The sequence below is a fragment of the Anoplopoma fimbria genome, chromosome 19 (assembly GCF_027596085.1).
Source record: "Anoplopoma fimbria isolate UVic2021 breed Golden Eagle Sablefish chromosome 19, Afim_UVic_2022, whole genome shotgun sequence".
NCBI classification, from domain to species: Eukaryota; Metazoa; Chordata; class Actinopteri; order Perciformes; family Anoplopomatidae; genus Anoplopoma; species Anoplopoma fimbria.
In genome coordinates this window covers 22,932,512-23,004,393 of record NC_072467.1, presented here as the reverse complement: position 1 = coordinate 23,004,393, position 71,882 = coordinate 22,932,512, and the positions used below count along the sequence as shown (strand labels likewise).

Sequence of the window (71,882 nt, the reverse complement as noted above, 5' to 3'; positions counted from 1 at the left end):
GTAGTTGAATGAGAAGGTGTGTCCAAACTTTTGACTGGTACTGTATATAAAATAATAATAATAATTATTTTCTTGGCCCTGAATAACTTCTTTGAGAACCCCTATAATAAAGCTCATAAAACTTGATTTTGACACAGGACTCTCTGCAGGAATTAACATTATTACCTTGTGGCACTTGGTAATCGGGCCCTGATTATAATACATACATATACATACATGTATATATAGATCAATATATTGTTACTTTTGACACTAATTTAGCCAACCAAGCACCTTGTTGTACAAATACAACATAATACAGTAAAATAGTAAAGCATCTTTAAAGGGGCCATTCTGTATTCTAGGTGCTTTACTTTGATACTGAAAGTATTTTTGGTGATTATACTTTTTTTTACTTTCCAAGTAAACATTTATACAATAACTTTTACTTGAAACAAAAGTATTTAAACATGTGTTATGACTTGTTTTATTCATAGGTAAAATTTGAATACTTCTTCCACCACTCTCTGTACAATAAATGCACATGTCAAATATTAAATAAAGTACAATTACTCCAACAATAGTATTTGTATCTACCCTAATTAAGGATACAAAGCACCTTGTTGTACAAATACAACATAACGCAGTATCTACTTGACTTACACTAACCATGCAGACCACATCCAATCATCAGACACTGTTATTGCATCTATTTAGATTTCACCTAAGCTCGACCCACAAACAAGCCACTTCCTGGAGTCTGGTAAACACGTGACTTTGTAGGAGGGAGTCTGCTTTTTGCACTCGTGTCCCTCCCTCTTTGTGGACACTTGAGCCAATCCCTGCAGCCTACAGTCATTGCAAATCCCCAAAAAAGGTGGAACCTCCAAAATAAACCATCGCCCACGACAGGCGGAGCTGCAAAGCCAGCCCGGGATTCCTCTCTCACAGCCCGGGGACGAGGACTCAAAACAGGACGCACAAACAACACATAGTGCTCCATATCCAAGCCTGGCTTTCCACCACACACATGCATGCCTTCTCTGCACAAAATATGCATTTAACCAAACAACAACAACATCATTTTATTTCCCGTGCAGCTTAAACAAAAGTATCTGGTTTCAAGTTTTACGCATGAAAAGCATGCAAGACAAAACGCACTGCGGGCTGTGGAGACCTCCTCCTCCTCCTCCTCTTCCTCCTCCTCCTCCCCCACCCATCCTCCCTACACTACATGGTGTGCACACGGCTGTGAGGATCAGCCAGCAAGGGTTTGCTTGCTGGCTGATCACAAGGCTTGCACTCTCTCCAAACAAAAGCCACTTAAAGCGCATCATCTTGGAAATCGACGCGCTTTTTTTTTTTTACCTCCCCAAATACGCACCGGTGGAAACATGGGAGAAATATGGAGAAATATGGCCCCTAAAAGGAGGAGAACACTGCATCTTTCTCCTCCCCTCCTCCTCCCCTCGGTAAGAAGAGCTGATCCGGGTTGCCCTTTCCAAACAATGCCAAAGTCAAACTACACGGTTGTCTCTTTGGTGGAGACGTCGGAGAGCCACGCCATTCCTCCTCCTCCTCCTCCTCCTCCTCCTCCTCTCTCCCAAACAAACACGCAGCCCCATTTTTATTTATTATTTCCTGCAGAGAGGAGGACGACTGCACTGGTTTACAATCATATTCTTTGTTTACTTCGATAGTAAGAGGAGTAAAATGTCTCAACATAACAACTCCTCCCCCTCTCCATTAGTGTTACATGCGCTCTGCACACCAAATGTTTCCAATTATTGTGAGATTGTTTACCAGCCAATATAAAAACATGACCTCCTGCATTATTATTATTATTATTATTATTATTATTATTTTGTGCCATGTATCGTTATGTTTTTGTTAGGGGAGGAGGGGGGGTGTATTCTGTAGTCGTTTTTAAAAAAACAAAAACCTTTTGGATTAATTTAAGGACACAAAAAGCAATTTTACGCACGACTGCTCCATAAACCCGCTCCTACATAAACCTCGCTCACTGTTCACACCAGCAACATTGTTAATATTATTGAGTTTAACCAGCTGTTACATACCCAGGAAAAAGACTCCTTACTCCGGATTCGTGTTTGTAACAAAATAGTTGGAGACGCCCCCCTCCGCAGGCATTGGCTCACACTCCTCTGCGCGTCATTTTCATTTTGAATATCACCCGCTAAAAACCGAGTGAAACAACAGTGTCTCCATGACTATCACCCAAACCCAACATCTGTGCTGTGGGAGAGAAGGACTGGGAACACTGGTGGAAAAAGTCATCAAGTACATGTCATCAACTCATCTGCTGGAGTGCTTGTACTGTGTTTAGGTTGTATTCTTCTACTCCACTTTACTTTTGACCTCACTACATTTTTTTTTTGACAGCTTTATATAAGATAAGATAAGATAAGATAATCCTTTATTAGTCCCGCAGCGGGGGAATTTACAGGATTTACAGCAGCATAGGGTATAGTGCCAACAAGAGATATAATAAAAAAACAAGTATAATAAATAAGCAATAAAAACAGTAAATATTTCACAATAACTGAAATATTATATATACAGACAGAATAACTATTATAACTATTATTGCACATATAGTAGTTACTTGGCAAAAATCTGAATTTAATATGAAAAAAACATGTTATATAAAAAATGAGGCATCGTTATAATTTAAACCTCTTAGCGTATTATGTAGGCTAAATTCAAATTTGCCCCAGCTCAAGCAACTCCATCTTTAAAATGATGCCAACATATTAATGATCAGTAATAATACAATGAGCTCTATATAAAATAGTAAAGCATCTTTAAAGGGGCCATTCTGTATTCTAGGTGCTTTACTTTGATACTGAAAGTATTTTTGGTGATTATACTTTTTTTTACTTTCCAAGTAAACATTTATACAATAACTTTTACTTGAAACAAAGTATTTTAACATGTGTTATGACTTGTTTTATTCATAGGTAAAATTTGAATACTTCTTCCACCACTCTCTGTACAATAAATGCACATGTCAAATATTAAATAAAGTACAATTACTCCAACAATGCCTTAGTATTTGTATCTACCCTAATTAAGGATACAAATTTGAGGGAATTTTGCTCATCAGCTTCTCCTCTACATAAACTTTTTCTTTATATGAATTATAATATATATTAAGTATAATATTATTGTGTTTGCCTTCTTTGCATCTTATCTGTGCAGTATATTGCAGCAGATATGTTTAATACACATTGAATATAGAATCATAAATATAAATTGTTAATGTAAAATGTAAACTTCTTATTTTATCACTTGCAATTAAATAATCACAATTAATACACTCAGAGAAAAGTTAAGAAAAATGTATTAAATTTGTTTAGATGAGCAGTAAAAATCTTTTGTAAACTTTGCTTTTGGTTTTCCGAAGGCAAGACAATGGCAAAATCAGGAAAGTTGCCTTTTCCTATGAATGAAGACCGCCATTATGAAAAACACACACATAATGAGACTGTTTTTAGTTAGGTTAGTAAATCCAGTCATACACATTGCAGCAGCTTCATTCTGGTGGGAGTCTGACTTTATGATCCATGAAAACTTCCCGCAGATCGAAAAAAACTTTATGAACAGAAACTTATACAGTCAATTTGTCAAAGAGCTGTCCGAGATCAAAGACATACTGTTTGTGAACTCTGTTTAACTTTCTACATTTGTGTCTAATTAAACATTCTCTAGTTCACAAATTCATCAGGCTTTTTTGATTGTGCAATCATGAAAGTCTCCATCAGTTTGAAAACTACTTAATTAAGTCTCATGTGGTTAAAATGTATAGTTTCAAAGATTGCTTATAGATTGATGCAGTCAAAGGCTCAGCAGTAGTATTAAAAAACAGAATTCTTGATTCAAAGTTTGTTTAATTGGTTTCAACATCTTAATTTTAAGCAAGAAAGAGGATAATTGGAGGTTTTGGATCTCAAATGAAGTGTTTAGTCTGTGAGCAGACCATCAGGTGTAGGATTCAGGGCCTGTGATGCAGAGACACGTGTAACACAGGGATATTGTCGATTTCCTGCTGCAATATACAGAGAGCAATGGTTTCCTTTGAGGACCTCATACCACACACAAAAATAAGCATTGTTGAGGGAGACATACCCACACACTGCTGAATTCAGCTCCCAGCAGGCTTCACGGTTGCAGTGTTTCAACGTACTGGAAGTCCACGTCGTTTTGTGGGTACTCCTCTTTCAATGCTGTTGCTTACATTGCTCCCTTTGGTGTGGTGGTGGTAAACCCCACCTTGTGGGAGTGTTACTGGAGCCACCACCTCTCATTTCAAGAAAAAAGTGATGTTTTGGACCTTCAGCTGTCAGCTAAAATGACTGGTTTTCATTATAATAATATTACATTTTATTTGTACAGCGCTTTAAAAGGGTCCTCAAAGGCAATGTGCATGGTAAAGACACAAACAGTAAAATAAATAACAATGTAAATAAGGCAGAGAGATGACATTATAACATCTCTCATTTGAGGAGGTTGGCGTCGGTGGTTCTGAGGTTGCGGGCTGGAGTGTGTCGGTGTAGGAGACCGGAGAGGTACGAAGGGTGAAGAGCTTTGTATGTAATGAGGGGTCATTTTGAATTGTATTCTTTGTTGTATGGGGAGCCAGTGGAGGTTTTGAAGGACTGCAGTGATGTGGTCTCTGGTGCGGGAATAGGAGAGGGAGGGGCGTAGACGGGAAATGTTTCACAGATGAAAGAAGGCGTTTTTTGTGATGTGGTTGACGTGAAGTTGGCTTGCATCAAGGTCTTCATGTCTGTGAGGCAGTCCGTGATGGTGGAGTGGGTGCTTGGGGTGATGGATTTGGTGGAGATGTAGAGCTGGGTGTCGTCAGCATAGCAGTGGAAGTGGAGACCATGGTGGCGTATGATGTTACCAAGGGGAAGCATGTAGAGAATAAAGCGGAGGGGACCGAGTACCGATCCTTGGGGGACACCTTGAGAGACTTGAGCTCTGTCAGAGTTGAACTTATTCATGCAAATAAGCTGTTGGCGGTGGGAGAGATATGATTTGAACCCGGAGAGGGCTGTGGTCGTCTGAGGAGAGGAGTAGGTCGTTTGTGACTTAGATAAGTGTGGTTTCTGTGCTGTGATGAGATCTGAATCCAGATTGAAATGGGACGACGAACTATGTAGCCTTGAATTGAGAGATGAATTTGGTTCAGTTTAGATTCTGAGTAGGATGTGCAGCAGTTTTAAATGCATTTTCATTTTACCGACACAGAGCCTTGCTGGATTATAAAATTGACAAAAAACAACTGATGTTTATTTTTTCTGTTGGTTTGTCATACAAGTGAAGCCTTTTACATTAACTGACCTATTATTGATATAAAATGTCGGGGGAAGCTTGAAATTTACTTATTAAAACACATATTTTTCAATTGTATTCACTTTTCCCCTATTGATTGTTTTAACTTCTTATCTCTCCATATATGTACATGTTTTCTTCATATTTTCTTGTTTCTGGTTTTAAAGGGTTACAATATTATTTTTCTATATACTCGTCTTTTAGTCTCAATAATTGTTTGATAGTATAAAAGTCAGTCCAACTGTGAATGCCAAATTAAAAATACCATATTCAATGAACTCTTAATGGAAAACGAGTAACATAACATAACCGATAAATCAGCTTAGTAAGCCAAAAAACACAGCTTTACAAATGTAGACGTTGACATTGTTTGTATTCAATACAGTATAGCTTGATTCAATAGTAATTTGAATGATAAAGTAATAGTTATAATAGTGCAAATATAAAATTAATGTAGATTTCCTGGGTAATCGTAAGCAAAGAACTCCTTTTTTTTTTCACCCGGCAACAGACATCTGGATCTTGTAGCCAGGTGGTAAGAAGGCGTTGAAGCCCATGATGAGGTCAAGGTGGCCTGCAAAGAGCTGTCCCACTTTGTTGATGACCCCACGGGTGTCAATTCTAGAAAGAAAAAAAAGGATTTAATTTAAATGTACGGTGACTTTCATCCTGCCAATCACTTCTGTTATTTGAGTGGAGCTGGTTTACCAAAACAAGTACAAGACAAATGTGAATATCAATAACTAAATGACTCAACAAATGTTTTTCTAGTTATCATGCGACTCTGAGCATTGACAAAATGGCAAAAACAATGCTTTTAGCTGCTGAAGAACAAAAGTAGCCTTAACAAAACTGTTGTTTTGAGGTGTAACTTTTGTTATCAGCTCTTTCTGACTTATGTTTCTACTTGAAGCATAATTGAACTCACACATCTCTTGGTTGTATCTCTATAAAATCACTCACAAATTCACCTGCATATATTTTCCCTGATCTGACTAATGTGGCTGCAACTGTCTTGCATCGACTGCCATCCTGTTATACCTGGTATGTGACTCAGAGTGCAGTCAAAAGTTGCCAACATTGTGGTGTATTGAGAGTTTTACCAAACCAAGAGCAGATTTTAACCTTTGAACTTTAGATTGTTCTGAAAAAATGCAAACTTGTAGCTACCATCAGTGACAGAGACAACAGACTGGCTGTTAGGGACAGTTTAAGGAGGTCAGAGTCAAAATATGCTGATTGTTTTTTATGGACGCAAAGAAATAATTATTCAGGATTGAAAGAGAAGTTAAAGACTTTCCATGTTGTTTTGGGACATGTTGGAATGGTTCTGGTTTAAAATAAATCTTAATGAAGTTTATTGGGTTATCCTCTGGCTTCTGCAAGTTGCAGACAAGAAAGTTATTATCATTTTCCTTACTATTATTAGTACTGAATTGTGCAAATTAGTTACCATGACAATGTTGATCAAGGTAGGACTGAATTTATAAAATGTAGATTTTCAACACTAAGTTGACCGACTTTTGGTTTGCTAAAAACAATGTCCTCACCTTTGAGACTTGAACTCTTTCATTATGTCCAGAAAGTCATTGTAGACCTGAGGCTGGTTGCCAAACTGCAGTTTCACTTGATCCAAGTAAGACAGAGCATCTTCTACCTTTGGGACAGAGAAGAGGTCAATTTCATGAATCTGCCAATCTGATTTTTTCTTTTACTTTTAATTTTGGCGCAGTGCCCTGATCCTGATATTAATATAGTACATTAATATAGTAAAACATTTATATAGTAAAACCCCACCACCACATTTTAAAATCTTGACAGGCACTGGGGAAAAAAGCAGTAAATAAATAAATACATAATTTAATTTAGGTCTTTCATTTAAATGATCTACTACAGCATGCTTTTGGTTAAATGCGTCCCTGTGAACCATCTGCATGGCTAGAAACATCTAGGGTTTAGGGGGAAAATCACATTTTTGTGTGTTACAGGTGAATCAGCCATTTAATGCACCAGAAAATGTGCTCAACTAACAAATCAACTAAACCTCTTATGGACTAAAAATACGCATAAGTCCCAAAAACCTATAATAGCGTTTATATATTTATTTTCAATGAAGTCTTTGGCATGAAAAGTTCCCCACATTTGCAGGTTTTCCATTGGAAAATAAAACGGGCTGACTGACCTTGAGCCTCTTGGACTGCTGGCCCTGTGCCAAGGCCTTCGGGTTGCCAGTGAGGCGCCGCTGCTGGGACCTAACAGACATTTCCGGATTCTCCAGTCGCCGCTTCATTATGAACTAGACACCTGCGAATAAACAAGCATATGGACCTTGTTTCACACTGGCAGATATCAGAATCCATTAAATCAGCCTCTTGATTTCATCCAGTACTTTGTTGAGGAACATGTGGCAGTAATTTAAATTTTTTAACTTTAACTGTGAATTTATAAATGCACACTGTGCCACTTCTGTTGTTTGGCTTAGGAGGGAAATGATTCCATGGTCTCTGACCATAAAGCCAATGAAACAACCAATGCTACGACACCAGAGGACTGCTGCAGAGATGGTGGGGCAACAGTAGGCAAGACAAGGAAACCTTGTGTGTGCATGAGCAGATTGGAGGGAGATATTTAGGGAAAAGTAAGCAGTTAGGGAGGAGGAGAGCACCGTTAAACAACAATATACAGCTTTTGCTCCTTTAATGGACTGTCTCTGTTGTTTTATTTTGTGTATGTTTGTGTAAATATTCTTTCTCTTTGGATATTTTAACTGAAAGTTGTGTCATAATTGGGAAAAAGAAAATCTTAGGCATACAGTACCAGTCAAAAGTTTGGACACACCTTCTCATTCAGTGGTTTTTCTTTCTTTATTTTTTCTACATTGTAGATTAATATTGAAGACATCCAAACTATGAAGGAACACATATGGAATTATGTTGTAAACAAACAAATGCTCAACAAACCAGAATATGTTTTATATTTTACATTCTTCAAAGTAGTTGAATGAGAAGGTGTGTCCAAACTTTTGACTGGTACTGTACTTCAAGACCATGACATTATTACCTTTCATACATTTTACCCTCCATGTAATAAATAACTGTTTAATAATTTGAAGCCGTGTTTGTGTGGATTAAATCTCAAAACTTTATCAAAACCAAAGCACTGAATACCCTACCAACATGTTTAGGTTTACAAATGACAGAGAATGAGTATGTTGCATAACATAAATATAAAAAGCTTTCTTGTCAACAAAGTTAAGCTCTAATTTGGTGCTAAATTGATGACTAAATGCATCTAAATGTTAACTTGCACTGAATGCATTTCATTGGCTACGCAGACTGCGCGTCATACAGACAGCCTACGTCACCGATGCATCAAACAGGTGCTGAGGGAGAACACCATAGACATCATATAGGATGTCTATGGAGAACACTACTACTGCTTCTTCTTCTTCTTCTTCTTCTTCTTCTTCTTCGAGTTTATTGGCAATTGGCAAACAACGAGTTGGTGCACTACCGCCACCAACTGGTCTGGAGTGAGACTCAGGCTGTGGAGTAGTACTCATTCACATTATTTCATTTAAAACAATAAATAAAGCGCTCATATTTTAATAATCATTTCTCAATAATACCCCACTGTCCTCTGAACTCGGTAAAACCATCCGTGTTCTTCCCATCTCTTCTGCCACCATTTCTTAAACCTGACAAATCATTTTTAATTAATAATTTCAATAATAATAATAATAATAATAATACTTTTGGTTTCTGTTTTACTGAATATTACTGTAACATTATCAGCAGCTATTTTTTGTGTCCTTTTGCCATTTAATTTCCTTTGACACCCATATCATATGTCAGACAAATCATTTTTAATTATGCATAATGTTTGTTGTATTTCAATAATAATAATAATAATAATAATAATACTTTTGGTTTCTGTTTTACTGAATATTACTGTAACATTATCAGCAGCTATTTTTTGTGTCCCTTTTGCCATTTAATTTCCTTTGACACCAATATTATATGTCAGACAAATCATTTTTAATTATGCATAATGTTTGTTGTGTTTCAATAAGGATGTCCTGTCTCCTGGCTGTTCTGTTTGCTGGTTAATTATGGTCTGTTTGTCGCAGTTACACCAGCTGTTGAGCCATTGTTTACTTTTTCCTTATGGTGTCAACACCTTCTCATATACTATACAGTCTGTAATATCGACTCTGTGTGGTCAGAACATACCGGATTCGTTGGTAGAGTCTCTGCTCCGACGCTCGTTGTCTTGTGTGTTGAAACAGGAAGGGATCAAGATTACTTTCATTAGAAATAACACAGCTGACAGCTTCAATTGTAAACAAGTGTCACGTGGAAGAACTCTGTAACTCTTTGAAAAAATAAAATAAAAAATCTTTCAACAGGATTCGAACTCATATCATTGTGTAGAAAAATAATATGGGAAGAGAGGGGAATATGTATGCATGTAAAGTATTACATATTTATCATTTCTAAATCTACCGCAAATTTCCTCTAAGGATGACTTTGGGCCGGATTTCAATTTAAAAGTCATTCATGAGCATATTATTTGGACTGAGTACTTTTTAGACTGCAATCAAAAATAATATTTACTACCTTTACTGTGTACTTTATGAATAAACCATGGCATGAGTCCCCTCCAGAGACCAAGAATAGTCTTTTTCATCCAACTTTAATGTAGAATAAAACCCCTTTCTTCCATAGGTAGTTTGTCTAATAGTTTGGACTTAGTACTTCTTGCACAAATACTATGAACTACTGTTACTGTGTACTTTCTTAATAATCCAATGTGTTAACCCTTCCAGTTAACAAGAATAGGCAATTTATTCTGACTTTGATGTGAGATATAAAACTTTTTTTCCATAATTTGTTTAGGAATCATTACAGTCATTTAGCAGACGCTTTTTTTTTTTTTAGATTAAATACTTCTCAGACTATTTGCACAAACACTATGAACTACTTTTACTGTGTACTTTCTTAATAATCCAATGTCAAAGACCCTTCCAGTTTCCAAAAATAGGCCTTTTTGTCTAACGTTGATGAGGGATAAAAAAATAAAAATAAAACATCATATTTTTGGACTTATTACTTCTGCGACTTCTTGCACAAATACTATGAAATATTTTTTACTATGTACTTTTTCAATCATCCAACGTCAAAGTCCCTTCCAGAGTCCAAGATTCAGTCTAACTTTGATTTAGAATAAATCACCTTTCTTTCAAAAGTAGTTTATTCATCTAATATAATTGGACTTCTTACACTGCTTGCACAAATACTATGAAGTACGTTTACTGTGTACTTTCTTGAGTCATCCAATGTCAAAGGCCCTCCCATAAAATGAGAATAGGCCTTTTTCGTCTAATGTGGGATAAAACCCCTCTATTCCATAAATAGTTTGAGAGTCTAATATTTTTGGTCTTTGACTACTACCACAAGTACAATGGAATACTTTTACGGTGTACATTTTGAATAATCCAAGGTCAAATTCCACTCCAGAGAACAGGATTCAGCCTTTTCGTCTAACTTTGATGTGGAATAAAAACCCTTCTTTCCATGAGTAGTTTATGAAACTACTATTTTTGGAGTGACTACTTATTAGAGTACATGCACCAATACTATGAACTATCCATCCATCTCCTTCCGCTTATCCGGGGCCGGGTCGCGGGGGCAGCAAGCTAAGGAGGGTCCTCCAGACGTCCTTCTCCCCAGCAACACTTTCCAGCTCCTCCTGGGGGACCCCGAGGCGTTCCCAGGCCACTATGAACTACATTTTTTTTTAACCCTTTTTGTCTTTACAGGGTTAAACTCTTTCTTTATACCCGTCTTGAATTCTCAATAAATGTTTGATAGTATACTCGACTGTCAAACTGTAATTGCCAAATTAAAAATACCATAATCAATGAACTCTTAATGGAAAATAAGTAACATTAAAGTACCAATAAATCAGCTAAGTAAGCCAAAAAACACACCTCTACGAATGTATACGTTGACATAGTTTGTATTTAATACAGTATAGCTCGATTCAATAGTCATACGAATGATAAAGTAAGAGGTTATAATAGAACAAATATAAAATTAATGTAGATAACTGTATATCCTGGGTAATCGTATGAAAACAGTTGTTGAATACAATAGAAAAATAAAATAGGGCACATTTTGTGTCCGTCATTGAAAGGAAAAAAATATTTCTAAAATCAGAGTGCATGAGGATGGCAGACTTAAAAATGCTTCACCACAAGCAAATTCAATATGAATTCTGTAGCAAAGAACACATTTTTCTTTTTTCACCCGGCAACAACATAATGCAACGTATATGACACACAGACACTCAGTTTTTGTACATGTACTCTATAATAATGGCAAGATACTGGGGACCAGATGAAAGCACTGATTACAACCACAGTCTGTAGAACTTAAAGTAACACAATAATAATGAAAATATACTTCGGACAAAATCTCTGACTCTCAGGTGTCTCTCAAGAAGGACACTGTAGGGTGTAGGCACAGATTTGTGCATGCTTATTCGCCTACTCTATCATTCATTTCTGGCTTTCCCTGTACAAATCCTCTTGATTTCTCCTGATAAAGCTCTATGCAGATGTGTACAGCAAGTCCAAAATGTCACTAAATGTTTTATATCTCAGAATTACTAAGTTTAACAATCAAGTTATCCCAGCATCACATGTAGACCTACAGAATTACGTTTTTATGCGTCATCCTATCCTATCACCATGGCGCATTGGGAATAGTTATCTGAAAGTGCTAAGACATGATTGGTGTAAATAAAACAAAACAGGAAGTATTGCACTACTCGTGAGGTCTTAACCGATGACTTCCACAGATGTTCGCTTCGATGGCGTAGTCACTGCAGACTGCTCTAAATGTGTGTGTGTGTGTGTGTGTGTGTGTGTGTGTGTGTGTGTGTGTGTGTGTGTGTGTGTGTGTGTGTGTGTGTGTGTGTGGTCAGCGATACATTCCCACAGTCACGTAAGCATGATGGCACTGCTAGTGAGCAAAGGCGGACATAGCATAGAGACACTAGTCACTGTTTGTATAAATTAGAAAATCTCAGTTTAGGGAGATGGAAGGTCAGTGGATACATTTGGAAAAACAAAAGGAAAAAAAAAACTAAAGAGGAATTCATATGGACAGCAATTAAATGAGTGATCACAGTGGTGATGTAACAGCCATGTAGGAGTTTACAGCCTGATCATTGTGGATGTGCTTTACCCCCCTTTACTGAGTTTTTTTTTTTTTTCTTTTTTTTTTTTCTAAGGCAGAGGAGAATGCATCATGCAACTTCAAAAGGAATAACAACAACTTCTTGACAAAAGACTTTCTGACTAAACTGTTTTGAGCAGTTTCCCCTCCTCGTGTTCAGTATGACACTCCTGAGACTAGCTCGTACCATCTACGTGACATTAACCATGTGCTTAAAATGCACTACTCAATAATTCCTGGACACAGGAGGTGTAAAAACTATTAAGCTCACTTAAAATCCATTATTGTCGCATGACAGTTGAGATCAAGCTCCCTATTTGGAATTTAAAAAATGGGTTTACATAGTTAAAGGCTCATTTCACCCCAAAATGAAAACAGTCGTACTTTCGTCTATGTTACTTATGATTGCAATAAATACAATTTGTATATTTATATTAGAAAAAAAACCGATAAGATAGCTACTGTGGTTCCATCTCAGATCTTTTCAAAACTGTTATATTATGTTTTTGTGCTTACTTCATGCATCTGATCAAGATATTGTCTGTGTTCAGTAATTATGCCTATGGGGCATTTATTTGACTATTAAAAAAAATTAAAATATAAACCCCAGCAGCTGTGAGGAGAAAAGTAACCTTTTTGGTGCACAATTGCCATGTTAACCTGACTGACTTTGACTGAAATGCAATTCAAAGTCATATTTATTTGCAGTCATACAAAGTTTAGTGGAATTAAAATCAATATGGCATGAGTGGATAATGATTACATTTTTATTTTGGGGTGAACTACTCCTTTAAGGTCCCCTAAACCGTTGGTTTGAAGTGGTAAATAAATATACAAAAAGGTTAATGAACATTACCTCGATCACTGCACCCAATGTGCCCGACCACAGACCACAAACCTGCACAGCACAGGAGCAGTTTGTTCACGTCACCACGTACTGTCTGAGATATGTTCGGCACAAACAAAATGTCACATTGTTGGAAGCGAGAATGTTATCACACTGAAACATCATGATGTCACCTCTCAAGCCTTTTTCTTGTCACCGTCTTGTCTTATCTTGGTCGACCTGCCAATGAAGAACGGCCCTAGTTTCAAAAGACCCGGTCCCGGTCTCACAAATTGGTCACACAACACAGTTTGGGGTTAACAGATTGACTGCAGAAATCTCAGGGCTCGTGGATTAATTGGGGGAAGTCGGGGCTGAAGCTCACTGATTGGCCGGGAGCAGGCCCTGCCTTTGGGCATGCTCCAAAATGGCATTGTAGCAGAAGTAGTACTGGTCCGGGGTTTGAATGCTGAAGGCCCTCTGTGTTCTCATGCGTCGCACAGTCTGGCAAACATTTAGTGAGCCGACGTCCTGTAACTGGGACAGACAGATGTCCAGCGCACAGAAGGTACCTGCAAGCAACAGGGCTCGTTAGCAGCCACACTTTTTAGGGATTATTGACAACAGGTTTGTTTTCGTTCAATTGTTCAGTTCGTTTTAACAAAGACAATATAAATACATATCTGTAAAGACGCTGACAGCAAAAACAGCTGATCAGTCATGTGAGTTAAATTATCGGTAACGGCGTTTCCATAATCCATTGCTAAAAAATACGAAATCTGACTAATAAAGCACAATGTTTGATACCGTTTTACAGAATATGATGCAAATTCAGGTTTAAACAATCTCAGGATCTCACCTGTTCTCCCAATCCCTGCACTGCAGTGCACCACCATCGGGGGTCCCTGTGGGTGGCCCGCCCACTGGAGTCCCAAAGCCTTCACCATTTTCCTCTGTTGTCTCTTCACAGCTCCCAGGAAGTCGATGAGAGTCACTGCCGAGGTGGGAACGCCGTAGTCAGGCCAGCTGAGGTACTGGAAATGACTCACTTGTCTCTGTTCACAAGTCTGAATGGAGAAAATGTGGTTTTAGTTGCATGCTTCTTGTACACGCTTGAAGTGTAGCTTGAGTAAAACGGGAATAGTTTGATATTTTAGGGAATATGATAACTTGCTTATTCTCCAAGAGTTAGAGGAGCATGAAGTAAAGACTGGAAACAAACTTGGCTCTGTGCAAATTGAGGATGGATCTCACTTTAACCATTCAGGAAAAACTGAAAAACATCTTTGATTCTACTTTGCATGTTTGCACCTATAGTATGCTTTCCGTTGACAAACTGAATATTTTGCTACATGAAAAATCTCCCCGGTGTGCACTTTTCTTTTTGAATTACACATTCACATGGTCCATGGCTGTACCTCAGTGTTGTGCAGTTCGAGGGTGGTGTGGTTGTAGTGGGTGTGGTGGTCCACCCTTTGGTTGACCACTGCCATGTGACCATAGACCTCCTGCCCCCCTTCCTCCAGAGGCCAATACTGTCCACACTTCCTCCGACTGCCCTCGTCTGTCCTGCAGCACAGAGACCGGACATATTTGGTAAAATGAATTAAAGTCACAGTTGTAATTCTAACTGACCTAAAAAGTGAAAATTATAGATTTATATTTGACATAAATAAATAAAAAAAAATAAAAAAATCAGCTCAGATTACCTGGTTGTCATGACAATAACAAGCATGTTTTGTTCCCAGACCATTCTCCAGAAGTCCCCGTAGGTTTTTTCCAGTGGTCCTGCACAAGCACGACAGGAGATTCAAAGCACATTCAAATGACTTCAGTTCAGTCAGTGATCAGTGAACCAACAGCAGCTTATTCTACCAAAGACAACCATTACTTTTTGACATGGTAGTGAAACCAAACATGAGACCAGCTATCATTCATTTGCAGTCTAATAATACTAATAAAGTTTATACTCTTGATTTCTTAGTGAGCTTTGTGAAACCAAAAAATTTAAATGTGCACATTGGAAGCATTAAAGTGCTGCATAAACTTTTGTCAGTCACTGAAATGTGATCTCCCAACGTGGGTCCTGATGATGATGGATGACGTTCGTCAAAACAGCTAGTTACCCGTCGGTCTGTATAACTTCATGTTTATTCCTCTTGGTTAGTTTGTAAAAAGTCAGTGTGAACTTAATTTGCAACCATGTATCAGTTTTTCCCCCTTGGCAAATCAAATTTAGTTAATTTTAGTGACATTTTGATTTCCTTAAATCCCTTTAACCATCCATGTATCCATCTATACACACAAATTAATTTTTAAGTACCTCATTAAATACTTCAACAATCCAGGGAGCATTAAAAATATGCGACAGTTATCATACCTTGAGTACCAATGTATGCATTCCTCTGTTTGTAGCCGTCCATGAAGCTTGCATTGATGTAGTCGGATCTCTGTGGGAACAATAAAGCTTTGATACAAAAATCGAAGTAAACAAAATACTAAAAGGTGAAACTCACTATGACGTGATTGAGAATGTACAGCTCAGTTGTTTACATGGGGCTGATGGAGCATTCAAATATTTAAGAAGAGTAAACAAACCCGAATAATTATTATTTTTTTACACTTTCTGGACAAATACCAGCTGCTATTAAATCAGAATACAGTTGGTGTAGCAGCCATTCGACATGTTGAAGCTTGGCACATTTCTGGGCAGCTGACAGTGATCAAGAGTGGAACTGGCACATCGATCTTTTCATTTGAATGACAACTGTAATGTGCAGATTAAAAAATTAATTAAAAAAAAAATAAACCCCCCACCTCGTTCCTTCTGGGTTTCAAACGAACTCTTGTTTGATCAAGGCACAGCACGTCTCCATAGCGATTCCTCTCCTGGTTGTAAGCTAATCTGTTGACAGATAATACCAAATTGTACCAATGACACTTATTCAGTAGCCAGTTTGCTAGAAAGATTGCTTGATTTAAAACAGCCAACAGTGCAAAATCCATTTCCTATCCACATGAAAAAGATCAAATCCTCACATTTAAGAAGATGAAACCATCAAATCGTTGGCATTTGTTGCGTATTAGTTTTCTGTTAATCAAGTTATTAATTAATTGTTTGAGCACTGAAGCAGCACTTAGCATTTCACCTGCATCTGATGGTAGTGTGACCTTGAGTCCACAATAATTATTCACCCCATGAACACAAGAAGTCTAAACTAGGATTTAGAGAGTAATCCTTAATAGTTCCCAGCAAAATGGAAACAAGTTAATTGCTTTTGGAATTCTTATAGAATTCCTTGTTTTGAGAAATAATCTCATGTTTGCAATGAAACTCCAATGCTCCTGACGTTATGTCTGCTGCTGTGGACTCACTGTGCACAGTGGAAGGTTCCAGGCAGCGGCTCTTTACGGAGCTCCTCGTACTCCTGATGGATGCCCGAGCGCTGAAGCCTGCCGAGGTGAGTCAGCAGCTCCTGCGGGCGCATGGACTCGGGTCCCGGGACGTGAATGGAGGCGTCTTCCACGGGAATGCCCACCAGCTCGTCCACCGGGTCTACCCGGCCGTTCTGGCCCGCCAGCAGCTGCTGGTTCCAGCTGTACGACTCCAGAGGCAGCAGGCCGCCGAGGTGCTGGGGGAGACAGTCTCTGGGGAGGTGTTGGCGCAGCTCGGCCATTTTCACCATCTGAACCTGGAGTTTGAAGAGAAAAGGGAGCGACAGATGTTACATTACATTACAGTCATTTAGCAGACGCTTTTATCCAAAGCGACTTACAGTCAGTAGTATATTACATATCATTCACCCATTCACACACTGATGACAGGCTACCATGCAAGGTGCCACCATCAGACTCTAACTAACATTCATGCAACATCCAGTCCACACCGATGGCAAGCCTTCGGGAGCAACTTGGGGTTAAGTGTCTTGCCCAAGGACACATCGACTGCCGAAGCCGGGTATCGAACCACCGACCTTCTGATTGGATGTGAATAAGTTCACATGGTAAAACATGCAGTCAACTATGGAATCCTTTCCTGGAGGGCTGACATTCGTGACTAGAAATCAATATTTGTTTTTTTACATTTTTATTTCCTGGATTGCATGAATAATCCTGAAACACAATTTACAGTAGACCGTCAGGTGACCCTCAAGAAATCCATACTAATGAAATTATTCAGGGCCAGTAAAGTAGGCCGGGCGATCGACTCATGTGATTGAAGCGTTAACATCACAGGAAGTAGGATGCAGCGGGGTGGATTAGTGGTAAAAGAGAACCCCCTAATCCAATAATCATTTGCAACAATCAATGACACTGAATTGCCTGCTCACTCGATGTATGCCACTCCAGATAAAACTGAACAGAATTTTTTAAAACACTTAACAAAGCATCATCACAAAACAGTGTTAGGAAAAAATGAGCTCCTCCATTTACCCTCTCCCTCAGTTTCTCCTTGAGGAGCAGGCTGAGCAGATTGTAGGGCACTCGGAACCAAACAGGGGCCCCGACAATCAGCACCTTCTTCAGCCTGGCGGGGAACGCCCCCTGGTGGAGAGAGACAGAACACAACTTATAACAAACCACAATGTGTATCAGATTCAACAGGATTTATTTCATTCTTCTGTGACAGTCCAGATTTAAGGGTGCTTTCATACCAAACACTTTTAGTTTGGCTTAAAATAACTCTGATGCGGTTCGTTTGTGGTGTGAAAGCAAACAAAGCAGACACAAAAGCCAAACTAATAATAAATCTGTCTTGCAGATTGTGAAATCTGCTCCGGAAATTTGCATGGGTGATCTTTTGTACATTCCTGTCCCTAGCTGTTAGACTGCCAACCTACCACGTTATGAATAATGACTAATAATAATAATACTAATAATACTACTAATAATAATAATGCCACTTATTTCTTTGTGAGCTTTGTGAAACCAAATAACATAAATATCCACATCAGAAACATTAAAGTGCTGCATAAACTTCACACAGTCACCGGACTTTGAATCCCCCATGTGGACCCCCCTTTCCCTTGGTTCCAGACCAAATGAACCCAACTACAGGCGTGGAAGCACACTTGGATAACCATGTTCATGTATGTTAACGTTATCCTCAAAATACTCACAGAAGCTCTCCATCTTTCAGTTCTATTTCACTTTGTATTGTGGTACTCTAGTATATACAGCATTAACTGAATCTGACGAGCACAACTCTACCACTACAGTCAATTTTTGGATCAATATGTGGGAAGAAAATAAATGCAGTTGATGCCGATGTGGCCACAGAAGTGTCAGTGTTATTGACTTCGGATGACATACTACTAGATCCTTAAAGCACAAATCACTTAAAGTGGTGCTTATTTTGGCAGGTACCTGCAAGTATGCCTACATCGGAGTATTAGACAGCCATGGAGTGTGGATTAAAAAAATCTTATGCTTGTCAACTCAGTGGGTGAGCCATTATTCCTGCCCTTTGGACAGGTATTCAATTCCGAGAAGACACCAATCCCGTTTTAATCAAATCGGCTTCCAAGCAGGAAGAAGGAAATAACTCAACTAACAATGACAGATAATCCAACCAACCTCCTTCAATATGTGTAGTCGTGTTTACAATGAGTAAATCTACATCTAATTCTGTGAAAAAAAACACTATTTTTGAGGATAATGCATCTCATTTTTGAGGATATTTGACTTTGTTTGGCCTTTACTCTACATGTATAAAAGCATTTAATGTGGTTATGTAAAATGAAACACTGTAAATCCCACCTTAAGCAGGTTGAGTATCTTCTTGCTCAGGTCCAGCTCAAAGTTTGTGTAGTTGGAGCCCGCCATGTCGTAGATGAACACCAAGCCATTCCTTTGGGTCTCAAAGCTGTGGGTGAGATTTCTCTGTTAATGTTTTTGGTATCCTGACAGTTAACAACTCACTTATGCAGGCAAATGCAAGCGAATGGACAGCAAATTGAAGTAACGCTTCAAAAATATAGTATAGAAGACAGTACAAGCTGTCTTTTAATAGTCAAATTACATGTTCAGGATTCCCTCAAGGAAAACTAACCCACTTGGAAATAAATTGGGTGATATTTTTGGTAAGGTTTCTAGATTAAGTCAAAAACTGCACCAGATTCTGATGCTAAAGCAGGATGTATTAATGCAGGGGAGACTGGATGCCCAGCGTTGGTCATATAACGTTTCATTAATACCACTCACCTTTCCACGGCCCGATCCAGGAGGTAGAAGAGGGCCTGAAGCACCACATGGTTGCCTGTCTTGTTGGGGTGGTGCAGTTTGGCCGTGTACAAGGCGATGGAGGCCCCCGAAGGATCCCGTACACTCTGGAACACACGAGACTCACAGGTTATAGTAGCATTCAGTCTAGTGTGATATGTTTGGCCCCTTTCCACTACCAACTCAAACTGTACTGAACTGTTGATAGGCATTGGATACGTTTCTCTGTTTTTTTCTGCATCTCCAATAATGAATGGATTTTTCATTAGATGCATGAATTAGGATGTATTGGACAGATGTGTTTTTTTATAGAAATCTATTGCTTCTTTCAGGAGTTAACTGGGGCTCGTTTTAAAGTGTGACAATAAAAGGCAGTCAAATGGAAGCTCTGCAAAAATAAATGTAATGAACAATGACCACAGGGGGGCACTTAAGTTCATATGCTGGTTACTGGCTGTCAACAATTCAACAGGAGGAACGATTCTTGTCATGACACTGCAGGTCTTACAGCTCTGGGTTGTTGTTTTTTTTTCATCCTGACAGGGACACGGATCATATTTTTCATGTCAGACCCGATCAGTGTTTAGGCAGCTGGTGTCAAGAGAACTAGATGCTCTTCACTTGTGAATGAAGCCGCACCGAGCCGTCCTTTGTAAGCAAATAAGCCTGTGTTCTCGGGCACAGAGGGGCTAAAAATACCTCAGGCAGGATATGAAGCCCGCTGCTGAGGCTGGAGACCTCCGACGTCAGACAGGAGGATGTGCAGCATCAATGCCACTATGGCACGTCAACGGGGAAGGAAGAAGGGAAACGCAGGAGAGTGGGAGCGTGTGTGTGTGTGTGTGTGTGTGTGTGTGTGTGTGTGTGTGTGTGTGTGTGTGTGTGTGCTATGGTTGTGATTTGGCTGACAGAAGGCTAAATTTATCTGGCACAGGAAATCCACTTGGCACATCAGTCAATCAATAACTTGCACCCTTAAAATAACCTTAATTCCTCATTATTAGAACTTGTTTTCGGAATTTGCACCCTAAACCTTTCTTGTCAATGAAAAGTTAGCTCATTACTATAGCAAGTTGGGGTCCTTTCATGCGTAAGTTATTGATTGATTGACCTTCAAGCCATGCTACTTCCTTGCCAAGTCCAGAAGAACCAACATTTTTGGAATTCTATATTTTAATCTTCTTGAATCCCTTGAAAAAAAAAAAAAAAAACAAGCAAAACATGTCTCAATATTTTCTGACTTGGTTTAAATTATTAAAAACAGGTCATGGTTTAACTTAAAAGAAAGGCTAATTCATTTTCTAAAAGAGCTCAAACAAGGGTACATAGTGCGTTTGTTGGGGACTATTTTCAGCTGCGGAATAATACGCATTTGGGGATCTAGTGAAAACAAGTAAGCTAGCAGCAAGACAGGGTTATGTGGGATCAACCCCGAAAAAAACAAAAACAAAAACCCATTTATTATAATAATGAAAGAACATGCAACAATCTTTCTCATTGGTCACATGTTCTCAATAGTTTTTGGACAACAATGGAGGTCTATGGTACAAAAGGAATAAGCTGTATTTGAGGATACACAAACAATACTTGATTTAGGATTAATTCACCGTTGGTTTTGGTCTCTTCATGTGTTTACAATAAGTAAACAAATATCGCCAGACTAATCCTTTAATTGTTTTCTATTATGACAAATGACTGAACTTTCCCAGTCAAGGGACACCAACTGTAGAGGATGTTAAAAAAACAAAACAAAAAAAAAAACCCCCTCTCTTACCAACACGGTGAATTTTCCGCTGAGCAGCTCAGAGCGCAGAGGTTCTTCCTGAGGCTGAAGTCTGACGATTCCTTCTTTAAGACGCGTTTCCTGAAGAAAAACAGATCACAGCAGGTGAAGTCAGGCCGTGGAGCAACTAGAACGGGCCGTCACTTTGAGGTGAATTCCTCTCTGTGAACAATGGACGACTACCCGCCTGCCTTTTCCTGCCAGGAGGATCCCTCTCTGCAAGGTTTCCATTCCCCTCTTTGTCCCAACACCTCCAAGGAGGTTGTGTGGGAGTTTCTTGAAATAATTCAAAAAAAAAAGGGCCAAGCATGGGAGTCACCTTTTCCCTTGTATTTATTTTTCTTTTAAATAATGTAGACCCTGAACTGTTATTAAGGGCTATACAAATAATCTTAACCAGTGATAAATATAGGACAAACCTAACATACCTGGAGGAGAGACGGCATCAAACCCAAAATAATTTCACCATAATTTCACTCCCTCTTATTTTAACAGAGTTTGTTTTTTAGAAAAGCTTTTCCATTTGATCGAGAAAACATGATGGAAGCTACTTCTACTGATTTCACACTTACTACAGCTCTCATATTCCTTCATCTTTTAAGATTATTTTTGTAGTCAGTCATGTGTTATTGGCTATATGGAACAAATATGACATAAAGACTAACATGTACAGATATAAGCAGGTAAAAAAAAAAAAAACAACTACGGGTATATTATGCTGGAGGGCAGCCATATTCCAAATAATGTCAGTTCTGCAGATCGACATGATGCCTTAATATCAGACGTGTACCTGACAACTGAGATTCAGAAGCCATGTCAGGAGAATGATTGATGCTACTGAAACAAAAAGGTAAATGTCTGACAAATGTCAAGTTCGATTCGCATGGAATCAAGGAAATCCACTTAACAACACCTCTTAAGTTCAATAATCAACATGTTATATCTCTTTATTTATATCCGTGCAAAAACCGAAGGGTAACAATGACATGTTGCCATGTTTTGAGGGGTTACTTGCTGGACTAGCTCTTTGTCGGGCGCAGTAGCTTCCTGGAATCTCTGCTGGTTGCAACCCCAGGAAGTAACTGCAGCACTAAAACAAAATAAATATATATTTATTTTGTATAAGTGGCACTTAATTGTTTATCCAAGTGCCTGTTTGTACACCCCTCCCCCCCGACCAAAGACTTCACTGGAAACTTTCCCCCTTTGTTTGTTCTGACAAATGACTTGTCCCCAGCCTCTGTCCTGTTGCTGACGCAGCATTAAACCGAGTTAAATGAACCGTGGCGTGGCAGGGGAGTCTAATCCTTCTCAAAGTCACAGTCGAGGCATTCATGAATGAGTCGGGTTAATGCAGGCCAACTATTCATTGCAGAAATAAGGTACCTTTCCTGGGTGATTAAAGCAACGTTACTAAAGAGGTAGGAGACCAAATCCTGCCCCGTCTCAAAGCCATTCAGGTCATAACAGTCTGTGCAAGATGTCTGCGAACGTTCAGGTTGCTGCAGTCGATAAACTGCAGCAGATTTGAGCAGTTAGACCCCATTTTGTATGTTCAAATTCGGCCAGAACGAACATTGCAGCAGTGTGGACCGTTTAGGGACAAATGAGACATTTTCCTTGACTCCCTGGTAGTTATTACGTGATCGGAGGAGAGGGCCTTGATTACGTTATTATCTAGATGTTATTTTCAGATCATAAAGTTAATGAGACCTGCAGTCTGATCCACTGGCGCTGCCCTGGAGGTTTCATCTTGATCATCATTTTCCGGTTTGATGGTAATAATATCACCAAGGTCACCAACTGCTCTTTCAGTGATATGTAGTGAGCCGACTTCTTTTCTCTGCGACGCTGAGGCACACAGTCGGTCGGCCTCTCAACTTCCCTACAGCAGATACTTAAAGATATACAGCTAGCTCAAATGCATGTTCGAAACCAAGTCTAGTTTCAATGTATGGTTCTCCCCGGGGAGGTGGTCAAGAGCATAGCAAACACACAGGAAACAAAAGGGAGATCAGTAATGTTTTATAGCTCTTATGCTTAAAAAAAAAGCAAAAAATAACATAATGCACAGACAAACCACAATCCAACTCTTACATGTGACTTACATGTGACATTGTGTTTAATATTTTTTTGCATGCAGCCTCAACACACCCTTCCCTGTAAAACATTATGTTCCTCATTTTAACTAAACTCGTAACCTCAGCTGTGCCAACCAATGAGCTTTTCTGATGACGACGCAGCACTTATTTCGTGATAAGCTCAACGCTTTCTGGAAAGCTGAATAAGCCTGCATGCTGAATCTTGAAATATTCCCCCGGTGTGTATATCAGCTCAAGTGTGTGAGAGTGTGTGTGTGTGTGTGTGTGTGTGTGTGTGTGTGTGTGTGTGTGTGTGTCTGGCACCGGGTTTTTGGTGGATCCGTTTAGGCAATCTCTTGCTTGGTTACAGTTTCTGAAGACATTTGTTTAATGAAAAATACCTTGTGTTCCTGTGCTATTGGTTATGGAGAAGATGCTCTAAATGACCTCCATCCTTCTACCTCTGGTAACTGTGTTGTCTGATTGCTATGCTTTATTTTGAAAGGGCCTTTTAATACTGTTGCATTTTGTGGATATACAACATAAAAAAAACACAAAATGCAGCAGGTATAAGGATACAGGATGTAACATTAGCCTATGTTGTCCTGATTGTATTCATTGTCCTTTGCAACAGATACTTCCTCCATCTGAAATAATCATATTCAATGTCAGAGGCAACTTGCAACAGACTTTGCAGTCGTGTCACAATGAGGTTTATAGAATGCAAAAAAAAAAAGTGGAAATAATGTCTGATATTCTGCATAATGAGATTAGATTGTTCCAATGTGGGTGTAGATTCCTTCGATAATGTTGAAGTACAGGAAGTGTTAAGACAGACTTGATAGATGTGTTTCTAAATGTAGGTTTCAGAAAGCTGGAAGGTATTGCTTGAGAGGAGTCAGCTCATCTGAAACTATTCCTTCACATAATGACTCTTCTGGCTCCGTTATAGCTTTCTAATTGGCCAACATTGTTTAAGCAAGCAGCTTTGGGGTTGATGTTAACTTTGGTTGGACTAAAGTTGACAGAAGCAACGAGCGTAACTTTTACCGAGGTTTTCCCTTCATCCACGCATGACCTTGAGCTGAGCCGTGAAAAAAGACAAACGCAACAGTCTTTCATGTTGGCAGCGTACAACGATCTAACGGGCATCTCTTTTCTGGTAACATTATACATGTAACATTTATAACTTTAGTTATTACTGATCCAAATCAGTAAACTAACTGACCTTTGGCATCATGTATGTAGGCTCTGATGTTGATAGGTTTTCAATGTATTTAGCTCCCAGGACCACGGGTGCTCATTTGAGTGGGTCCCCAATAAAATATGTTTTTTTTAACAAATTGTAGAGTTAAACTCTTGTTTTACATTTTGATGTAGACTATGAACACTGAGGGAGCGTACCTAGCAACATCAGTGAAGTTCTTAATTCAACATTGATGCCTTTAGGTAAGTTGGCACAATATATTAAATGACAAATGGGTTTAAATGTTTATTCTTCAAACCCTTCGTTTTGGCAAAAATAAATATTGTTTTGATATTAGCACCTAAACTCCATTACTGCATTGTTGCCATTGTGCAAAATGGTAGTAACAGTAGCAGTAATATGAATTGTCTTTTGAAAGCTCCAAACTCCAAGTGCAAAAGATGCCCTGTATTTATATAGACAAGTTGTCAGCTGTTTTCTAGCCACTCTGTTGAACAGATGAGTTTAACAATAACCAGAAAGTGGCTTCACCACAACTGCTCCGCTGTTTTGCACACATAAACAGCTGCAGGTTAATTTTAATCCAAGTGATTCTCTTGTTCTCTTGTCTATTCTTACCCTGTAGCTGTGGAATAGCTCGATGGCTCGGAGGACGTCAAACTTGCGAGCCATGAGGAACTTGACGGCCAATTCCCTGGACAGCGGCGACACTCCATGCTGACTGGTCCACTTGTTGATTTCCTCCAGAAACTGCCTGGTGGCCTGAAACAAACACAGATGTGGTCACAAACGTTGTGCTCCCATAATCTAAAGGGTCAAACAGAAAGGAAGTGAAACTGGGCTTTAAAAACTTGATACATCCTCCTGAGAGGAAGCGCTATCTACAGCTTCACAGAACATTTGAATCTAAAGGCCCGGTAAGACGTCTATGATAGCGTTTCATAAAGAGTTGTATGCTCTGCTCACTGCTCGTGTGTTTACAGACTGTCCGTACACAGGGAGGTTCAAAATTAAATGTGTGAACTGTAATTTGTGCAGCCAACCAAAAACCGAGCTAGTTCAACTCGTGTGTTAACCACAGCTATCTTGGGGAAAGCGTTGGCACTTCTTGAAAACCAGAAAGGGACAAAAATAATAAAATATACAGTCCATGGTTGAGCTGAAAAAGAACAAGTAAAACTGAGGGGTGAGGCATGTAAACTGCAGCATGTAGATGAGCAGGGGATTTTGTTAAGTAACAGAAAACTGTTACAATGTTACAATGTCCACTTTTTATAAAGCGAGTGTAAAGTGAGGGGGAAAAAAAGCAGGATTATTGCTAAAACTGAGAATTCATTTGGAGACTTTTTCTGGCCACCTGGTGAACAGAAGTCCAATATTCACTATGACAGCAGTAAGAGTGACTAAACACAGTTGCAGTGACACTTTTCGCATGAAAGTAATTATCAGTTATTAATATGGCACTTAATAAAAAGACTAGTTTATGAAATGTGTTTTCTCGTTTTGTTTTTACACTTTAAAAAAAATAAAAAAATCAAACACAACATTCAGACACTGGTTCAGATCCCCAAAAACAACTAATCTAATTCACTTCACTTTTGGAAAATGTGTTTACCATAAAGGCCTTCCTCCCATCTTGCAAATAACTTATGCATTTAGCCGGCAGCCTTTCAAGAGCTTCCTGTCCTTCCCTCTGCTCTTTTTCTACACTCCCTCAGGAACACCCACCCCCCCTCCACCCTCAGCACCCGCAGCGTGAGCGAGTCGGCACCCAGTGAATCGTCAAAAGGCGACACAGGAGGCAGTGAAAGCTCACACTTTAAAACACAGGCTCCCGCTTCTCTGGTGAGGCACAGCCGCGGCGGGGCATGCATGGGAGACAGGAAGTCAAGTTCTAGGGGGTCCACGGCTCTTTAGGAATACAAAAACGATCACTGAGGAGCGCTGAGCCTTCGAGACAGGATGCCACTGTCTCTCCTCAGGAAAGCCGGTGCTTTCAAAGACAGGAGGGGGCGGGGGGGGCTGCAGCTTCTGCTCCGTTCAGCTGCTTTTAATATGCAAGGGATGAGGGATGATTGCACCTGACAGGGCTGAGGTCGCTTCATATCCGATTCTCATGGGAAGGGTTTTTTTTTTTTTTTTGTCTGAATCCTGAGCTTTTCAGAGCGGTAGTGAATGGATCTTATCATTTGGAGCGGATTCTACAATATTGGCACAAAATATTGACAATTTAAAACAAGTCAATCTTTCAGACCTCAAAACTAAACTATGACAGAATACTGTTGTTCCAATTTGAAAACTTAACCAATACTTTACTGTGTTAGCAGGTGTCTCTTTTCAGCTCTGTATAAAATATACACAACATTAAACTCATTATTCCTTTTGGGGAAACAGTACGTGTTTTAACTACATCTCATGGTCTTTTTCAGCAAATGATGAGTTGCGACATCATCCATCTGTGAACACTACCGGTCGGAGCATTGACTTAGAAAGGGGCAAAGTCATTGACCAGAAGCCAGTGAAGGGCCAGAGAAAGATCAAGGAGGTCATCCACATCACTCACCAGAGACCGTCTTTGAACATACAACCACATGTTGTCATGCGAGTCCTGTAGCATAGCCAGCTCAATTCACTGGAAAAGACTACTGAGAAGTGAAGACGTGTTTTACTAAATGTGTTTAAACATTGCTCCTTTTTTATTGATTTTCATTGGATTACTGGGTGTAGTCACTTGCTGTGCCATTAGTTGGTGCCGTTGATCTGGTGGAAGTCACAAAGAAGACGATGACACAGGGCTTCAGACGATTAACGACAGTGGTCGACTTCCTGGATTAGATTCTGTCATCTAATAGTGGGTTTGGTTCAAGTTGGTTCAAGATGCACTGACGCATAATCAAGGTTGATAAACAAGACATAAAAGACTGACGAGGACTGACTGTACGGAGCAATGCCGTGTCTTATTATTGCAAATTATTTACGGAGAAAAACTGCCGAAAGATGAAAACATGATGTCAACAAGGTGAAAAAGATTTTCTTCTGGGAAAAAAGGTTTTGTTTCTGTACTTTGTAGTTTTGTTGATTTACAAAAGGCAGTATTCCAATCTTTTTTTCCACTATTTAAGAGTCGTTAATAGTCATAAAAATGTGTTGGACTTGACTTGTCCACGAGTTCCACCCAACGTGGGCCGTCTGCTCTTTGTTGTCGCACTGTGCAGCGGTAATCCATCGGAGTTGGCCAAAGACAACTTCCTGTCAGATTGCTGTCAGGTACACTCGGGTTTCCAAGATTTCAATGGTTTGACAGCTGCTCTTTCTCTCTTAGCCTTTTAAGGAGAGGCAGTGACCCTCTGTTCCTGGAGAAGCCCGTCTTGTTTGGTTTTTCTGCACTAGGGGCCATATCCGCCAGAGTGGAATTTGAGGATGAACCAGTTTGTTTTTGTGATAGCACACCAGACCGCATTGGATGACTCGATGCGGAGGAGTGACTTATTCAATTCCTGGAGGATGCATAAATATTTGCTTGACTTGATCCAGTTCTGATACAGCAGAAGATATTTTCCTCAAAGTTCTTGAAAACACTTAATTCCTGCTTAAACTTCCTGACATGAATACAAACAGACAGAATCAGTCTACCTGACCACAGGTCTTTATATTTTCCGCTCTCTTTAGGTCCTTGGTTTGTCGTTCTCAAATGCTGAGTGAGACATTTTAAAACGATAAACAGCTGACATTACATAATCCAGTTTGTTGTCGGGGTTGTTTATTGGCGATGTTGACAATGACTGTCGATAAGTAATTGATTGGGTTCAGTGCAATGGGAACATGCTGTGCTGCGAGTTGGTGGATCAAGTTGTCGTTGGTTCTTTGCCAAACAGCCCTAAAAACAAGTCCATGGGTCCAAAATGATTTAAAACCCTGACCCAGATAACTAGGACATTGGAGAAAAATGGCTGCCACAGGGAGATGGCTTCAGTGTCCGAAATCACTCCCTTATTCAGTCATTCACTACTGCCTAGTAGAGTTGATCCGATACCGGTATCAGAAATGCTTCCAATAGCTATTAGCAGCCGGTGGGCAGCACAGTCCTGCTTGGCTGAATAACGCAGCTAACATGTACTGTTAAGCGAGGCTGCATTGGGTTAAATGTCAATGCGTTCAAGCTCCATTCAATAAAACTGAGTATTTGGCAAAAGTAAATTATAACATCATCAACATGTGTCTAAATGTAATCTTGTAAAATGTAGTTGTTGGCGAGAAACTTGATTAAATGCAGTTGTTTGTAGGAGATGCTTTCACAGTAATGAAATAAAAATAAAGAAGGAATTGTGTGTTTTTAACGCAATTGTATTGGATTGTTACTCGGAAACAGCTGATGAGCAAGTTCAGGTATAGGAATCAGTCTCAGGAAGATATAAAAATGGTAAATGATCATCTCTACTCCGATTGTTGGGTCGACTGTGGCTCAGTGGTAGAGCGGGTAGTCAATGTCGATGTTGTCTCGGGCAGGACACTTAAGCTGTGCCTACGGTGTGTGAATGTAGGTGACTGTTAGTTGCGCATGGTAGCCCTGCCATCAGTGTATGAATGGGTAAATGATATGTAGTGTAACCACTTTGAGTGGTCAGAAAACTAGAAAAGCCCTATACGAGTACTAGTCCATTTACCACCATCATTCACAACACTCAGAAGTCTGCAGGTCGCTTGTTTTGTTTGACCAATAGCCCAACATCCAAAAGATGTCACATTCGGCTCATTCGAATATTATGCACATAGCCTGAGAAAGTTACCTTTGCAAATGTGCAACATATTTTTCTTGCGAGCCAATCAGAGCAGACTATGTTTTTTTTGGGAGGGTGGCTTAAAGAGACAGGCGCTAAAACAGAGTTTCAGACAGAGGGTGAAAACAGATATATTCAGGCAGACCATTTTTTAACATTAAAGCATGTAAATATGTTCTAGTAAAAACCAAAAATACAAGTATGACCCTGAAAAAGTAGCATGATATGTCCCCTTTAATTCACTGGAAGGGCCGAAAACTGTCTATAAAAAACGTTTCTAAACTGAATTTCCAGAAGCATGTGTTTATTATGATTTAAAACTACCTTTACCGTGATAGATGACGCCAACCATATTGCCTACCACTAATCCACCATTAAAGGCCGTTCTCATGATGCCCATTTTAAGTTGTCAAATATGGGCCGTAAATCAATTAATATATGAATTTCATTTTGATGCGTCAGTGCCACGGAAATGGCATTGTACGCACCGGCTTACTGGCACACAAATGGATTTTTTTCCTATTGTTTTACTTAAGACAATAAAAAAAACCTTTGTTACAGGAAATAATGTCTGAGTATTGACATACTGTCTACGGTATTCACATTCCAGCCAGGAGTCATAATGTACACGGTGACTGTGTTATTGTCTCAGTAGACAGAGACTCTATTGAAGGGTTACGGAAAGTAGTGGGGGGGGGGTAACTGCAGTGTCATGTTTACACCTTGACAGAGCTAATGCATTTCTTCTTCTTTATATTTCAGGAAAGGATTCATGGCTGACCTTAACATGGTTTTTCCAAAAAATCTGTTTGATTACAGATGCCATGCTAACCTATTTACAAATGTGGGGCTGCTGTTGCCAAGCGGCTCCACTTCACTTCAGTCAGTCCCATTTGGCACGAGTCAATACCAAAACAGGAAGTCAATGACGTCACTCTCTCCCTATTCCCCAATTTCTCTCACTCCACTGCTTCCTGGGAGTAGACTCACCACACACAAACACAGGCACACACAAACACACACAGTTTTTTTTTTTTTTTTTTCTAAAGCACATGATAGACACACACAAAACGCACTCTGTAACTCATAAACTCCCCCTTCCCCCGAGTCTAGTGGAAATGCTTTTAACAGCTGCCTTTAGAATGAAGTTCCACTACACCCGTGCATGCTCCCGAGAGAGCCACCCTGCAACACACACACACACACACACACACACACGCACGCACACACACACACACAATCCACCCAAACACCCCCCACTAGGCTGTGGATGTAATGAGGGCGTCCGGTACCCTAGCGGGGGCCCTGGCTCACACAGGAAATGGAGTAGCCAGATAAGGCTTTCTGCTGGCCAGATGATGAGAGGAGTCAGCGAGCAGAGAAGGCACGCAAGAGACCAAAGCACCAAAGAAGACTTTAAAAAAAAACAAAAAAAAAACTCCATCAACTCAAAAATCTAGATACTACAAGCTGATTATTATTCCCACCACAGTAGCTGACTCTGTATGAAAACAGACACTACAGTCTCTTTGCTAAGGCTGGATTTCTTATGGTTTGGTATTGCCGCTATAGCTTTAAGACTAATACAGTTCGATACAACAGTCCTTCATTAAAGCTTCATGGATGTTATAATATTTCAGTTTTTGCAGAAACTGTTTGAAAGGAGGTGCTAATGCATCTTTAACTGGGTAACTGGGTTAACTGGCCTACCCTCATTGATATAAATGAGCTGGTCAAAATATAGGAGACACCTCTCAGTAGAACACAATACAATTAAACAGCTTCTAAATGACCATCAATTTGAATCAACGGCTACAACAATTTAAACCTTCGTGAAGGTAGGATTCACTGTACAATCGAGTGAGATACTTTTAGCTATGTGTAGCCTAGCCTAACACATTTGGTACTTTGTGTATTAAGAGTACACTAAAAAAAATATAAGTTTAGCAATCCAGGTTCGGCTGGAAAGATTCGGTTTGGGTATTTTAATCCAAAAACTGAGTCAAGTCTTCAGGGCCTGAATCCATGAAGCATAGTGCAGATACATAATATTAGAGCTGATATGATTGTTGAGCTAATAGGTGAATAAAAACTAGTTAATCTACAACTTTAACAAGAAAAAGTTCAACTTTTCCAGGTTCCAACATCTCAAATGTGAACATTTGCTGTTTTCATAAATAAACCTGGAAAGCTTGATGCAATGACTCAACAAAACAGTGTAGAATATATATATATATATATATATATATATATATATATATATATATATATATATACACACACACACACACACACAGTATAGGTTACATTTTTAGCTGCTTTTTTTTGCTGTTTTCATAAATAAACCTGGAAAGCTTGATGCAATGACTCAACAAAACAGTGTAGATATATATATATATATACACACACACACACACACACACACACACACACACACACACACACAGTATAGGTTACATTTTTAGCTGCTTTCAGTTTTTAATACCAGAATCTTTATAAGCTGTTATGTTACAAAATGGAAACTTGTCCAAACTAAGTTCACAGCTTTATTGGGCTCACATTATAGCAAGTATAGATGCAGCTCATCTAGAGTAATGGAAAATGCATTTCCTATTTGAGAAACTGGATTACATGTGTCAAAACCGCATTACTAGCCCTGCAGCACAAAGCATAAAGTTTACCCTGCAAACACACTCTTTCGCGGAGTAATACCACGGTGAACAACTCCTAAAAGCCCAGTAATGGATATTCTACATCCGTGGAAGAAAGAAAAGGCTGATAAAGGGCTGATATCGGCCTGTTTCGCAACACTTTCAGAGAGAGAGAGGAACTGACATCGACGCAGGGAGAGGAAATACAAAAACAATCGGCAGAAATCGATACAATGTTTCCGCTACGCATTCATTTCGCAACAAAATAACCCCCCATTACGCACAGCCGGCGCTTTTACGCATTCCTCCTGGGGGGCCAAAAACACCTCCAGGTACAAGAGAAGGGGGTTGCAGAGGGTCTGGGACATTCAAAAAGGGCGACTAGACACAGTGAAAAGCAGTAAAGACCCTGTAAAAGAGGCCTACCTGTTCTTCCTCCGCCGACAAAGTAGCTGCCATGATCCCGCGTCGGTTCTCTGGTCACCTTCACCGAGACGCGTCCTTTTTTCATGAAGTGGGAGATGACGGAGATGTCTGCGTGTCTGTCCCTCGTGTATAAACGGGGGTTTAGGGGTTGTCCCTCTGGCTCAAAGCAGAAGGCATCTGAATCGTTGCAATGGGAGCAGAGTGTTTTTCTTTTTCAACCCCCCCTTTCTAGGAAAACACTGCAAAAACACACGATTTGCTTGAACCTCACCAGATATAGAATAAACAAAAAAAAAAAAAAAAAAACCTCTCACTGATGTTGGATCAGATTTCACCCAGGAGGAGAAAAAGCAAAAATGAGAGTAACAAAAGAAAAAGAGGACAGCAGTGGAGCAGCTAGACGAGGCTGTGCTTGGGCTCGGTGATAACTGGGTTCATGGTCTGCTGCTCAAACACCTCACTGAGCTCGGACCAGAGGGCTGCGGCTGCCCGCTGACTCCTCCATGCCATGAATTGCAAGTTTTTTACCCTTGAACCTCGCCTTTATGTTGTGAGGGAGACACACACACACACAGACACACACACAGACACACACACACACACACACACACACACACACACAGCCCTGAAAGTGAGAGAGGGATTGGAAGCTATTCATCCTGCATGTTGCTCTACCCCCTGGTGGTTAGGACCAGAACATGACAAAAGCTCTCCACCTCCGCCTTCATTCATAAAAATAGGAAACCAAACAGGAAAATCACCATTTTGAGTGTCAGTCTGCACCTGGAGGAGGTTCGAGGAGGACATAAAACTACTTATTTTACTTTCACTAGGTTAACTAATGGAGAGATTTAACTTAATTCAAGACTTAATTACTCTCAGCCAAAAAATAAACCACTTTAAAAAAAAAAAAAAGCAGGAATTGTAGTTTCTATTCAGTTGTTCCACACATTACACACGTGGAAATTAAATGTAACTAAGTTGTTTTTTTAGAGGTGCTGGTAAATGGATTTTTTTTTTTACCTTTTGACAAAGCAAGCATACGATTCCCTATGTTTCAATGCTATATGCCAAGGCTAAGCTTCATATGAAAGAGCTATCAATCTTACCACACAAATAGTGAAAAAGAAGATAAATAGTGCAAAGCAATAAATACTAAATGGATACATGGGCTGGGTTATTATTGTTATTATACATAGTATGCAGCCAATACTGCACATACAGTGTAGGGTTTATTTTGACAGTGACATATATGTACAAAATAGGGAAAAAAAAAATGAATTAAATACTATAAAATTGTAATCTATAAAGGCAGCAGTGGTTATTTTGGTGTTAGAGGGTTATTGACAGTGTATGACTGATTTAAGTGTTCATCAGCAGGCTGGATCCAATACGTTTCTCTGCAGTCCTGACTGTCTGTTGTCTCATCTCAGTTAGAGAACAACATTAACAAGCATGATTTAAGGACATCACTTCAAGTTGGAAGAAAATTGTAGCCAAATATACAATTTACAGAAGTGTGATGCAGAAACTTGAGGGCTCCAGTCTGACTGTCTGAAGTTAAATGTTTGGAAAATAAAAATATTTGCATATTCACAGATTCTACGCTTTTATTGCCAAAGAGGGAGAGTGGGTTAAGCTTGCGTTAAAGAGTGGAAAAAAACATATAAGACAAATGCATGTTATGTCTTAAAACACATCAGGAAAGGTTCTTTGATATTGCTTTTCAGCCACTGTAGTCTATACTTAAAATATACTGTGCACATTGTGCATTAGCTAAAAGTGTACATCACAAAAGCACTCTCCAAACTCACTAGGCATTACTAATGCATGAAATAAAGTGAGAGGAAATAACTAATAATAGGAGCATGCCCTTCCGCAATAGTTGGTTTCAAGAATAGCAATTTAATTAGTGAAACTCGACTCATGCATCCCCCAGGCTACATTATAATCTAGTACGCTTTACAGGAATTGCATGACATCATAGAAAACAGAAAATACTCGACCGTATGATAAAGTCTGTTTAATATGACCCATGAACAAACACACTGCAGGTCTCCGTAGAAATATTATATGCTGAAAAGATATTTCAGCAGGGAAGTTCAAGTGCAGTCGGGAGATTGCAATTCCATCATTATTGACAGACTTTAATTCATATCTTGATGTGTTTTTAACGGGGTCATAAAAGTAATCTGATGCAAAACAGAGAGAGTGTGTGTGTGAGAAGTTTGTAAGATTCCTCGACCTTTGCATCATAGATATCGTGTTAAAGCAAATAAGGGAAAAGCCTTCTGACTTCAAGTGTTGTTGCAAGAAAAGGTCGGAAGTTAAAAGGTACATTCACATGCTGTTTATATTTTTCTTTCCACAAAAAAAATAGATCCCACAATAGGCAAACTGTAAATAATAAGGCGTGAGAAAGTCTGGCTTGAAAAGTAAAGGGAAAAGGGAGTGGACAACAATAGACTTCCTGTCAAGCTAGCTGACGACATGTCATTTGGGAAAATGTGATTGGCTAAGAGCACTGCCCACGTTATGTCCACCCGCACACAAAAAAAAGTCTTTCAATGCATCAAACGTGTAAGAAATGAAAGACTCACTGTTCCGGTTAGCAAAAACTTGAGAGGGAAACAAAGTTTACTCAAGTGTGTGGATGCCTCTATTTCAACATGAGCCACTTCAGGCCCCATATAATACATCTAAAATGACTAATAATCATTGCGGAATCGGGGCAATAGCTACAGTGAAGAAAATATGTCATGTCCTTAGTATTGTGTCTCAGAATTTGAGAGTTTTAATGATGAGTGATTTACACCCGACAGTCAAAAACCACACTGCTGACTTACATTAGACATTGTATAGTTTGATTGTGAAGTCTTTCTGGGTTTTTTTTTTAAAGGTAAAGATGTTTAAATCTGCTTTTGTTTTGCACAAAACTTATAAAGTTAAAATAATATCTGTAAGATCATATTGACACAAAATATTACTTAACAGTTAAATGACACGGGTCGATATTTTGGGAAGTATGCTTTTTCGCTACCTTGCCTTAGATGAGAAGATCAATACATCTCTCATGTCTGCGCTTAAATATTAAGCTAGACAGTTAGCTTAGCTTAGCACAAAGACTGGAAACGGGGCAAACAGCTAGTCTGACTGTGTGACTGAGTGCAACAAAAAATCCCATTATAAGCACTTCTAAAGCTCTAAAACCGAGTCCAGCAATACATTGTGGTTTTACAGGTTACACTTTGGTTTTAGCACAGAATTATTTATTTAATTTGTGGACTTTAGAGGTACTGGTGGTTGGCCAAGTTACCAAACAGGCTAAACATCAGATGTCTGGAGATTTGCAGGAGAAACACAAATCTACCTCATCAGAAGGCTTGTGATGGCGGTTTTCATAGAGATCAGAGAGGCCTTAAGTAAGAAACATTGTGTGTGTGTGTGTGTACACATATATGTGTGGGAGACTGAGCGTGCTCTGAAAAGTGTATCTGCGGACAGACAGGTGCTCAGTTCCTGGAAAGTGATTGGTGCTGCTGACTAATAGCGGGATTCTTGCACTAACCACATGCCTGACTTTGCTCTCTTTGACAGGCCTCTTGGCTTAGTGGTGACTGAATGTGAAAGAAAAAAAACATCCGACTGTACTCGATGAAATGCATTTGTCGAACATCTTGTTCTCAAATACTAAAAGTCTGGAGGAGTGAAATGCTTTGGACCCTTTCTCAGAAATGTTGAAGGTTTGACCACAGATGCAACAATGGGAGATTGTGAAACCACACGGAACATTAATCATATTGTGTTTACATGAGTATCATTCAAAGGAAATTTTACTACTTTAAATCAGATTAATCAGAAACCACATCCACACCGTTATAACATATATCATTTATTGCTTTTCTACTTTCAGATGTTACTGAAGTCTACCCCAAAATACCAAGAACCTGCTAGTTATTTAATACTGTTATATATTTCTGTTCAGATCGGTCTGTGATCTTTAACACTTTCCAGGAGTTATTGCGTGATCAGATATTGTAATTGTGGTTTAACAAGAGTTTCCTTCAGCCGCATTGTGAACCTCCCTTCTACTTCAGAGATCTCCTACGTTTCCCAGAATAAGTTAAAACAAACCCCCACAGAGGGGAGGTGAGTGTGGTATTTTCACCTGGTGATGTTCCGTGTGGGTGGTAAGAGCAATAGCGATACCATCGAAAGAGCAAGAAAAGGAGGAAACAACATTTTTTATTTTTTTTTTCCAGCGCAGATGAAGTGAGTAGTCGAAAAAAAAAAAAAAAAAAACACAAGACAGAAGTTGTATTTTAGCTGCAGTGCAAAGTCTGTCTAGTGAAGCTGCAAGTACAGATGAAACTTTCCTACAATCAGTTTTTTTACTGCATGATTTCTGGACATTTAAGTTGATGTTTCTAGAAATATGCATCTTCAAATACACAAACAATGTTGTACTCTTCAGCCAGCTTGAACTTTTACACTCCATTCACAGCAACGTATTCTTAAATGTACGTCTTATATATAAAATATATCTTCAAATGACAAACTAATCCCTCAAAAGTGTGTTAAAATGATCTAAATGTTAAGAGTCTACAGCCAAGCTAGGGCTGTAGCTCTTTGACATTAGCATTGCTAACATCAGCATGCATACACTTACATTTCTAAACATGTTAAAAAGCAGCAGGTATAATGTTTACCATTTTCACCATCTTATGTTAGCATGCTATCGTTTGCTACTTAGCATTAAATACAAGTACAGGTGAGGTGTAAGGGAAGTTTATAATGTGATAATAATACTAGTTAAGTGTCAAAGGATCCCTAAAGGGTGGATTGTTCCTTTAAAAAAGTTAGCATTACTACTTCAGCTACCTTTAAAACCACTTTACTAAACATTCTCATGAAAATAGACCCCCCCAGTTTGTTATAGTTGGGACTAGGATTATAATTTAAAAACTGTGCCCTTTTGGTTAAAACCACAAGCAACTTTTTCTTCAAAACTATTCTCACTAAAAACAGCTCAACAAGAAGGAAGAAGGAAATGAGGTCGGATCCCTTTCTGAGATAATGTAAACTACTTCATGGCAACCTGAGGCAAACGATCTCATAGGTGTTTGTTCCCCCAGAGGAAGTGCTGGCACATGTTGCCCGAAAAACTAAGTTCACAACCCTGTCAGACACTTTCACATCTTTTCCTGTTGACAATTTCCACCGAGCTCTTCACAGTTACGCAAATGGCACCCTGAGCTCAGTACAGAGGGGAAGAGAAGCTGGTGAATTCTGCTGATGTGCGCTGCTATCAGCAGTATGACTCACGTCTTACCATATAATGGAACATCAGCAACTTGCAGTAATATTGACAGTGCATGTGCAGGCAAGTCTGATGTGTTCCTGCAGAGGGTTTTAAGAATCACGTATTAAAAGATTTTATTCACGCATCTTCCATTTAACTTTATTGTATAAATAGATTATGTAAAATATAGTTTTTCCAAACCTAATTTTGTATATAGCTTTGTTTTGTTGCAGAACCACAATTTAGTAATGACTTGATAGACTACATTTACATAATCATTCCCAAAGAAGTATTTATTTGTAATTGGTTTAATCCTTTTTATTGCATATAAAAACATGTGGTGAAAAACAACCAGAAACCAATTTAAAGAAATATTTTGCAATTTTAACAGTTTTTGAAGAGTAATAAAAAAAGAAAATCCTCTATTATATTCAATGTCTCTCCACGAGTGTTTAACTGATTTAAAAAAAACACAAAAAAAACTTGAGAACACGGTGTAGGCCAATAAAAAAAACACATTTATTGAGAAACATACGCTTTAAAACATCTTCTTAGCAATTTTATAATTCAACATTAAATCGTAAAAGTCCACGTCACTGCTGCCGCAATAATCAACTCAGTGTTTGCTCGGTCAGTGCCACTCTCCTTCTCGGCTGCTCAAACAAATGATCTGCTCAAAAACGAGATGTGTGCGTACGCAACAATGATAGCTGCAGTCTGCAAAACACTGACAACAGTTCTTAGGCATTATTCGTTCTAAGTGTCAAAATAACACTTCACCACAACATTTACCGCTGCACTCTCACATAAGAACCCCTCTCGTCCTAGTTTTTGGATTGTATGCGATGATGTAATGGAAGGAAGGGAGCTGCATAACAGACCGCGACTAAGTCATTTTAGTGGCTAAATACTGTGCAATCACTCTCAAAAGACACCGATCTGTTCCGGAGTTCTGCAACAGGTACAACATGTTTAAAAACACATATAAAAGCATCGCTCTGCTAATCTGCACCCCGAGGGCGTCCTGAGCAGTGCCGGATTAGAATTAGCCATGCTTTGCAATTGGTCAGATCTGCAAAAAACTATTCAGCAGACATTCTAAAGAGCCATATGTGGGCCGCCACCACTCAGGAACACGGAGTTAGCAATTTGCATCTCGTTAAGCCTCCCACTCAGACCTCCATGTTGCCTTCCCTCACTGGCTTTTGATTCAAGAAGTTCGGAGCGTCCCCGCCGTCCTGGACCGGCGTGGACAGGTACTCTAACTCATAGCCTCCGCTGCTGTTGGCCGGCCGGACTTCACTGGACGGTTTCTTGTGCTCCAGGATCTGCTGCAGCTGGTGGTTGGCGTACTCGGGCTTGGTGGTGAGGGGGCCTACGGGGACCTCTATGCCCAGGATGTCGGTGACCATGTAGGGGCGAAGCCAGCCCACCAGAGGGGTGCTGCCGGGGGTGTAGTGGGTCTGCCGGTGGTAGAAGAGCAGACCGTCCACCTGCAGCCAGAAATTCAGAGTTAAACTATTTGAAGCCAGATGAGGAGCCAAACAAAATGTTTTCTGTTTGTGCTTCATAAAAAGATGATTTATCTGACTCTTAACACTCCTCGTGATGAGCTGCAGTAAGGTGTTACAAGAAAACGGTTGAAGGTAAAGAGAACTTTTCTTACGCCGAAGTCGTACTCAGCAGCCAGGGCTTTCTGAATCAGCTCTGCTGTGCAGTCTGTGTTTTGGAGGCTCACAAACCGGAACTGTTGGACCAAACAAAAACCAGAGCACCACGTTGTTAGTTCCAAACACAATTTGTCTTCTTGTCAAATGAGAGGAATTTTCAGTTTATTCTTCAAAGACTAAGCCTGATTTAGCTGCTGCTTGGCTGTCCAATGCAAAAACACACAGATTAAAAGGGGGAACTCAAAGTTCACTCAGGCTTCCTCGAAGCCCCATAATCATCAAGATTTGTGTGCAATAATCACTTCAGGGCACAATAAGTACCAAAGATTGCCTTGAATTTTCCATCGTCTCAAAAGTTCAGGAGTTTATTTATCCCACATGTGGAAACAAGGTGCAGCAAGGCATAAAGCACAACAAACACAACATGTAGAAACCAAAGACTGAGTCAACATGGTACAGTCTCTCAAATATCAGCGAGTTAGGACGAAATGGGGGATGATGGGAAGAGGCTCTGTTACTCACAGGGTTACGTTTGGCGATTTCTGATAGGCCCTCCGTCTCCTGGACTTTGGACTGGAGCCAGAAGAAACGGAACTCAGTCTGTTGATGAGAAAACAAGTACTGTAAACAAAAAAAGCTTCTTTTTTTTTTCCCCATCCGGAGCCAATAAGATGGGCAACGTGGCAAAAAACAACAAAAAAAAAAAAAAAAAAAAGCACATCTGTGGCCCAGACTTTGCTACATGAGCAATTAGACAAGCATTCCTGGATTGCTTGCTGCAGGATTAGACCCCAGTCTTACCGGGCAGTCGTAGACCGGGTGGCCTCTCCAGCACATGACATCCAGGATGTAGAACGTTCTGTCCACCTCGCTGTAGATGCAGTCCAGGATTGTGTAGTCTGCATGGGGAAGGTACAAAAGGGCCATTAATGGATATACAGAATACACTACCATAAAAGTTATTTATAAAATCACATATTATCTCAACTCTTATTTACTAAATAACAACCTCATAGTACAAAATGGCCTCATATATTCTGTTTTACCTGGTTCTGAATGATGTTTTGACAGTTAAAAAAAAAAAGCTTGTTAACAAGTCCAAATAAATAAACCTGAATGATTGTAACAATATAAACTCTTCACTAGGTGTTTTAGTCATATCCCTGCTGCTAATTGACCCCATTAACATTCAGTTTTTCCCTTTTTATGTCCCCTTAAGTAGCTTTAAGAGTGTAAAAACCTCTTCACTCAAATCTCCTTTTTGATGAAATGGAGATAGTCTACATGTTTCATCCTCATTTTACACACATTTGCCCCCCCAAAAAATGTCATATTTGGTACCTGTGGAAAATCTATGAACTCTCCTCCCTCTTCCAAAAAGCTTGTGTGTGAGCTCTTTTCATGTTCTTTTTGTCAATGCAGTGCATCCATCATAGTGTACCACTACGCTCCACATATAAACAGGCCCACCTACCTTTTCCCATGGCCGAGTTGTGTCGGTTCCCACCGGGCAGCAGGGAGGGGAAACGGTTCACACAGTAGCCGCTTTTAGTGTACGCTGCAGTGGAGCCCTTCAGGATGAAAAAAGAAAGAAAAAATGTAATAAAGACATTACTTTTGAATTATTGCCCTGCTGTTTTAGAAATAAACCATCATGTTTGTGATTATTTGATGCATTAACGTGTTGAATTAGTGCCTGAACTTCCCACAGAAAGGAACATTAAAGATAAATGTGTCACGCTGGGTAACCTTGACTAATTATGGTGAATACTATCGAGCAGATGAAACCTTCCTCATTCAGATATCCTCGAGCACTGGAAACTGTTTCGTAAGGAGCGCCGTGACGTGGCGTTCCAAAGATTTGTCGTCAAGATCTGAAATACTGAATCAGGATCCAGATGACTGTCACTATGACGATATAGACGGTTGCATCAAAGGGTGTGGAGTTACACTAGTGTGTGCTGAGAGAGGAACACTGTATTCTTGGGTCAGTATGACTGGACGGGCTTGTTGTAGCAGAGTTACCAGTAATCTAATGCTGATAAGCCTTTCATTACTCGTAAACCGCGAAACTAATACAATACGAGGTAAATGGAGCAATAGTTTTACATTCAACACTACCAAAGAAGAGACACATGCAATGTTGTAAAGGTAAACTGGAAAACCCCCAAAGTTCTGACAAGTTCTCTTTTAACAAGAAGTTATCGAGAGTTCACTTCTTATTAATTATGCAGTAATGACGATTTTAAAAGTTTATGTAGAAGAAGGCTTTTAAGGAGGGGCTAGCATTTAATTTGAGATCTCCCAAATTTAGTTTATTTTTCCAACAACTGACAAGATGTAAATCCAACTCAAAAAGTACCAAAACTTTTTTTTTCTTCTTTTTTTTTTAAATACACAACTTTATTGGTGCGGTTGTAAGGGAGCAAAAAAATAAAAAAGGTAAATTGTTTCAAAGGAACTCAAGGCGAGGCAATCTCCCACACAATCAAGTAAAGAAAAAAAATACACAATGACAAAGCATTCAGAGTAAAATGTATTTTCAGAGTCTTGGAGACTATCAGAGTCAGAGCCATGACTGTAGACTCTGAGATAAAGGCCTTCAGACTAGTGAATGATTGTGAAAGAACCACAAAACAGCAAACAATACTCCATTGTTGGTCAGTGTAGGTTAAAAATCTTGACATACAAGTAAACTTTAACAATTGAACAATAATAAGTATCTCTGCCCAGGAGGAGATGTTTTTTTGTTGTTTGTTTGTTGGCACAAAATGGAGAAAAACAAACAAAAAAAAAGAGTGAGCAACTTCTCTTCAGTCCAGAAATGTGCATAAACGAACCAATCTGATTGTCTGGGCAAAGATCACAAGTTGAAAAAGAGTTAAGATGACATTTTCTGGTGTAAGATAAGTTCTATGAATAAAGTTAAAGTGTGTCTGCTGGTGATTTGGGTCCTCAGATGAGTCAACAATAGTTCGCCTATTAGCAGAGTAGGTCATGAAGTTGGACCGATTCACTTAAAATCAGTATCCTGCTGCTGCCATTAGTTGATCAACAGAAAAATTGAATCTGCAACTATTTAGATAATTGTTTTGTTTTTAAGCAAAAAATGTAAAATATTATATTTCCTAGTTTCTTAGATGAGATGATTTGCTGTTTTTCTTTGTCATATATGACTCTTAATGTAATATTTTACTTTTTATGCTGTTAGTCAGACAAAACAAGCATATTGGAGAAATAGCTGTGGCTTCTGAGGAATAGTGAATGGCATTTTGTTTCATTATTTATTTACATTTCATTGACTAAATAATTAAATCAAGAATAATCCTGTTGCTGTGGGCCTGACAGGGAGAGACGAGGGAAGCTGCAGAACAGACAGAGCGTGCAAAGTACAAAGAAATGACAGCACATTTATTCAATATTTTATAAAGCTTCTAATTATTCTGCTCTTATAACAAATGGTTTCCTTGCAAACAAATGGGCATTATAACAAATGGTCAGCCCAGCTGAAAATGGGAACCAATGCCATTTTAACTACAGCTTTAGAAAGTCTGTTGGCTAAATAAAATATTACACTAATAAAAACATTCATGTACCTCAGCATAGAGGCTACCGATATATTACCAATTACTCTTATCTGCTGACCCATCTTTTTGTTCCTGTATTACAATGATGACATATTTCATGTTTACGTGAGAACTAATTTCCAAATGAAGGGTGAGACACAATGTGGTCATTAGAAAAATGTCAAATGCACGTTGTGCGTGACAAAACGTGCTTTTTGTACTTCTTGTTTTATATTTTTTCAACATTTCTCGGGGCGTCAAGGCCAGACCCTTTTTTCTTTTTGCATCATATTCTTGTAGTCATGTAACATACTTGTGTTTTTAGTGTTTAAAACAACTATATAGCAGTGGCTATATAAATACATCTGCATTATTATTATTATTATCAGAATTCTGCTAATTCTATGACTAACATGGTGCTTTGAGAGCAGACTTTACGGTATCAAAACTAAATCACTTCAGGGTCAGGAAATGATTCCCAACTGTTCACCCAGATTATTAATTGTGAGTAGGATTGCCAACAAAAGGCGGCTCATCTTACTCAGGAGAACGACTCACCCCTTTTCTCCCCGGTACCAGGAAGGCAGTGTTGAATTTACAAGCAATAAATGCAAAGTACAATAATCCTCTCGAAATGTTGATTGCGTGCAGACGAGATCCTACATGCTGTTGTCCATGTGTAGAAAGCTCATAATGTAATAACTGTGCATAACGATTTAACTGTGCATAATTTAATAGTTCAAATTAAATCAAAGCTCATAATGTAATAATCAGAAAACCATGACGCATAATGCAGGGTGTCCATCAGGAAAGTTGTTCGGCCCAGACCCCCTGTCACTAAAATAAGAATAGCTGGTCCACCATAAATAGTTAGCCCACCTTAAGTGAGCCGGACTAACCCCCTTCCCTTTGATCAGCAGCTGGAAAGCACGAAAAGGGAACTTGGCTTGTAGCATTTATTCTCTGTAAAGCTACGCTAACAGTTGCTAAATTCACAGACTACTCACTGTCACACACACACGGATGCTCTCTCTCTCTCTCTCCACTGACAACCGCTAACGCTAAGCAATAACTTTATTGTGATTCCTTAAAGGATTTACCTATGTATAACACATTTTAGTTTAAAAAAACATAAAAAAAATACATAATTTTCTGATTCTTAGGCATGGGCCGATGTGAAAATTGTATCATGTCGCGATTATCTGGCTAATAAATAATTGCGATTCACGAGATAACCCTGATTAATATATGCAGAAAACTCTTAAAATGGCACTAAAACATACAGGAATCACTTCATCAAACATTTTCTTCAAGAAACAAATATTTCATTGCATCGCAGATAGGACACCTTTATGATCAGAAATCATACAAGTTCCCCCTGCATAAATACAGTGTAAAACAGTTACAGTGTGTGTCTACTTACCTGATAATTCCTGCATTTGTAAAGGGGGGTCTAAATTTCACTTCCCCATCATGACTGTGAGCTACACAGCTTTTCCAAGTTACTCATCTGAGAATATTCAAAATGATCTGGATGATGGAAATTCACCACGACTGACTCATTGTGTTAGTCACGATCCACAAGATAATCTTATATTGTCCCATCACTACAAAACAATTATGACAATATAGACCAAGCAAAAAAAGTTGAATAATGTAATAAATTCAGTGCGTATTGTAATATAAAAAAAAAAAATGAAGTGTACTCTCCTTGACTTCTTAAAGCAGAGGGACCCTTATAGTTTTACACCGCAACAGTTGAGTCGTTAACTTAAAGCATCTGGACTTTCATCAATCAGTTCCAAATTGTATGTGTGAAAGAATTCATAACTAAGATATCCGGTTACCTCGACAACTGAGAACCTTTACATAGAGGATGCTGAATTGAATGTACTGGGTAATGTGTAGCATGTGAAAATAAATTGTTCCATACATAATTATGTTTAAAGTAACTGGAAATGATTACATTATGAGTTGCTTTTCATATAAATTACATTTTGTAAGTGGAAAGACTTTTGATCCAAAACATGGAAGATGAGACCTCAAAAACTGAAGAGATTGGAAACTAGTTCAACAGCCAGTAACAAGCAGCTCGCAGATTAATAGTTTTACGTGACGGATAGTTCTTAATGTGGAGCCTTAAAATAATCATCTTCTTCTTCCTCGCTGAATTGAAAAAAAAAACCAAACAAGGGTCAGTCGTAAGGCAACAGAAAGGTGGTTGAGGGTTCTTACCTTGGAGGCAACAATGAGAGATCTTTTCCCCACAGGACAGACCACCATCAGCCATTCAGTGTCCAGCTCTGATGGCACATCCACCAGCCACTCTGACAGCATGAGCTGAGGAGGAAGACAAACTTTGAAAACAGCAAAGCAGCATTTCATCTTCATCAACACTGCATTCAAACAGTCCCAAGAGTGATCATGTCAAATCTGTTGGCATTCAACAAGCTTGTTAGGCCGTCATTCTAGAAACTCTGCTGCCCTCTGCTGGCCAAGATGAAAAATGCAACAGGAAAGTACACCGTCTTTAACACATAAATAAGAATAATATCTCTGGGTAATATCACTTCGAACACTGACCTGGTTGGCATAATGCTTTGGCAGCTTCCTCTTCTCGATCTCCATCCCCTCTTCATCCGTCAGGCCGTCCTGCTCCCGTTCCCCCTCCTCTTTTTTCTCCATGTCCTCCTCTCCATCGCTGTCCGCCCCCGTCCAGTCCCCATCAGCCAGACGCCGTGCATGGTTGACGTAGTTTAACCTTTTACTGATGATGAAAACATCCGTGTAATTAACCTATACATAAGGCATGGTAGTCGCTCAAAACATTAAAAGAAAACATCAGTGCATCTGCACAGCCTGCATTCTTAAGCTGGAAGGAAGCCATCTTTAAAGTGCTTTCTAGAGCATTAGTGTGTCTAGGATGTTTCTGAGTGTTACTGTAGTGGCAAGTATGCAGCTGGAAACAGTGCAAAGCACAAGTGAATGGAGAAAAGGTCTCCAGTGCATTGTCTTACAACATTTAGTAGTAGTGGTGCCAAAATGTGTTCATGGTGCAATGTAGAAGTAGAAGGGTCTTACAAGTTCTCCAATTTAGTAGTCGATGTGTCCTTGGGCAAGACACTTAACCCCAAGTTGCTCCCGAAGGCTTGCCATCGGTGTGGACTGGATGTTGCATGAATGTTAGTTAGAGTCTGATGGTGGCACCTTGCATGGTAGCCTGTCATCAGTGTGTGAATGGGTGAATGATATGTAATATACTACTGATTGTAAAGCGTCTGCTAAATGACTGTAATGTAATGTAATTAATGACGTCTTATCATTATCTATGTAATTGGAGGAATTCTAATCAAGAAGAGACAGGCTCCAGACTGTGAACTGACAATTAAAAGCTCCAGGGCCAAATACTGAAATATAAAAGTTTTTACCTTTTCTGCAGTTCAAGGAAGCGCCGCCGACGCTCGCTCTGCTCCAGCACGCTGAACTTGCTCTTGTACTGGGCCAGCCGAGGGTGGGCGGCCGCGGTGCTGTTGGGCTCCTTGGACACAGCGAAGCTGGCCGAGAGGGCTTGGGTGAGGTCATCCATGGGGACTCTGATGAAATCGAGGCAATCATGATTTTTAGGCAATTCCAATTTCGAGAGACTACTGAAACTGATAATATTTGTGAGGAAAGGCGGTTGATGAATTTAGTTAATTTAGCATCATAATCAAATCTGAAAATGAAGGCAAAATTAAATTCAATCCAATAAAGCTTTATTGTCCCCGAAGGGCGATTCTGGAGATACGACCAACAGCAAAATCACTTACTCCTCGCTTTATGACTATTAAACCAGCAAATTGTTAGGAAAATGGATTCTATAAAACAGAGTCATAACAGTTTTATCCACATTTAAAGAGTTAAGCTTCATCAGTAAAAACTGTCTCATAGTGGAGTGGATGGAGTTTGTTTTATTCTCCCATTTCAGTTTGTACTCAATTAATGTGCCCAGGTATTTGCAGGTACTAACAATCTCTACTGTGTTATTTGCTATGACAGTCTGAGATGGAGTGGCTGGTTTTTTTTCTTTCTAAAATCAATCAGTGTGTCCTTCATTTTGCTTTTATTCATCTATTGGTGACAATCTTTATACCGATCAACAAATTCATCTAAAAACCTTCCCGTATGCCGACTCACTTTTGTGAATCAGACTGACAACAGAATCGCCATCATATTTTAGAATTCTGTATTTGTGCCTCAGATCATTCCTTATTATTTTGGATTAGCGTTGACATTATTTTTCTGTGCTGGAACATTTGTAAAATGAGAAGAACGATGTGAGGAAATTCATAATAAAAAGTGTAATACAAGTGGGATGGGAAAATTGATATTGCATTATAATGGTAATGCACCCAGGCTGCATTCAGTTCTTGTGTGATTGTGAGGCAAAGCTGTATCCGTCATTTACTGCAGACTGGATCAGTATTCTGGCACTTCATCCCTTTGCCGTTAATATCCGTCCTCTTGGCTGCCTTTTAACTTCTGTGACTCTGACAGCTAAAACGTTACAGCATTTTATTGTTTACTGCTTTTAGAAAGATCATTTTGCCGTATTATAGTATTTTTTTTTAGCATCTTTAATTCCACAGATGACCCATATTATGTATAGATCATGGCTGCGTCTTACGATCATTATAATTACAGATTGATTCGATGATTATATTATCGCCGGCTACGCTCCTCTGATGCCAACCTCCCGTCTCTGCCAGTCAGGACCAAGCACCGGACATGGGGTGACAGAGCCTCCTCCATAGCTGCCCCCCCCCCCCGGAACTCCCCCAAACACTGGAACTCTCTCCCCAAACACATCCGAGACTGCAACGATCTTTCAATGTTCAAATCAGAAAATCAAAACTCACCTCTTCAAAACTGCTTTTAATGTGTGACTAATGCTGTGTGCTTTAAGTTTTTAGTGTGTAGCTCTTAATGCTGATTTTAAATGTCTGTAAAGCGTCTTTGAGTACTCTGAAAAGCGCTCTATAAATACAATGTATTATTATTATTATTATTATTATCTTTTGATACTTGTACAGTCTAAAAAATGGCAGAAAAGTGGAACTCAAGGCAAGCTTTTCACACTGACGTAAAAAGTTACAGCATTATTATGTTTACTGCTTTTAGAAAGATAGCTTTGTTGTATTATAATATTTTTTAGCATCTTTAATTCCACAGATGACCCATATGTATAGATCATGGCTGCATATAACAATCATAAATACAGATTGATCCGATGATTATCTTTTGATACTTGTACAGTCTAAAAAATGTCAGAAAAGTGGAAACAAAAAAACAGAGTACACAGTGATGGTCTTCAAATTGCATGTTTTGCCAAAAGCTGCAGATCCTATCTTTTAAGAAGCTCAAATAATAAAAGATTCACAGATTACCTAAAGAAAAAAGGATAATTGATTATCAAAATACATTAGGCCTTAGTGGGATACCATCATTATTATTATATTGTGGCAGTAACATAACAGGATGCATTAAGAGTATAAACACATACAGTACAAGTCAAAAGTTTGGACACACCTTCTCATTCAATGGTTTTTCTTTATTTTTTTTTTTTCTACATTGTAGATTAATATTGAAGACATCCAAACTATGAAGGAACACATATGGAATTATGTGGTAAACAAACAAATGCTCAACAAACCAGAATATGTTTTATATTTTAGATTCTTCAAAGTAGTTGAATGAGAAGGTGTGTCCAAACTTTTGACTGGTACTGTATATATATATATATATTATATTTATATATATATTCTACTTTACAACAACAACAGTGGTAAAAAAAATGTTTTACTTAAGCAAAAGAAGCGATATCACAGTTTAAAAATTGCAAGTAAAAGTCCTGCATTCCAGATTTAAAAATAATATCAGAAGTATTTGCTACAAATCTTAGTAAAAGTAGCCTATCAAAAGTAATAAATAATCATAATGCATTCAGTGTTATACCAGATTTAAAAATAAGTTTAATTCAATGGTTTTTCTTTATTTTTTTTTTTTTTCTACATTGTGTTCATCCAAACAAACACATATGGAATTATGTTTTCAACAAACCAGAATATGTTTTATATTTTATATTCTTCAAAGTAGTTGAATGAGAAGGTGTGAACAAACTTTTGACTGGTACTGTACATTGATTATCAAAATACACTAAGCTTTAGTGGGATACCATCATTATTATACTGTGGCAGTAAAATAACAGGATGCATTAAGAGTATAAACACATAACTGTATGTGCTCTTATAATATCTACATGCATCATGTCTGCAGCCTCCACATGTGGCTCCAAAATGCACAAACCTGCAGAAACAATCCACTTACAATGCTGCACAAATTACAAATGCAACACATTGTAACCTTGTGCATGATCATATTTGCACATGGTCTTCTCAGACAGGTGATGCATATTCTCCTGAATAACACAGACTGCTACATGTAGCCATCTTAGCAGCTAAGCACTGTGCTAAACCTGTTAGCACACAGTTAGCAACACTGATTCTGCAGCATTACATGCATGTTTTTAGGTTGTTTACTGGCTACACAAAGCTATCAGGCCCCCACAGAACAGACTGCATGGTTGGTTTGGTCAGATAAAAGCACTGATAGCAGCATTAGCTAAATACATACCTTGGACATGCAGGGAGGCTGCTGCAGAGACGTCACGCTGTCATCTTTCCCACCAAGGGCGAGTTTTAGTTGGCCGACTAAATACTGAAAACTATCCCGGAGTTTAACAGAGCAAATTTTTGCACTCCAGAGACACATATAGTGGTGGAAGAAGTACAAAGATCTTTTAGTGAAGTCAAAGTAACAATACTACAGTGTATATTTATACACTACTGTGTATAAATACTACTGTGTATAAATACTACTCAAAAGTCCTGTATTTAAAATCCAACATAAGTAAAAGTAACAATACTACAGTGTATATTTATACACTACAGTGTATAAATACTACTGTGTATAAATACTACTCAAAAGTCCTGTATTTAAAATCCAACATAAGTAAAAGTAACAATACTACAGTGTATAAATACATAAGTAAAAGTAACAATACTACAGTGTATAAATACTACTCAAAAGTCCTGTATTTAAAATCAAACATAAAAGTAACAACACTACAGTGTATAAATACTACTCAAAAGTCCTGTATTTAAAATCCAACATAAGTAAAAGTAACAATACTACAGTGTATAAATACATAAGTAAAAGTAACAATACTGCACTGTATGAATACTACTCAAAAGTCCTGTATTTAATATCCAATACAAGTAAAAGTCACAATACTACAGTGTATAAATACATAAGTAAAAGTAACAATACTACAGTGTATAAATACTACTCAAAAGTTCTGTATTTAAAATCCAACATAAGTAAAAGTAACAATACTACAGTGTATAAATACAGTGTATAAATAAAAGTAACAATACTACATGTATAAATACTACTCAAAAGTCCTGTATTTAAAATCCAACATAAGTAAAAGTAACAATACTACAGTGTATAAATACTACTCAAAAGTCCTGTATTTAAAATCCAACATAAGTAAAAGTAACAATACTACAGTGTATAAATACATAAGTAAAAGTAACAATACTACAGTGTATAAATACTACTCAAAAGTCCTGTATTTAAAATCCAACATAAGTAAAAGTAACAATACTACAGTGTATAAATACATAAGTAAAAGTAACAATACTACAGTGTATAAATACTACTCAAAAGTCCTGTATTTAAATCCAACATAAGTAAAAGTACAGTGTATATTTATACACTACAGTGTATAAATACTACTCAAAAGTCCTGTATTTAATCCAACATAAGTAAAAGTAACAATACTACAGTGTATAAATACTACTCAAAAGTTCTGTATTTAAAATCCAACATAAGTAAAAGTAACAATACTACAGTGTATAAATACTACTCAAAAGTTCTTTATTTAAAATCCAACATAAGTAAAAGTAACAATACTACAGTGTATATTTATACACTACAGTGTATAAATACTACTATGTATAAATACTACTCAAAAGTCCTGTATTTAAAATCCAACATAAGTAAAAGTCACTACAGTGTTAAAATCTCAAAACATTTAAAATCCAACATAAGTAAAAGTCACAATACTACAGTGTATAAATACTACTCAAAAGTCCTGTATTTAAAATCCTACATAAGTAAAAGTAACAATACTACAGTGTATAAATACTACTCAAAAGTCCTGTATTTAAAATCCAACATAAGTAAAAGTAACAATACTACAGTGTATAAATACTACTCAATAAAGTGTATAAATACATAAGTAAAAGTAACAATACTACAGTGTATAAATACTATGTTAAAATCCAACATAAGTAAAAGTAACAATACTACAGTGTATAAATACGACTGTGTATAAATACTACTCAAAAGTCCTGTATTTAATATCCAACATAAGTAAAAGTAACAATACTACAGTGTATAAATACATAAGTAAAAGTAACAATACTACAGTGTATAAATACTACTCAAAAGTCCTGTATTTAAAATCCAACATAAGTAAAAGTACTAAAGCATCCAAATATACTTAAAGTACCAAAAGTAAAAGTACTCCGCTTTGCATACTGCTGGGTACCTTAACCTAAACTTATATATAATAATTCATTAGTTAATTTATATTTTGTATAAATGATCTAAATCTGCAAAGTAACCGACGCTGTTTAATACATGCAGTGGAGTAAATAGTGCAATTTCCCCCTGAAATGAAGAGGAGTAGAAGTATAAAGTTGCATACAATGGGAGTACTTAGATATGTGTATACAATGCATATTTGCAGTATGTGGGAAGACATACTGTAATAGTAGCAGCAATATCATTATCAACAACATCACCTGAAGCCTGATTAAAGAACCCTTTAATTAAATGTTTATAATCTGTGTTTAAGATTACAACATTTTTAGTGTCATGACACATGCCACTAAATGCAATTATAGCTATAATAGTTTTTCTGTCTGTACATATAATAGTTCAGTTACTGTGGATTCTTTACTGTACTTTTATTTTGTCTTGTTTTTCTTTTACTATGTCTCTTGTTTTGCACTATCCTCTCTGCTGCTGTAATCAATACTACAGTGTATAAATACTACTCAAAAGTTCTTTATTTAAAATCCAACATAAGTAAAAGTAACAATACTACAGTGTATAAATACATAAGTAAAAGTAACAATACTACACTGTATAAGTGTAGTATTGATTCTACTGATTCTTTACTGTACTTTTATTTTATTTTGTCTTGTTTTTCTTTTACTATGTCTCTTGTTTTGCACTATCCTCTCTGCTGCTGTGATCCTGTAAATGTCCCTGCTGCAGGACTAATAAAGGATTATCTTATTTTATCTTATCTTATTTTATCTTATCTTAAGGTTAAACTGGGTTCCTCCTGTTGGGGGCGACGTTGAGACAGTTTTTCTCCCCACAAAGAATATAAAGGAGCTGATGAAAAAAAAAAAAAAAGACAGACTTGCCTCCAATTGTCCGAGCCTAACGTCATGGAAAGAGCTACTTTGTTGCAGCGCACACAGGACTAAACCCAAAAGAAATAACAACTGGCCCGTGGTCTGTGTTGATACCCTGCAGGAGGAGATTGTTCAGTGCTTGTTGACTGCTTTCTGCTCCTTTGAATAGAAGGTTGAATAGAGAGTATCGACTGAAGATGCGCAGGAACCTGTTTACAAGGAAAACGACGCAAGTTTCAATCCGAGGGAATGAGGAGCAGGATCACAATGCGCAGGGATACCATACCTCATCCCTCTGTTTCCCTTCAAGCTGGACCACTTTGCCTTAAAGATCTTTTCCTCAAAGCTCACTTTTTGTCTCAGTAATGAGAATTAAAAAAAAAAGTGCCAGATATACCACACGAGGTTGCAGTCCTGTTTGTGAGGATTAAAACCACCGACGGTGCTTTTGCAGAAGCTCTTTGGTGAAACCAGTTCTGTGTTTGAACCTGTTGTGTGTTTGTGATGCAAGAGAAGGAAGAGAGTACTTCTGTTATGAGGAAGTTAATGTGCAATAGAGCATTTATAGCTGAAAGTTATTGTTAGACTTTAAAAGTGTTATAGGCAGTAGGACAAAAGACTGATAGCCTCAATGGGCTGAGGATGGTAGTGATCTCAGCAGGTCTATTCTAGACTTCTTTTTAAAGGCGGATAGAAGTAATAGTTTTGTTGAATTCTCCTGTCAGATCATTAAATTGACATACTACACTGTGGTGTTGCACACCTGATGCAACAGCTGCCATGTAATTTGAGATGAGTCTAAATATTACAGTGAGCTAGTGTCAGATGTTTCCAACACGGCATGCATGGAGACAGTAGCGTCAATATAAACGAGGCACTATGTGCATGTAGATTTTTTGTTTTGCTTTAGGACCCCGCTGGAGTATAAAGATGTCAGTGAAAGCCAAAGCGATCTACACTTTCCAAAGTGAGAACAAAGAGGAGATCAGCATCCAGGAGAACGAGGAACTGGTTATCTTTGACGAGAACTCGGTGGACGGCTGGTTTCAGGGGGAGAACAGCCGGGGGGAGAAGGGTCTCTTCCCCGCATCCTACGTTGAAGTTATTCGCACGCGCTCAAACTCCAACGTGACTGACTGCTCTATAAGCCCGGCAGGATCTCTAGGAAACGACTCCTCTTATTTCCCCCCGACCCCGAACACCTCTCTGCATTTGCAGCAGATTTACGATGACGATGACGAAGACGACTGGGACGATTGGGACGACAGGTCGACAGTGGTGGACGGCGGGGACACCAGGAGCCCCGGGGCCAACGGGCATGCCTATCAGAGCCCCTTGTCCAACAACCCCAACGTGCACTACCGGGCCAAACCACACATGGAGAGACAGGACAGCATCTCCAGCTCAAGAAAAGGCAGCATGGTGGGCCGGAACTTGAACAGGTTCTCCAGCTTCGTCCGCTCTGGTGTGGAAGCGTTTGTGTTGGGTGATGTGCCCATGATGGCAAAGATAGCTGAGTCCTACACCATTGAGATGGGTCCCGTGGGGCCCCTGTGGAAGGAGAGCCCTCAGCCTTTCTCCTGCTCCGTTGAGGACCCCACCAAACAGACGAAGTTCAAGGGCATCAAGACGTACATTTCGTACCGGGTCACGCCGAGCCACACGGATCGCCCCGTCTACAGGCGCTACAAACACTTCGACTGGCTGTACAACCGCTTACTGCACAAGTTCACTGTGATCTCCGTGCCCCACCTGCCCGAGAAGCAGGCCACGGGGCGATTCGAGGAGGACTTCATCGAGAAGCGCAAGAGACGGCTGATACTGTGGATGAACCACATGACCAGCCACCCGGTCCTCTCCCAGTACGAGGGCTTCGAGCACTTTCTGATGTGCGCCGACGACAAGCAGTGGAAACTGGGCAAGAGGCGGGCGGAGAAGGACGAGATGGTGGGCGCCCATTTCATGCTGACCCTGCAGATCCCCAACGAGCACCAGGACCTCCAGGATGTGGAGGAGCGGATCGACACCTTCAAGGCCTTCGCCAAGAAGATGGACGACAGCGTGATGCAGCTCACACATGTGGCCTCGGAGCTGGTCCGTAAGCACCTGGGCGGTTTCAGGAAGGAGTTCCAGCGGCTGGGAAATTCTTTCCAGTCCGTCAGCCAGGCGTTCATGCTGGACCCGCCCCACAGCTCGGAGCCCCTCAACAAAGCCATCTCCCATACCGGCCGCACCTACGAGAACATTGGAGAGATGTTTGCAGAGCAACCTAAGTACGACCTCTTCCTCATGCTGGACAAGCTGTCGCTCTACCAAGGCCTGCTCGCCAACTTCCCCGACATTATTCATCTACAGAAAGGTAAAATCCTCCACAAGCAGTTTTTCATTTGTGAGAGATCTGATGTCCACATGCAAACTATAAATGTAACCATTCTAAAAATGTTAATGATGATTACATCCACCATCAATCCAGATGTTTGGATGTATCCTCAGCCTCCCATCTGATTTTAATTCCTGCAGCTTCATTCATGTTTAAACTGAATGTCCAAAGACAGCTTTATATTTTAATTACTAAAAGGTACATTCTTTTTCCAGCCATCAGGCCACATAATAGGCTCTTCATGTTACAACATTCAGAATGTATCAGAGGGGCCAAGCAGATTATTATTGCACCTAAATACTCTTTACTACTTTGTAACAAGTGCATCCTTCAATTGAGACAAGCAGCAGCTGCAAGTGCTGCAAACGCTTCGATTATTGTTACAAATAATACACAAAGTTTCTGCTAATGGGAGCAAACTGAGCTGATGGCCGGTGATCCTCTTCTGTGCTATTTATTTTGTTATGGATGACAGGTTAGGTCATCTTCCCTCGTCACACACATACAGACATACAATGTTTTGATCCAAAAATGAAAGATAGTGTTATTTCATTTTATGTGTAAGACTGTTTGCGTCGTTGACCATCACCGACCCACAAACACACACACAAACACACAGACACAGCTACTTTCTCTCTCGTTTTAACAAATACTTTCATAACAATGATGGACTTTGACAATCTGAGCACACAGGTCTTTTAGAGATGGTTGTGGGTGGTAACTTTACTCACTTGCCATGCTCCAATAGAAAATCATAACAGTGTAAATGTACATTTTTTAAGAGGATGACAGATGACATGAGTAGATGACATTTTGTGTGACATAATACAAAGTTGGTCAAATTGTGTCAACTAAAGCTGTGATTAGAGACTAAAAATAGTTCAACTAACCATTGATACCATGGGTCAAACTTAGTGCCTCTTTTGTTGTGGAAGTTCTCCTTTTCTAGCTCTCTGGGTTCTGTTCAAAGTTTGATGAGACAAATAGGCAAGAGCTTTGTTGTAGTGTAATATTACAACCGACAGCCATGATGTGACAGGGACACCTGAGTGACATGGGCAGGGAGGGGCTTATGGATGAGTGAGATGTTATCAGGTAAATTTAAAGGTGCTGAATTACAAATTCATAACATATGTATGATTAGGGGATTGCCTCGACACGACTCTAAAACATGGCGACCGCTGAGCTGGCGGCTATCAGCTAACAGTGCTAACAACGGCAACAGTGTTGACACCGGGCGTGTAGGATTGGCGCTTCCGTGGCAACACAATGGGTGTCACAGAAACTCGAATTACAACACACACAGAGGGAGAATGACTTCATTCTCTGCTCAGGTAGACATAGCTCCACTATATCTTTACATAGCAAATAGTTGTTTTGCTGCTAAATGCACTGAATTTCGAAATGTAGCACCTTTAACCTCTGTGACGTTGGCCTTCCTTCTGGTTAGTTCTGTAGTTCAGAAGCATTTAAAGTACTAACCCTTTAAATCCCTTCTTTTTCATTTTATTCTGTTGACATCCTTACTCGTGTTAGAGCATAATTGTGGTTAATCAGTAACCATTCTGTAACTGTGACATTCCTGATTTGAATACCCCGTGACTGTTGTGTTTGTGACGGCTGATTTCCATAAACCTCGTTGTGAAATATTAGTTCTGCTCAGGCCTGCACGGCATCTCAGGCTGTTTTTCCCTGTGAGCCTTGATAGATGTTGATCCAAAACAGTGGGAGAACGGGTATATAAGCGCTCTACGTCAGCTCCCAAACAAATAACTGTATCAGCTGTTGGAAGAAAAGGGCTGCTGCCAGAGAGGAAATGTGCTGTCTGTAAATGTTATCATCGTGCCTTCAAACAGCTGGCAGTCATTATCACAGAGGTCATTTGTGATATTAGTCAGCTAGTTGCATATAGTCACTCCACCCACGAGAAAATGTGAAAAACAAAGCCATCTGAATTATATTAAAAGGTCAGTCTGCCCAAATCACAAATAATGAACGATATTATTGAACCCTGGTGGTGTCAGATCGTGGAGATAGTTTTGGTTTCACATGCCAAAGTTTTGAGATATCTGGCTCTGAAATCACATTTTCAAATGCTTGGAGCACCACAAAGGAAATTCCTTTCACCCCCGTTATATTGGGTTAATAAAGGTGGATATCCCCAAAATATCGGCTTGGCTATGCACCGCCAGGGGTAAGTAGAAAAATATGTCTCTCTGTTATTTTTGCCAACTAACTAACTAACTGAAACTTTTTAAAAGAAATAATAGTCTCTTCCTCTTTCAAATGAAAAGTTCGGCTCATAATCAATAACACACTCCTACTCAATTCAACGCAGTCAAGTTCATGGTGGTTAATGTTGGCTAAAGCTGCATACTGCTGTGTAACTGAAATGACTGAGTCAGATTCATGGCTTTATGACTCTTTTTCTACTTGCGCTGCTGTTACCATTTAGTATTTCTTTTACCATTAAATTGTAATTGTGGCCACACTGTTAATCAAAAGTTAAAGTATCACTTCAGGGGAATATTATTGAAACTAAGAACACACATTAATTTCAATGTTTCTTTGCAATCATGTTTGGCATTTTTTATGCCACAGAGGATATGTTTTTGTATATTAACAGGATGAAGAGAATTATTTTTAAGAAGATGATCAGTTCTTGTGCAAACGGCCAAACGTGGGCTTTATGCCAATAAAACAAATAACAGAGTAATTGTTTGCAGCATGTAATATTTCTGAGGATAACTGACCTTAAGTTTAATAACCTTGTGGTAAATTCTGTCAACATACTTTTGTACATGCATCGCTTGACATATTTTTGTTTCTGCAGTTCAGCTGTACTCTATTCTAGACTTTACTTGCCAAGAGCAGGGCTTTGTATTGAACTTTGATGTAGTCATCGTGATGTCACCCATTGGTTTGTGGACTACCGTTTTGAAGCCTTGACAATGTGTTACAAATCACATTCTGTTTCTTTTTACTTTTTCTTTTTTCTTTTCTTTCTTTTTACTTTTTCTTTTCTTTCTTTTTACTTTTTCTTTTCTTTTAGAATATACTAAATCTGTCCTAACAGTAAGTTCTGTTGCATGCCATGTGCATTTAATTGGGACACATTACTTCATCTTCAACTTTGACCCTCTTGCAAAGGATTGTGGGTCGGAACAGCCATAAAAGCAGGCTGGCTCGCATACTGCAAATTGCGATCAATGGACATCCTGGCATGTTTGGCATATTGCATTTGACATACTATGTGTGGGGACACACTTAATACTTTTCTGGCACACTTAAAAGTCTGGTAGTTTGGGTGTTGGAACGCATAGTGAGTTCGGCATTTTGGCCGTTGCCGTCTTGGTTTTGGCAACCAGAAGGGACACAAGAAGGAGGAGATGAGTGGAACCAAACACTAAATAAGACATTTTTAGGTGACCAAAATGTAACAATCAACTTTCATGAACTGAAAACACACTGTGAAAGGGTTAAGCAAGGACAACTCCCAGACTGGACAATGCCATGGTAACGACCTTTCTATCGTGAGGTAGCCAAGCCCTAAAGCATTCTCTTTTTTATGGTCCATTGTACTCTAAACTGGACCAGAATTTACTCAATGAACATCTTGCCGTATTGAAGAAGACTTGAAACTAGCAATTGAGACCATAGATTAGTGAGAATAGGGTCATTTTCTCATAGACTTCTATACAATTGAACTTCTTTAAGCAACCAGAGGAGTGGCCATTAGAAAGAATGCAAGTTTAAGGAACGTCAATTTTGGCTTCACTTTTGTGAACCGGTTCCCACCTAATTTTATGCTTACAACAACATAATTAAATAGTTTGTGAGTTGAGGCCTGTTTTTTTAGGCACGCAAAGTGTTTGTGCATCTGGTTGTGTTAGACAACATTTAATATCTGAGAAGCTTTGTTTCTTTTGTTAATTGAAAAAGGGGATTGGTAAAAAAAAATGCCTATATTCCTAAAATCAAGGTATTTAACAGAAACTCAGGTATTTTAAATGTATCCAGTACTCAACCTTAGCCTCAAGATAACAACAAATGTACGTGAGGAGGTTCTGAAGCTTTGTTTTCGTGAAGGCAGAGAGACCTTTTCCCTCTGCTGAGTCCTTCCCCTGCCGGCCCAATAACTCCCCTTGATGTGACTTGTGTTCTGCTGAACCAGATACAGCTGTGGCAACACTCAGAACACACAGAACTGAGGTCAACCTTTTCCGGAGCACTACTCCTCCTCCTCTTCGTGTCCTCATTGCTTCTTTCCTGCCTGACTTTGCCCTTTCACTGAGTTCTATAGGAGCTTAGGAGTTTTTTTTTTTTTAACGGTGATCCTGGTGAGCATGTGAACTGCAGGAATGTTAACTGTCTTTGAGATGCGGCGTCGGGCAGGGACAGCATGAGGACTTGATAAAACAGATCTATGGGAGGGGAAGGTATTTGTCATAAAAAAGAAAAATGAGGGTGTGCTCCTTACGCCTCTTTCTCACATTTTCTCTGTCTTCTTTTGGCTTTTACTCAACTGATTTTAAGTGTCTATTGGTCTCTGTTGTTTCTCAATGTACAATCAGCCCTGGTTTCAATATAGCAGAGAGTAAATCTAGTCTGGTCCAAAGGCTTTGACTCCTGACAGTGCTCTGCTGTGCTTTGAACCTCTGCCAAAACTAACCACAAAGACTTTGATCTCATTATATACCACTGAAAATCTGAATGTGAAGGGTTAATTACATTGTTATAGAATAAATGGCCTATGAGGTTTTGTGGTGAGAGGTAGATCTGCCAACAATAACTTGATATTTATTGCGTTGTCTCTTTTGCGTAATCATAAACGTCATAAACGGAGCTGTGCTGGTCTGGTATCAAGTTGGTCTTGAATATATGATTCATAACCACTGAGGTTGCATTGGCAGCAGTGGTAAGGTATTCGTGAGAGTAAAGCACATATCATGCTCTGTAGATTTTGTACCTGGCAACAACCCGGGCTCTAATCCGAGACAAAACCACCTCATAAGGGTTTGACCACACACAAAAGAATTTCACAATAGAGTGAAACCGACCCGCCTCATGAATTGGGTAACAGTCTGATCTGATCCGATGATGAAATGTGAGGCGTTGGCTCTGCATGCGATCTGGATCTGCATCACCTGTGTCCCCAGAATGACACATTGAGGAAATCGAGACAAACAACTAGGGATGGATTTTTGTGGATACGCCCCAAAGAAATGACGATTAAATTGGCTTTTTCCACACTGGAATAGTTGCCTCGTAAAAGTACAAGGAAATAACTGATATAAAACCAAGGCAACAAGTCATGACGAATGTGCTGTAATAATGGGCAGTGCTTTCAAAATAAAATGCACCAGACATTAGCTGTTTCCTTCTATCTTGGCTTGTTTTTCTGGCTGTAGATGCGACAGAAAGCGTGCTCCTGATAAAACCCTCTGTGATCCGGACCAGAGCGGAGCGTTATTCAGTTTGAGAATGAGCTCGCTCCCCTGGGACGCTCTCCAGCACACCAGTCAGACTTTTAATCTGGACAAGAGGTTAGTTGTCCTCCATATGGCAACACATTACAACACCACATGCAGTCTTCATCAGTTTTGAAGGGAAAAGATATCTCGCTGCCAGTTCTGAGGAAAAAACGTGTGCCCCCTTGATCTGCAACAGAGGTTCGTCTTATTGGGCCTGCGTGCACACACGAACGTCTTTGTGTGTTTTATCTGAACCATTCTTGATATTGCTCCATTTTGTGAAAGTGCTGACAAGGAGAGCTTGTGTTTATATTGTCTGGCAAACATGTTACAGATTAACATTCCATACGCTGGTTACAACACATAAGAAAATACCCCGTTGTCAGCATGTAGAAGAAACCTCAATCCGTGAAACCAAGCGAGGGTTTAGAAGCGCGCAGTGTCCCAATTATGGCACCTTTTGAACCTTGATTGTATGATATTTTGTTGGCCACGGTCCCCGTCGCCGTCTGTGGTGACTGTGGAGAGCAAATGTTATCTCTCTCCCTGTTTGTTAACTCACAAATCTCGACTAAGGCCAGGCCCTCGTCTTCACACAAACTGTCTATCCACATGCCTCCGCATTCCTGTTTGTGCACTGCTGTTTCACACTGAAGGAGATTACAGATGTGTCCAAGAACTCGGCCTTCACCACCGCCGCCTTTCCTCCCTTCCCACTGAGAACCGCAGATTTTGTGGTAAAGTGTCATTAGACTGAATAAGGCATGAGGTAATAGAGGACTTAGCTAATATTGAAAAGACTAGCGCCATAGCTAACCATGAGGTCAGTTACATCAGAGTTAAACACTTCTCTAACACTGTGTAAACAAAAGCTATGTTTCACAAAGGAGTGGCAGTGGTAGCTGGCTATCGTAGCTGATTTCTCAAGTTCAAACTAGGCATAGTCTGTAGCTATTAAGCTTAAAATGCAGCCTCCTCATTCATTTCAATGGGTCCACTGCAAGAAGGTTGTGCCATGTTGTACCTTGCTCAACTTTTGCCTCACAGCAATGCAACGGCATTCGTCGCGCACTGAATTTGCCAATTAAGTCCATGTTAGTGGTCAATACTTATTCCAGGACTGGGGGGCGTCTTTGTTCTGATTTGCAACGTTACTTTTCTTACTGCTCTTATTTTCCTGTTTCCAGGTCAAGCAGGCAGCAAAAAAAAAAAACTGTGACAAACCCTCTATATGCTCCGTGCACCACAAAGGGAAAAGATTAAGTTAGCAGCTGGTGAAAGTAGATGTGAATCTAACAGCTAATGAGACGGATAGTTTTCTCAAGAAGTTGGTGGAGACCATCAAGATAAAAAATGATTCCAAATGCACCATGTTGCTCTGTGTCTGCTGGATGTGTGATATATGGGATACATTCTGAAAGCCTGTTAAGCATGACAAGGCACTGGGGGGAAAAAATGGCACTTAAGATAATCATAAAACATTAAATACAAGGTGTTTTTACTTGTAAGAAGAAAGTGAAAATTCCCTTGGTAAGATTTCTCGAATAGATCGTAATATTTAGGCCTTTCAAGATGAAAAATAGTTCTTAAAATAAGATGAGAAAACTCAATTTGTGCTATAATTGTGTGTCTCTCACATTGAGCCTGTAATGCAAGATGCATTGTCTAAAGTTAATTCTACAATGTCTGCATTGTCTAAGTTCCTATAGCTCACTTTAATGTTACTTATTAGGTGATTGTATCTTATATTGATTGTTATAAGATATCTTATAACAATTAGACAAAATACTTTTTAGTATATATTTTTAGAGTTGTTGCAGCAGTGGTTAGCATTATCGACTCACAGCTGGATGCTTTCTGTGTGCAGTTTGATCTCTCTGTCTGCATGTGTTTCCTCAGGCCCAAAGAAAACCTGTAGATGTGAATGTGTTTGTCTCTCCATATGTTTTGGCCTTGTGAAAAGACCGGCAACCTGTCCAGGGTATACACCTCTTGCTCAATGCATGCTGGGATGGGCCTCCGTTCATGTCAAGTCTGAACAGGAAACGGGGTCATGGAGTTCAACTCTCCAAGTCCCTGCATTGTTATGAATAAATGGAAAAAATAAGTAATCTAAGGCATCTGCATTTGCTCAGGTTTTGATCATTTCATTCTCTGGCATCACGTTCACCGGTTAGCTCACAGATTCATTGTTTTTCTGGCTCTGTATATTGAGCTGCAGCTAAAGCAACCCATCGCTAAAAACTTCATCTTCTTTGACACGTTCAAAGGGAGTATTTACCTCATCAGCGTCCTAATCTTTCCCCTCCCCTGACAAGAATGAAGCTTTAACTGTCAGAAAGATTCTGGGTGTCTGCCAATGTAGCTTTAGTCATGGTAGCACTGCTTGTGGTTGGCATGGTGACGCCAATCCTCAGAGGAGAGGACATTGTTAGCTGTTGCATTCTCTGGTATTTTCTTGTGTCACGAAGAAGAGCATCATAAAAGTCAGTACAATGGAAAACCCTTTTCATTTGTATTTAATTTGTTAGTAGGATCAGCCAAACATCAACAACAGGCACATCTTTGATTTATTTAATTTGAGCAAATTATTGCAACACTTCTCAGTAGACAAATGTTACAGGGGGAAAAAAACAGAGGAAATCATCCATCTGTTCCATAACAGAAACAAAGAGCTGGAGCTGTTATAGATTAAATATATGACACTGAACGGAAAGCTCTTTGACCCAGAGGGATTATTGTTAAGCAAAACACTTGTGATGTCAAAGTGAACATTGACATAATCATTTATTTTACTTGATGTGCGATGACATAACAGTTTAGAAAATATTTTCATACATATCCAGTCCAACTTTTGATTTCACTGTGACAACACCCTTTTTTTTCCACACAAATGCATTACACATGAGCTGAAAATTTAAATAAAATAAATCCCAATGCAGAGGAATGTTGAAAGATACACATTAGTGGAGACTGATTGTATTGACCTTCAAGATCAGCGCTTAGCATATCCCTCCTAATAAACATATCTGACAGGAGCGTGGATTTATAACAACATCTGTATGAAAGGGATGTTTAGAAAAGTTTCAGATTCGATTCTCTTTGCATATATCAAATAAAAACATCTGTTGGATATCCCCTTGTATGGCTTTAATTAAGAGCTTCAATTGGAGCTATCGGAAGCTTAATGTCCTATTTCTTTGAGTGTATCAGTAGCAGTCATGGTCAAAAAAGTAGTACATATGCAAAAAATATTATTGAGAGTGCAGAGGAGGTTGCCTGATGGCAGATTAAGCATTTCTGGTAACTAATTCACTGTGCAGACTAGAGAGGGTGGTTTTGTTTTTGAACATTCCTCATCCCTGAAGTAATAAAGAAAAAAGAATTGGAAATATTTGTTTCAGTGTCCCATAGCCAAGCTCCAAAGATAAATGTAAAAAGACATTTCAGAAGGTTTAAATCGGTTGTGAGAACATTCCAGCTCAGGACATAAACAGCTCTGTTTTTATCTGTGTATCAGAATGGCTGGTGTAAACACTATTACCTACTGTTAGCTTACTCAGCCGTGGGCTTTTTGTCTGTGTATCATCAAGGCTTTTAAGATCCACATTAAACACTGGCAGATATTACAGTCCTTTTGACCCTGTCACGCATTCTTGAAGCTGTGTCTCAGTTTTTCTTCCTCTCCTCTCCTCTATTTCCTCTCTTTCCTCTGTATTTTCAGCTCTTCTGTCCATCTCTTCTCCTGTCTTTTTGCTTCCTTTCCTTTTCACCTTTCCTCTCCCCTCCTGTCCATCAAGCTCAAATGTCATAGTCACTTTGCTTTGTCATCACTAAAGGCCCAGTTATACCAGAATTTCAAACACTTCCAACAAAATAAATTGATTTCTTTGTAATCACCACAATTAGTAATTTGAACTGCGGGGTTAATGTAAATATGTACTTTTTTTTTTTTTTTTTTTTTTTAGGGAGGAGGCTTATTGCTCCACTTTAATTCAATCTTTCTCTGTTAGAGTTTACATTTCTCCACAATGAGGAAGTTGTGATGGGTCAATACATGTCTTTTAAATAGCTAAATGCCAATTATGCTTTTTTTCCCATTTTAACTGGGTGGGAATTTCCCAGTCGGAAATTTCAACTTAAGAGTTAAAAAAAGCTGTAGTAATATGCTGTTTTTTAGCACGTCTGTCTTATTTGTGTCTCATTAAATCAGTAATACTTGTTATCAAGTAGAATTTCTAACAATGGCTAACGTGGCTGGAGCAAACAACATCAAGTTTTACGACTTAATGAACTAGAAGGTGGTCAGCTCGGGTGTGACATCATTCCCAGCTCCGTCTATAGATTGCCGAGGTAAATGGAAAGCATCATTAATGGCAGTAAACTGTTAGCTCCCTAAAGCTTACCAACGGTCAGCTATCTATCTCCCCTAGCTAAGGCTTGTTACCCCTCAATAACATATTGTTGAATTACATTTGTACAATCCTGAGAAGAGCAGTACCACACAGTATAGATAAAAGCGAAAGAAGACCACAGAGCTTTTGCAACAGACTAGAGCTACCATGTCATTGACTCGCAAGGGTGTTAGCCCTTAGCTCACAAGCTAACCCTACACGTTCTCTATTGCTGCCTTCAAATGGAACTCGTGAGCTCTACAATATGGGAAGTCATTTACACAATGTGCTTGGCGTGCAAGTGCTAAGTGCTGCTAGGCAACAGCAACATGGATGATAATTTAACCCAAATGTTAACGTTAATGTTGGCGTTTTGAAGCCATCAAGGCTAAAAAAGATGAAGGCCTTGGAAATATCAAAGTATAGCTCAGACAAAAAATGACGGGGTGGGGGTTGGGCGTTCATATCGACTCTAAACACAAGCGGATTTGAAGGCAGGATATGTCAGCAAGCCTTTACCACCTATTTTACATAAATTAATAGTTACATCATTTGCCATTATCTGGTGGCAAAAACGTTTTGTTTTCACTGAGAAGCTTTTTTTAGCTGTTGCTATTTTCATTTACTCTTGAGAGAGGTCACCAGAGAACAAACGCCTCATCAGTTCACTGTGGTGCTTGACTCAGACGTCAGCAGCCCTCTCCGCACACACAGCCCTTTACTAATGGATAGTGTTTTGCGGTGACAAGCCTCATTTGTCCTCAGTTGAAAAATGTTCCTGTTTACTCCTCTGTTGAATGTGAATAACATCTACCAATCTTGCTCAGTCACGTTAGCTCTTCCTATGTTTGAAGTCTTTTAACCAAATTCACAGATTAGTTTATTTTACAAGACACTGATGAATCATTCTTATTACGCAAATTCGAAAAACTACACCATGTTTTCTCGTCAGTGTTTGGACATTAAAGCAGTTTATGGGTTTCAGACTTACAGTTTTTTAACTTGACTGTATTCTAGAAATATGTATGGCTGTTTCACTTACTTTATGGACCAAACCATAGCATATTATCTTAATAAATATGTGTACCTTTTATTTTGTAAGAGAGAAATTTGACCCAGTTCCAAGACTTACAGGAAAAAATAGGGTGTTTTGTGGTTTGCATTGAAGTCAGGGACTATGCTTTCACATAAGAACCTAGAACTGTTCACAAAAACGCACACCCATAGAGGATTGTGAAGCAATCGGCAATGTTTTCCATAGTTGGAGATTGTGTTCAACTTTCTCTTAAGGGAAAGTACAGCTTTTGAAGGAGCATATCTTGATTTGTAATGATGGTTCCATTTTAGTTCATTCTAAATAACAATTTCCTAACGTCGTATTTGCAAAAGGTCATTACTTTGTACGTAAACTAAATGGTTAACAGCACAAACATGAACTATAATACTACAAGAACCACATTTGGGTTTTTTTAATAAGTAAAGATTTTTTTTTTGCAGCTTGCTAGCTAATCTGACAAAACAAGTCTTGCTACATACAACTCCCTAAAGACTCCCATTAAAAAATCCCTTGTGAAAAAGTTGACACTAACACACCATATCAGCATTTGTTATGTTGATTGATGCATTGGGCCTGTACATAAACGGGAGAAGCTGATTAAAACAAACGAAAGACGCTCCACTTCAGTTTAATGAAGCCTCCACTTTGGGATTAAACAGGAAGAATGATTTAATCAGCTGTGACTGGAAACCATGCTCCCAGATGAGATTTGAGTTAAAATTAGACACACTTCGCTTGAAAACTGCTGTGTGCAAATATTTGGATCTTAGAAGGCTCTACAGATTTGTGGAGAAAAAAATAATACTGGCTTTGCTTTAAAAGGAGCTCAGCTCTAGGGAAGAAGGAAATGTCATCAACACTAAATACAAGCACGCAAGCAACACACCCTGTAAACAAATACAAATCTCTTAATGAGGGACTTCCGTTCTCAGTTTGTGTCAAACGGATAGAAAATAAATGAAGAGGTACAGAGAAGAAGTGCTGCACTTCCTGAATTCATCACCGCAGTGACCTCGGGCTGTGGGAATGAAGAATTCAGCAGATGCCTGAGTTCAGTTCCCCGGAGGGTCTTGGCCATAATTAAGCTTGAGTATCCTTTTTTCTTTCTGTCTGACACACACACACACACACACACACACACACACACACACACACACACACACACACACACACACACACACACACACACACACACACACATACTGTAAGACTGAAACTAGACCGTGTGTCTGCAGGTCCTTAAAAGTCTTTAAAAGCATTGAATTCAGTTTAATCCAAATAAGCCGTAGAAGGTATTAAGATGTCTTATAAGTTACTTACAAATGTCTTGAATATCTTTCTCTCACCGGGAATTGGCAGCAGTGTTAATTCTATTATGTTTTTGTTCCCAATTATTCCTAATACACTCTTAAACTATAGGTGGGATTGTTGTAACAATGAGTCCCAATGTCACTATGGTTAGCTACAGTAGCTACAGTTAGCCGGAGTGAAACATGTCCTAATGGGGGAATTTTATAAATATAATTTAGATGAACTTAAATGTATAAATCAGTTTAGAAATAGTTAATCTATCCATTTTTACTGCCACTTTTGCAACTCCAGGGTAGCCTTGATTGAATTATTTATATCATTGGGAAACCACTTTTATACACTGCTGAGAAGTACCGAAAAAAAAGTGATATAATGAAAAATAAAAAGCTATATTGTCCTTACGGGTTTTCCCCAAGACTTTCATACTTTGGTATGATCATGAAACAGGTATTGAATTTGCATGCAGTGTGTTTAGAAAAAGGTCTTACGCAAATGTAACTTGGCTAGCCCTGCAGACACCCGTCTAGAAAAGCTTTATTAGTGTTTTTAAGCTCCCCCGCACACTGTTGTCTCCTTTCTTTCCTCCTCCGGCCATGAAGCTGTCACATGTGAAATAGTTCAACTCTCTCTCTGGATACAGCCGTAAAAACACGAGGTAGACAGTCTGGTTGGGCAAGATAAACAAATCCGGCGACTCTCCAGACCACTGGCAATGTATCATAGCTTCAACTTGGTGAAAAAGAGGCAGAAAGCCTTCAGTGGGAAAGAAGGATTGTTTTTTTTATAATAGTAGGAAACTTACACAGCTTTGCTTTTTATTGCACCACAGTGATTCTTTTTGTAGCTTGTGCTTTGGGGAAGAGGACATGAAGCTCTCTTTGTGATGAGATTTTGCATTAGCTGATCCAAAAATGTTGATTCGACCCCTCCTATCATGCACGCACACATTTTGCACACGCACACACACACACACACACACACACACACACACACACACACACACACACACACACACACACACACACACACACACACACACACACACACACACACACACACACATCCATGAGCGCCTTTCCTTTATGTCCCACAGACATGCTATCTGGTGATGCACATTCTCCTCTCATGTGGAAAACAGAATACATGAATGTAGGTCACCGCCACAGACTATAGTCCACACGCCTCCTTGCTGGAACAGACTGAAAGTGCTGTTCATGCTTTCCCAGACTTCTGCCAGGAATTCCATACGAAATCCAGGGCGGCATGAACTCACAGATACAGTTAATGGATAAAACCTGCAGGCTGCGGCGGAATACATTAAAGACATAACAACCAGCGTGTGCAAACTAGTCCTGCTAGCTAGCAAGCTTATCTAACAGGACTGAAATCTGTCTTCCTCCTGGTATCAGGCTCAGCTGAGGCAGCCGCACTAATCTGGTGGGAAATGCAGTGTGGCGACATGCCATTCGTCTGCCATGTTCTTCCCCTTGGAAAGTCACGTCATGTGCAGTCTGGGTGAATGTGGTTACCACTTGTCAGCAACATACTGAAACTAGACTTTTAAGTATGCAACTGAAACAAGAAGTAATTGTTTCTGTACAGCTTTACAGGAGTCTTTTTCTGGGGGAAAAGTTATATAAAATGTTGGTCTTGCCGAGCGCCTTGGAGGAGATATTGGTTTAAGATTGCCAGAGCAGTTTTTTTTTTATAATACAGACCCACCCAAAGCCCAAAGAGCAATAAAAATCTCAGACTGTTTTTAACTCTGCTCAACTTTTATTGCAACTTTTGTTACTTAGATTTTATTTTCATGCTTTCATCAGGAGCACATTTAACTGCTTTTCAGTAACTCAATACATCACTTATCATCGCCAACATGTTATTAGGACGTTCTTCATAATCTTTACTGAAAATAGTGAATTTTTGGTCAGTCCAACTTGACACATAAAACCCCATATAGTCTCACTTAAATCTAATGGTATCTAGCCAATCAGAGTTGAATTTGCCCAGTTTATCTGCCTCTTTAGTATTTATGGAAACTAACCTATGGGAAATGTATTTGTATGGCTCACAGCATAAAATAATGGAAGCATTCAGCAGCAAGAATCAGTGTCCTTGTTGCTCTGTGCAATCCCCTGCAGCTTTTTCAGCAACTATATTTTGTTTAAAGTAGTCCCTATAACTATTGGAAACAGTTGGGCGATCTGTGGATTATCCGGAACATCTACTACTTTATGTTTGTGTCAAGATACCTTGCTGTTAAATGTTTTTAAACGTATTTTGAAAATGCTGTAAGCAGCACAAATAAAATGTACCTGCATTGTACTTGGGTGTAAAAAAAAAAAAACCCCTACCTGCACCTGATACCACCATGTGATAAAGTTTTTTTTTAGTCATGGCACAAACGTCATGGATTTCTCAAAAGCAGGGCATGTAAGAACAACACTATCCGCATTACCACATACCACTTGAGATAAATAGTTTTTAATTCCTTCTGCACGCATTTTTGTTTTCCAGTTGTCCGTCCGTCTCTAAGTACGTGCGCACGGTCAATTCTCATGAACGCGTTATCTCAAGAATGCCATGAGGGAACTTTTTCAAATTTGGCTCAAATGTACACTTCAACTCAAGGATGAACTGATTAAAAAATAGGATAAAATATGGCTGAAAACTGCAACTTGCCTTGTTGGCTGAGGCCTAGAACAGCAAGGCGGTTATAATTGTCGTGGGAATAGCCTTTAACCAGCTTAATGTTTGTGCAATAACAGTTTAACAACATAATATCAAAGTGTTTATAATATAACTTCTTTTTCTTAAGGTGCCTTTGCCAAGGTGAAGGAGAGCCAGCGGATGAGTGACGAAGGGAAGATGGACCAGGACGAGGCCGACGGCATTAGGAAACGCTGCCGGACGGTCGGGTTTGCCCTCCAAGCAGAGATGAGCCACTTCCACCAGCAGAGAGAGGTGGACTTCAAAGACATGATGCAGGCCTACCTCACGGAGCAGATCGCCTTTTACCAGCGGGTTGTCCAGCAACTGGAGCGCAGCCTGCGCATGTACGACAGTCTGTAAAGACACCGAACTGCTGTCCAGTTCAAGATGCCAAAAAAACACAAACAAGAGAGAAAGGAAGATCCGCGTCTTGACTCTTTTATCAAAGGCGTTTTGTGTTCGTCATGTTTGGTTGAGTTGGAAAAGACTTGCAGATAAATTAAGCAATAGTTACTGGAAAGATGTACGAAGCCAGTCAGGCTTTCACTTTGATGGATTCAAAGTCACTTTTCTTTTAAGACCTACTGTACCTTTTTATTCATGAAATACACATCACATAGGCAATGTCACAGCATATTGTTTATTTTACATAATTTAATGTGTTTGTAACATTTAAATAAGAATATAGGTTTCAGATTCATAGCGAATCTGTAGTTGATTCTTCTAAAGTGGAATACCATGAAACGGGTCCTGTTTTGAAATTGTCCCCTTCTCTCTAACTCCATGCACTTTGGCTTCTAATATTCTGGTTTATTTACCGATAAACAATCCAGTCACTGATTTTTCTCCTCAGACAATGAAAAGATCGTATTTCTGGCCAAACAATTAAGTGCACTGCATACTTAAGTGGACTATCACCATCATCTTGTTGAGTGCTCATCTTGCTCAGGTGTTCACTGCATTGAAATTGGTCACAAATGTCTGTCTTAACCATGTTGAAGACTTACTTATATCGCGTAAATCAGCTTCGTTTTCTAGCGATTTTCTCACAGTAAGTGCCTTTAAGGATCTGAGGTATTCTGATGGAATCTTTTTAAATGGACAATTTATCTGTAGAATGGCTTGTGTCTTATTGGGGGAATTATTATAAATGAGTAACATTTAGAAACAAGTTTGCACATGTTTGACACACTAATGGGTCTTAGTGTGTGTTTGTGTGTGTGTGTGTGTGTGTGTGTGTGTGTGTGTGTGTGTGTGTCTGGGGTGATTATGTGTGGGTGAGCGAGTGAAATGAGACAACGACTGCGCTGTTCAATTCCCTTTTTCACGTTGGAAAACTAAAAAAGAATATATATTCTTTTATGTAGCAGAAGGTTTATCTAGCCAAGTAGAACGAAACTGAAAGTCAGATAGTTTGAGGTATATTTCGTGGTTTTGTGAGGCAGAATATCAAGTTGGTAATTTAATGTTTAAAACATTTAGTTGACCCAAGACCAAATTCTTCCAGTTATTAGAGTTTTGTGTTGGGTCATAAAACAGTACAATTTAATGTTATATACATTTTTTTAAAACAACATCTAATGCAAAAATAAAACTACATTATACAATTTAGATCATCTCAATGTAGCCATAACAACTGTCCGTTGAATATAAAGCTATAGCTAGCAGATGTTTAGCTTAGCTTAGCATGAAGACTTGAAAGAGAGGGAAGCAGCTAGCCTGGCTCTGTCCAAAGCTGATCTAATACTCACTAACTAAAACATTTATATTTCATTTGTTTAACCTGTACAAAAAACATAGTGTAACAACTTCAATTTGTGTATTTTGCATGGTAACACCCAGTAAAAGCGTAACTTGTCATTTTTACACATGGGTTTTGTACAGAAAAAAATGTAATATGACTTGTTATTGGTGAGATTTAG

At 39.1% G+C, this 71,882-nt stretch overlaps 5 protein-coding genes across 5 annotated transcripts in view; 1 reads left to right on the top strand and 4 right to left on the bottom strand.

The window, feature by feature from the left end:
* sin3aa (SIN3 transcription regulator family member Aa) overlaps positions 1–2,083 on the bottom strand; it is a 22,192-nt gene extending 20,109 nt beyond the window's left edge. Inside the window, exon 1 of the mRNA XM_054619184.1 lies at positions 2,058–2,083. The gene's annotated coding sequence lies outside the window, so the exon portion shown is untranslated. The remainder of the gene's footprint in view (positions 1–2,057) is intronic.
* A 1,794-nt stretch (positions 2,084–3,877) lies between these two features.
* Positions 3,878–9,658, bottom strand: LOC129107691 (paired amphipathic helix protein Sin3a-like). The gene is made up of 4 exons (XM_054619182.1): positions 9,573–9,658; positions 7,523–7,644; positions 6,891–6,997; positions 3,878–5,961 (listed from the first exon to the last, which is right to left on the bottom strand). Exons 2-4 carry the CDS (start codon positions 7,628–7,630, stop codon positions 5,838–5,840), a joined length of 339 nt encoding a protein of 112 aa, XP_054475157.1. The 5' UTR covers positions 7,631–7,644; positions 9,573–9,658; the 3' UTR covers positions 3,878–5,837.
* A 2,955-nt stretch (positions 9,659–12,613) lies between these two features.
* Positions 12,614–32,829, bottom strand: ptpn9a (protein tyrosine phosphatase non-receptor type 9a). Its single transcript, XM_054619541.1, has 13 exons — positions 32,559–32,829; positions 25,322–25,465; positions 21,407–21,496; positions 19,615–19,739; positions 19,171–19,276; positions 17,845–17,955; positions 16,786–17,102; positions 16,228–16,315; positions 15,791–15,860; positions 15,120–15,198; positions 14,829–14,979; positions 14,270–14,477; positions 12,614–13,982 (listed from the first exon to the last, which is right to left on the bottom strand). The coding sequence occupies exons 1-13, from the start codon at positions 32,589–32,591 to the stop codon at positions 13,792–13,794; spliced, it is 1,713 nt and encodes a 570-aa protein (XP_054475516.1). The 5' UTR covers positions 32,592–32,829; the 3' UTR covers positions 12,614–13,791.
* A 5,414-nt stretch (positions 32,830–38,243) lies between these two features.
* On the bottom strand, positions 38,244–49,857 carry snupn (snurportin 1). The gene is made up of 9 exons (XM_054620498.1): positions 49,769–49,857; positions 46,525–46,689; positions 45,680–45,863; positions 45,332–45,436; positions 41,005–41,101; positions 40,332–40,429; positions 40,053–40,130; positions 39,527–39,607; positions 38,244–39,353 (listed from the first exon to the last, which is right to left on the bottom strand). The coding sequence occupies exons 2-9, from the start codon at positions 46,680–46,682 to the stop codon at positions 39,033–39,035; spliced, it is 1,122 nt and encodes a 373-aa protein (XP_054476473.1). The 5' UTR covers positions 46,683–46,689; positions 49,769–49,857; the 3' UTR covers positions 38,244–39,032.
* A 3,483-nt stretch (positions 49,858–53,340) lies between these two features.
* Positions 53,341–71,598, top strand: snx33 (sorting nexin 33). Its single transcript, XM_054619926.1, has 2 exons — positions 53,341–54,991; positions 70,067–71,598. The coding sequence occupies exons 1-2, from the start codon at positions 53,563–53,565 to the stop codon at positions 70,318–70,320; spliced, it is 1,683 nt and encodes a 560-aa protein (XP_054475901.1). The 5' UTR covers positions 53,341–53,562; the 3' UTR covers positions 70,321–71,598.
* The last annotated feature ends 284 nt before the right edge of the window (positions 71,599–71,882 follow it).

What these genes read in the sequence shown, in the direction of transcription:
- LOC129107691 (XM_054619182.1), bottom strand. Translation starts at nt 7,630, where the DNA reads ATGAAGCGGCGACTGGAGAATCCGGAAATGTCTGTTAGGTCCCAGCAG. An exon ending in AGCAGTCCAAGAGGCTCAAG is followed by an intron (nt 6,998 to 7,522) that starts GTCAGTCAGCCC and finishes TCTGTCCCAAAG; the next exon opens with GTAGAAGATGCTCTGTCTTA. An exon ending in AAAGAGTTCAAGTCTCAAAG is followed by an intron (nt 5,962 to 6,890) that starts GTGAGGACATTG and finishes TTTTCTTTCTAG; the next exon opens with AATTGACACCCGTGGGGTCA.
- ptpn9a (XM_054619541.1), bottom strand. Translation starts at nt 32,591, where the DNA reads ATGGCAGCTACTTTGTCGGCGGAGGAAGAACAG. An exon ending in CTGGATCGGGCCGTGGAAAG is followed by an intron (nt 19,277 to 19,614) that starts GTGAGTGGTATT and finishes TCTCACCCACAG; the next exon opens with CTTTGAGACCCAAAGGAATG. An exon ending in TGCATACATTGGTACTCAAG is followed by an intron (nt 15,199 to 15,790) that starts GTATGATAACTG and finishes GTGCTTGTGCAG; the next exon opens with GACCACTGGAAAAAACCTAC.
- snupn (XM_054620498.1), bottom strand. Translation starts at nt 46,682, where the DNA reads ATGGATGACCTCACCCAAGCCCTCTCGGCCAGCTTCGCTGTGTCCAAG. An exon ending in CAACTCGGCCATGGGAAAAG is followed by an intron (nt 40,430 to 41,004) that starts GTAGGTGGGCCT and finishes TTCCCCATGCAG; the next exon opens with ACTACACAATCCTGGACTGC. An exon ending in ACCCGGTCTACGACTGCCCG is followed by an intron (nt 40,131 to 40,331) that starts GTAAGACTGGGG and finishes TCTCATCAACAG; the next exon opens with ACTGAGTTCCGTTTCTTCTG.
- snx33 (XM_054619926.1), top strand. Translation starts at nt 53,563, where the DNA reads ATGTCAGTGAAAGCCAAAGCGATCTACACTTTCCAAAGTGAGAACAAA. An exon ending in CATTATTCATCTACAGAAAG is followed by an intron (nt 54,992 to 70,066) that starts GTAAAATCCTCC and finishes CTTTTTCTTAAG; the next exon opens with GTGCCTTTGCCAAGGTGAAG.